At 34.0% G+C, this 72,089-nt stretch overlaps 5 protein-coding genes across 6 annotated transcripts; 3 read left to right on the forward strand and 2 right to left on the reverse strand.

Annotated features, from left to right (window-relative positions):
* Positions 1-2,934: 2,934 nt before the first annotated feature.
* On the forward strand, positions 2,935-7,012 carry LOC141678714 (aspartyl protease family protein 1-like). Of its 2 annotated transcripts, none has more exons than XM_074485080.1 (10): positions 2,935-3,425; positions 3,695-3,830; positions 4,643-4,875; positions 5,015-5,239; positions 5,345-5,480; positions 5,557-5,630; positions 5,711-5,810; positions 5,904-5,961; positions 6,378-6,441; positions 6,530-6,720. In XM_074485080.1, the coding sequence occupies exons 1-10, from the start codon at positions 3,115-3,117 to the stop codon at positions 6,585-6,587; spliced, it is 1,395 nt and encodes a 464-aa protein (XP_074341181.1). In that variant the 5' UTR covers positions 2,935-3,114; the 3' UTR covers positions 6,588-6,720. The 2 variants fall into 2 exon arrangements, with proteins under 2 accessions (XP_074341181.1, XP_074341180.1); XM_074485079.1 differs by having other exon boundaries at positions 2,939-3,425; positions 6,378-6,449; positions 6,530-7,012.
* A 1,236-nt stretch (positions 7,013-8,248) lies between these two features.
* LOC141678095 (IQ domain-containing protein IQM1) lies at positions 8,249-11,881 on the forward strand. The gene is made up of 9 exons (XM_074484328.1): positions 8,249-8,639; positions 9,099-9,553; positions 9,638-9,755; positions 9,839-9,904; positions 10,131-10,219; positions 10,412-10,499; positions 10,596-10,826; positions 10,949-11,050; positions 11,193-11,881. The coding sequence occupies exons 2-9, from the start codon at positions 9,156-9,158 to the stop codon at positions 11,604-11,606; spliced, it is 1,506 nt and encodes a 501-aa protein (XP_074340429.1). The 5' UTR covers positions 8,249-8,639; positions 9,099-9,155; the 3' UTR covers positions 11,607-11,881.
* A 3,619-nt stretch (positions 11,882-15,500) lies between these two features.
* LOC141677232 (casein kinase 1-like protein 2) lies at positions 15,501-20,679 on the forward strand. The gene is made up of 14 exons (XM_074483059.1): positions 15,501-15,703; positions 15,802-15,842; positions 16,738-16,807; positions 16,904-17,052; positions 17,147-17,242; positions 17,339-17,409; positions 17,930-17,991; positions 18,095-18,158; positions 18,240-18,324; positions 18,414-18,540; positions 18,667-18,749; positions 18,830-18,893; positions 19,246-19,412; positions 20,163-20,679. The coding sequence occupies exons 1-14, from the start codon at positions 15,628-15,630 to the stop codon at positions 20,448-20,450; spliced, it is 1,443 nt and encodes a 480-aa protein (XP_074339160.1). The 5' UTR covers positions 15,501-15,627; the 3' UTR covers positions 20,451-20,679.
* A 3,274-nt stretch (positions 20,680-23,953) lies between these two features.
* LOC141679191 (uncharacterized) lies at positions 23,954-24,322 on the reverse strand. Its single transcript, XM_074485699.1, has one exon. The coding sequence runs from the start codon at positions 24,320-24,322 to the stop codon at positions 23,954-23,956; it is 369 nt and encodes a 122-aa protein (XP_074341800.1).
* Positions 24,323-25,150: 828 nt separating this feature from the next.
* LOC141677402 (diacylglycerol O-acyltransferase 1-like) lies at positions 25,151-35,322 on the reverse strand. The gene is made up of 16 exons (XM_074483323.1): positions 34,717-35,322; positions 33,485-33,565; positions 33,219-33,292; positions 33,038-33,113; positions 32,256-32,323; positions 31,304-31,424; positions 30,491-30,589; positions 28,588-28,689; positions 28,340-28,476; positions 27,516-27,597; positions 27,377-27,397; positions 26,928-26,990; positions 26,741-26,788; positions 26,532-26,594; positions 26,279-26,332; positions 25,151-25,657 (listed from the first exon to the last, which is right to left on the reverse strand). The coding sequence occupies exons 1-16, from the start codon at positions 34,993-34,995 to the stop codon at positions 25,547-25,549; spliced, it is 1,479 nt and encodes a 492-aa protein (XP_074339424.1). The 5' UTR covers positions 34,996-35,322; the 3' UTR covers positions 25,151-25,546.
* Positions 35,323-72,089: the final 36,767 nt, after the last annotated feature.

A 72,089-nucleotide genomic window follows, 5' to 3' on the forward strand; every position in this document is an offset into this window, starting at 1 on the left:
TTTTTTCCCTATCACGTAGGATGCCCGACTTTTCTCTCTCTCTTTCTCTCTCAAGCTCCTAGGGTTTGTGTTATATCTTATAAAAACGTAAATCCCTAGTTGAGGCTTAATAAGATATTATATAGGCAAGATAAAAAAGACTTATAACCCTAAACTAATTTAGAGCTTTAATAAATCTAAAAATTCTAGTTATTATTAATTAAGTCTTACTTAATCATCCAATAACTCAATTTCGGATTTAATAGTGCATTAAGATATGATAAATTATAAAGGGAATAATCGATAGAACATAAACGTTAATAATTCAAATGTCATGAAAAAAATATAATAGTATTGTCTCTATGATTCAAAAACTAACAACATCAAATAAAATCGAGAATAACTCGAATATGATTTCCTTTACTAAAGTTTAACTTGATTAAAAATCAAATCAAACGTACCTAGTATAACCCGCTTACAACGGGGTAGAATGTACGCAGTCATTTCCCTACCCTATAGTAGGGAAACTGTTTCCGTGATGAACCCCGACGTATTGCATAATACATAAAATAATGTGTGTGATAGTTTCGAGACAATACATTAGCCCATTGTTTGATTCACACGAGACTTATGATTAAATGAATGCAATTGATCATATATAATGATATATAAAAATACGTAAAACTTAACCAACATAGATTTAATCATATAATAAACAAGACATTACCTTAACCCATAATTTTATTTACATGAGACTTATCATTGCCCTAAAATTTCTCTTATTTGAAATATTATTATGCACAACAATTGACCGCAAGTTATGCGTAACAATCACGTGACTTCTCCAACGATTATGGTTCTACAAATTTTGAGTTATGGCTGTCTCTCCTTCTTATATGTTGATCTTCTTTATCCTAGCATATGTACATAACCAATTTTCTCAAGCGGGATATTAACTGTTCCCATTCATGCAACTCAAAGGAGATTAGGAATCATCAAAACAATGAAGGCGTCACAAAGTAAAAAAATGTGTATTACAAAGAGAAAGAAGAACTATTATTTATATATCTATATTATGTGTATAGATAAAATTAACAAAACCCCACCCCCTGCCTTTGTTAATCGTGGCCCGGGGGGAGGGATTTCACTATCCTTGTGCCAATTATTGAATATAAATATTGATTATTGATACGACATATAATATATTAAAAGATCATACTCTAATTTGACTTTCCCACCTCACAGATCGAGTAATAAACTCCGCTTCGTTTCGATAAATATTTGAGTAGCTCGAGTTTGATCTCAACTCGACACTCAATTATTGTCAAGGCAAATATAAAAATTTTATACTTTGAAATTCAAATAATATACTAAGAGTTTAAGAAAATGAAGTTACTATGATTTTATATGAAAATTTATATGAGTTACGACTGTGTACGTCTTTAATTAAATAATTATTTATTATTTTAGTACATATATATCTAATGATTCTATTCATTAATACGGATACATCTAAATGTATGCATGACACGTGTTACCTTTTTATTAATTTTTTAATATTAAGGATAAATTTTCTTAAAATAACTTAGTCAACTCTATTGTCGCATTATAAAAAGATAACTTGTAAAAGAAAAAAGTACGTAACATTACATTCAATCAAAAAATAATGCTTAACTATAATTTGAGGGGCTTTCATCGATTTCACATGTGAAAAGCCCTAATTGTTTCTTCTTTTATTATTCTTAATTCATTTCTTATATTTTTTCAATAATTTCTTAATTTACTTGGATTTTGTTTAGTCTATTCTTATTAGACTTTGATTTTTGTTTTGATTTTTTTGTTGTTCATCATGTTCGAGAGATCTGTGAAATTTTGATGATGTTGATTCCAGGAGTGAACAGAAAATCGACCAACCTGCGAAACCGACCCAACCCATCCCTTATTTCGGCTGAATAAATTGATCCATCTGAAACCCGGAATATAAGGTTCATTTTATATTCACCCGCATATGTTGGGTTGGGACAAGTTTTTGAAATATTAACCCTTATGCAACCCAACCCATTTACATAATACTAGTCTAATTTTAAATTAAAATTATTGTTGTATTCATAAGCTGAGTCAATTTTTGCACTTGCGTGATTGTTATAGTGTTATAATGGATGATGTTCACGGTAACGTTGGTTACTAATTATTTTACTCTAATGACAATATTCAAACTTTAAATGTTGAAACAGATAAAAAATTCAACTGCAAATATTTTTTATGAGACGATTTGCAAATGTAATAAGTGTGGTAAATATTATTATCTAAACAATATTATATGTTTTTCAAAATTCTAAGTCTTGTGCGTTTCTCGTCAAATAATCATTATATAACACAAATCATGTACATCTGCGTACATGTTTTGTAGAGATAAGTATAATTGATTGCGGTGTTTTAAATTATACAATTGTTATTTCTCAAATTACTTTGTGACTTTGACAAGGTATAAATTATATGATTAGGTTAGATATATATTTGAAGATTAACGGGTTCAAATTATTGTAAACCGAATATAGTAGACTGTTTTGATTTTATGCTCTAACCCGACCAATGTTCACCTGTAGTTGAATAAAAAGAGTTTTTATGGTTATGTACTTATTGTCATTATTCAAAATAATGGTCGGAGAATTACAATATGTACATAACTTTTAAAAAAATCGTTTAATTATATATTTAAAAATGAAGTATTCAACTATAATATGATTATATATTTATTCAATTTCGATTATATATATATATCATATAAATTTTTATTATTGAATTATTTTCTTTTAAAAAAAAATAATAGTAAAACAAAAGAATCGGGTAGCATTTCACTTTCCAAAAATCTTCTCTCATTCGAGATTGACCTCAAATCTTTTTCCTCATGTCACTTACCTTTCTATAAACATCAATGCATCATGAGATGGACCCAAGACCTTTCCCCTCATATTTTCATAATTGTAACTATAAACATTTACAACAAAACACATCATTACTCTCCTCCTCCATTCCTTCCAGTAACTTTTACTCCACTGTAACTTTCTTCCATTTTCACCGCACCCAAGATCTACAATCTCCCCCACATCAAAACCCACTTTTTTAATTTCAAGAATGTGTAGTTTTTTCTGCATTTTCTTGCTTGTTTTTCTATCTTTTTGGGCAATTAAGAGCTGCAATGCAAGAATTTTTACTTCCTATATTCACCACCGGTTTTCTGGGTCAGTCAAGAATTGGTCGGAGACTTCCCGGAGTAAATTTTTCGCCGGAAATTGGCCGGAAAAAGGGAGTGTTGAGTTTTATTCTCAGTTGGCTAGTCATGATCATTTTCTCCGGTACCGGCGCCGGCGACTCTCTGAGTCTCAAGATTTGCCCCTCACTTTTTCTGATGGGAATGCTACTTTTCGGATCAGCTCATTAGGATTGTAAGTATTGTGTGTATACATAGGTTGAATTGTGTGTGTTAGTGTGTGTTTCTTGAAAAAGGGTTGTGGGTTTTTCATAAAATTTTGATCTTTTGTGGAATCTCTCTCTCTCTCTCTCTCACTCTCTCTCTCCCCCCTCCCTCCCCCTCCCCCCTCTCTCCCTCTCCCTCTCTCTCTCTCTCTCCTGTGTGTGTTTCTTGAAAAGGGGTTTGGGTTTTATTGATAAAGTTTTGATCTTTTTGTGTTTTCTTGGGGATGTGTATGTATAGTTTGCATTATACAATGGTTTCTTTGGGAACACCTGCTATGAAATTTATGGTGGCACTTGATACCGGGAGTGATCTATTTTGGGTGCCTTGCGACTGTTCCAAATGTGCACCTCTCGAAGCTACACCTCAGGACTCTGTATGTTTCTCTTGACTTGCCACTTCTTATAATGTTTGATATGATATTTATATATGGTAGTAAATGAATACTTATGCATAATAGCGTGGCAGAAATTCTGTGTGGATAGATTGTATGAATATTCTTGATTGCGTATTTAAAGTAATTAGAGTGCATAGTTTGAGCATTCTTTCTTTGTTTTGCATTGAATGATGTAAATGTCCTCTTACTTGTCATGACATTTTTCATAGACTAGGTCCGTGTCGACCATAAATTGACAGTGGTAATGAAACTGAGGCGCAATTTAGTTTGACTTGCATATTTAATATGTTAAGAGGCGGAAAGTGGAAGCTTATAGTGCTGTCACCTCTGTGAGGCTTCAGTTGAACAAATTTGCCATTGATTAAAGTCAGTAATTGTAGTCATCATTTGATGTCTAAATCATGCAATGGTTTCATTACAATAATTCATTGAGCAGAGATCAGGCTTGGTTTTAAGAGTTTGACTAGGATGAAGTATCAGAGAGATAATTACACCTTCAATTGTAAATCTGTAGTATTTTCAAACATTATTAAGCTTAAATTGTACATTTGTGTATTTAGGTGGATTTGGCATTTTGGCTCAACTAAAATGCTGCAATACAGTCTTCCATAGTAGATAATGACAATTTTAGTTATTACTTTTTGTAGCTCAAGTCCTATATTTTTGCTTTAGATAATTGGCAATATATTGGGTGATATTCATGCAGCATGAAACATATGTCCTGCCATATAATTGTATCTAAGGTTGGCTTTTTTAATGGATACTCAACTAATGTGGGTTTTTTGTGCCAGAATTTTGAGCTTAGCATATATACTCCCATAAGGTCATCAACCAGCAAAAAAGTTACTTGTGGTAACAGCTTTTGTGCACAGCGCAACAGCTGTGGAATGCTTGACGATTGCCCCTACTCAGTTTCCTATGTCTCATCTGAAACTTCTACCTCTGGGATTCTTATGGAGGATGTTCTGCATTTCAAAACTGAAGATGGAAATCGAGAAGCTGTTGAGACATATGTCACATTTGGGTGAGTAGCCAACTGAGTGTAACCCTTTCTTTACCTTTATTTACAAGTAACATAATATAAGTCTGCATGAATTGTTTCTTTCACTTGCATTTTGATTAGTTTTGACTTTTAATAAAAGTGTACGAATTTATTTGTGTAGCTGCGGACAGGTACAAACCGGTTCATTTCTTGACGTTGCAGCTCCTGATGGTTTATTTGGTCTTGGTTTAGAAAAAATATCAGTTCCAAGCATTTTGTCTAATGAAGGTTATACCGCAAATTCTTTCTCCATGTGTTTTCGACAAGATGGAAACGGGAGAATTGATTTCGGGGATAAAGGTAGCCTTGACCAGGAAGAGACCCCGTTTAATATGGAACAATTGCAGTAAGTGGTAAATGTTCACAGTTCGCTTTGATGTATGAATTGTAAACAAGGTTCTCATTCATTTAGCAATCTAATTTTTTTCACATTATATACACTGGCTGTCAGTCCAAGCTACAATATCACATTAACTCAGATTCGCGTGGGTACTACTCTTATCAACTTGAACTTCCCAGCTCTTTTTGATTCTGGCACCTCCTTCACATATTTGATTAACCCTGCCTACACGAGGCTTACAGAGAGTGTAAATGCTTAAACTTTTAATTTTCAATCTACATTTTCCCCAAGTTTCCTAAGGCTAACAACTTTAGTAACTGCAGTTTCATTCACAAATACAAGATAAGCGACGTGCATCTGATCCAAGGATCCCCTTCGAATATTGTTATGATATGAGGTGACCTTTATATAATGGCGCACTTGGTTCTGTCAACGAATGGCTGGAGACTAATAGTTCTCCTTTTTCATGATGAGCAGCCCTGGCAGAAGTACTAGTTTAATCCCAAGCATGAGGCTAACTATGAAAGGTGGGGGGCAACTTGCAGTTATTGATCCAATAGTGATCATATCCACACCGGTAGGATATTTACATATCGTGTTAGTTGTGAATATGTAATTATTATATTCTTTTTCCTGTATACTGAAAATATTCTCATCACATATTCTGCAGAGCGAACAAGTATATTGTCTGGCTGTTATCAGGAGCGCAGAATTGAGTATAATCGGGCGTAAGTCATTTCACTAGATGCAAAATTTATAATGTTTGGCTGAAGCATGTGTTTCCAGTAGACAATTTAGATTTTAATCCCTATAGTTAAACTGTGGATTCTTGTTCGTGCATGCCGACTTTAGTCTTTTATACAATTGCGGTGAACTTCAATCTTATAGTTCAGCTGACTGTTAGATCTTAGCTAATCATGGCTTTGCAGAATATATAATCTAAGAAGCACCTTTTAATTTGGTGGACTGTTAATAGATAGTATAGCTTGTCAATTAACCTAAAATTGTGCCTGCCTGATTAAGGTAACAATAACATTGTTTTAATATGCGACAACCCCATCTTTAATTTGCAAAGATAATGTTGTATGCTCGTTTTTCTATTCATGTTGATTATTTGATTAGACTGTATCAACTGATAATACAGAGAACTTCATGACTGGATACCGCATCGTCTTTGATCGGGAAGATCGCGTCCTTGGATGGAAGAGGTCCGATTGTAAGTATTGCTTTCAAGTTAGAATAGGTTACAGCTTGGCAATCTGGAACATCCGAAATGATTATCTAATCCACATGCAGGCCAATACGTGGTAAAAGATTCGAGCAGCTCTCATCTAATGTCTCCGAACTCCACTAAAGTGCCTCCTGCTGTTGCTGCAGGAGTAGGTTCTAGCAAAACTCCAAATTCAGCAAGTAAAACTATAAATAGAGATAAAAGTTCAGTCGCATCGCGATATAACAGATATACATCTTACCTGATTGAAATTAGCTTCAGATTCATTGTCTTGTTATTTCTACTCTTTTAGTCATTCCTTGGGCAACTCCCTTACAAGAATCAATACAGCTTCAGTAGAATTACAGATTTTGTCTGTCATGTATAGCTAAAATATGTCGGACATTGTCTCTAACATCAGCTTGCCTCGGATAGGTCCCCGTGTACGTAACTTTAACCTTATATAGTCTAAATACATAGAGGATGAGAGTATACATCATTTTATCAATACATGTATTGCACATTAATTTTTACAATTGATCTATCAATTTATCAATCAATATTGTACAGATTTTTGTGTTGGTGCCCTGCTAGTTGAACTCAAACTTTGAGCCTCTTGTGTAAGATATAGAATGTCCTTTTTATGAACTTGTGTTGAAAGCTTGGAACATACACAGAGTTTTGATGCTTGGTTTTTGATCTTGTGGACAAAATCGACTGTTTTAATTTGATGATGCCATACAATATCTACGAACTATTGTCAGAATTTAGCGAAAATATAGTTTTTTTTAAAAAAATGTGCTAAAAATTGGAAAGCAATGTTTAAGTTGTTAAATCAAAATCAATAAACTTAAGATTGTTTACTTGTATCAACTGAAACATGCAGTGACAATGATATTTGTTGTTGAGATGCCGATGTTTTGACAGTTCTTTATAGGGAGAATTTGGTACCACTATGTTTACTATTCTTATTACAAGACCTGTGCAGTATCACATTCCCCTCGTATCAATTAAATACTCCTGAGATGGAATTTATACTCCCAAACTTTAAAACTATAATAGTGTATCATACAACCCCCTCGGTTCTGTTGGTGGCTAACTGGGGGGCTCTTCAAAGACTTTGAGTTTTGACTCTTCTATTCGATGTTTTGCGGTGCAAACAAGATAGAAATTTTTTTTTGGACCCAAGCCATGTAGCTTAGCTGGTTGAGATCGAAATTTTATGAAATTATCATACAAGGTTTTAGGTTCAATTTCAAGTGAACGCTCGGATTCAAGGAGGGGTCAATGATGATGGGAAGCTCTACTAACACTCTCCAAAATTAGTCGAGTTGCGCGTAAACCAGTATTAACACCCTGGTTATAAAAAAAATTGGTTGGTGGCTTGGTGCTACAAAATTCCATGTAGCTCAACTTTTATTAGAGAATTATGTTTGCCTAATTCTTAGAAAGGTGCAAATGAATCAAGAATCAATATCATGGCGTACGAGTAATTGTGGAAAAAAGCTAGTCCTCCAACAAGTATATCTTGTATGTAATGTGGTAGTAGTTGACCTTTCAACCCATATGATAAAAATAGAAGTTCTGCAGCAATTTCTGGATTTTGGTACCATATGCATTTTTCATGGAACCCTCCTCACTCCTCTCAAGCTTCCTTTTCTTGACCAATACAGTGACACACATACTTTGCAGCGAAGAGATATGTTATTCTATACTTAAATTACGACACCTCAATACCTCATCATTCTGAAACAGTTTTTAGGAACGGAGCACTTCTCTTTGTAAATTATTTTATCTCAGTTATACGTGATCTTAAAAAATCAGATTTTTTTTCAAAAGTTGGTTCCTTCACCACTTGCATGTATATAAATTGCATATAAAGAATTCAGAATTTCACTTCACAATTTGGCGGATTGGAATCAAAATCCAATTTTTCAATTAAGAATGCATTACATTACAATCACTACAAAGACTGCTACAAAAATTTCCAGTCCAAGTCTATTACGTGTCTAAAGGTCCTTCAATTCCACAAGTTTACTTTTGTAATGTATCATTTTTTCTCGCCACCTTAGTGTATATATACTTGAAGTTTGTAGTCATATTCATTACCATTTAACTACACTCGAAGCTAAAGTTGAAAGCTTTGCAAAGGAAGAACAAGAAGAGAGTTGAAAGCTTTTGTTTCTATTGCTGGTGGTGTGTGAGCTTTTTTATTGTAATTATTTCATTATATACATATTTATACATGTTGAATGTATTAAGTTGTTTAGGTAACTGATCAAAGGGGATATGTTGTTGTGAGTAAAAAAAATTCGTGTTGCAATTTTTTTACTGTGTTAGATTTTTGAGCATACCAGAAGGTGATCCGAATAACTTGGTCGTACGAGGGGAAGAAGTCTTGTCATTAGGTTGTCAACGTGTCGTGAGGGGAAGAAGTCTTGTCATTAGGTTGTCAACGTGTCGTAAAAGTATATATTTTCATTGATTATTGATGGAAGAACTTTGAGTAGTGAAATTTTTTTATGTTTAAAAGGTTTTCTGATTATCTGTTAAGCCTGAGGTACATATGTAAATGTTGAATTAGGTAGGGGATAAGAGTCACATATGAAAAAGACATGTTAAATTAATGAACTTCCATTATTTCATTTTCTGCAGGTTAAATCAACATTAATTAGTACAATACAACTCTATTGAAGGACAATAATTGAAGAAATGACACTGAGAAGTAGTAGTTTCAAGAACATAGATTTAGATATTATGACAAACTCAATCAGGTCTCACTCTCCTAGGAACAATGGTAGGAAGAATTCGATAAATTTGGCGAATTGTGAGCCAGTAAGAGTGATGCTTGAGAAAACCTCCTCATTCAAGAATTTAGTTCAAGAGATAGGGAAATCGGAATCCAATTATCTAGGGGTGCAAGCTAATGGATGTGGCTCTGACTCTCGGAAATTAGTCCCTCGAATAACACTTCCTGAACCTGCCATATTTTTTTCGCCAAGGCCTATTAGTGAGCTTGATTCTGCTGCAGTTAAGCTTCAGAAAGTCTACAAAAGTTATCGTACACGAAGAAACCTTGCAGATTGTGCTGTTGTGGTTGAGGAGCTCTGGTTTGTCTCTTAGCTTGTTCTTTTAGCTCCACTTTTTTGTGGTCATCGCGTAAATTGAATTAATTTATCTCGTCATTTATATAGGTGGAAGGCATTAGATTCTGCAGCTCTTAAGCTGAGTTCAGAGTCTTATTTCAATGCTGAGAAGCCGGAAACAGCAGCAGTTTCACGGTGGTCTAGGGCGAGGACTAGAGCTGCCAAGGTCTTTTGCCAACTCAGAAGTAAAGTTATGTTTGTTTTTCGTACAAAGATCTTCTGTAGTTAACTTCATTACTTTGATTTCAGGTTGGAAAGGGATTGTCCAAGTGCGAAAATGCACAAAAACTAGCTTTACAGCACTGGCTTGAAGCTGTAAGTTCTTATTCTATCAAATGAACAATTGCAGGATTTTCCAGATACTTTATTAGTACTATATGCAAGCCATGGATAGAACAGAACTACAAACTTTTGTATTTTATCAATCAAAGGATAATATAACTCTTAGCCCATAAAATTTTGTATATTTGATCCCCTTGGATATAAACAAGTGGAATACAATTAGTTGTTCTCTAATGAACCTTTCTTAATCTCATTACAGATTGATCCACGACATCGCTATGGACATAATTTACATATGTACTACGATATCTGGTTTGACAGTGAAAGCTCTCAACCTTTCTTTTACTGGTTAGTACTCTAATTTGTTACAATTGCCATAGCACTTTTTAGTTGATGGTCTGATAACAGTCCTTTATAATCTTGATCTATTCATATAGCTAATTGACAAACAGAAAAGATTAAATGATTACTATAAGAAAACATATATCAATTTGACATCTATAAATAGTGCTTATGGTAATTACATATAAAATCATATAGGTTGGATGTTGGAGATGGTAAGGAAGTAAACGTCGAGAAATGCCCAAGGAGTATTCTACAACGTCAATGCATCCAGTACCTGGGACCGGTAAGTTTGAAATCATCATATGAAAAATACCTTATTTATTTACAGAGTTGTATTCTGCAGGTGAAATGTTACTGACTTTACGATATCTGTTATTAGATTGAAAGAGAAACATATGAAGTGATTGTAGAAGATGGGAAACTTTTGTACAGGCAAAGTGGCCTATTTGTCGACAGCATTGAGGGTTCTAAGTGGATATTTGTTCTTAGCACATCCAGGAAATTGTACGTGGGTCAGAAGAAAAAAGGCGTGTTCCAACATTCTAGTTTCCTGTCTGGCGGTGCAACCACAGCAGCTGGAAGATTAGTTGCCCATGGTGGTGTTCTTGAGGTACATTTATATCTGTTTTAAAGTTAAATATGAGCATATAAAATATCTAATATGGCTGTATACTAAAAATGTCCAGTACATCAGGATGTGATTTTAATCGTTGTGTTCGTATAAATTTACAGGCTATATGGCCTTACAGCGGTCACTACCACCCAACTGAAGAGAACTTCATGGAATTCATTAGCTTCCTTGAGGAACACCATGTTGATCTTGCAAATGTTAAGGTATTATTATAACACATTCGATGCTTTAATAAAGTAGCATTACTATTTTAGATACGTGCAGCTTGCAGATTAACTACTTTGAGCTTTTGATGATAAGATTTCTAACAAAATACTGATGGGTATTTATTCTTTGTTGGAACAGAGGTGTGCAACAGATGATGACTACTTGTCATCTAATATCGAGGATAAGGAATCGATGTCAAAATCATCAATTACAACCACTCAGCCAGAAGATAAAAATGAATCTGATGTTAATGTTCCAACTAACAAAACAGATGATGTTGATGAGGAACCAATATTCAGCATGGCCAGACGCCTATCGTGCAAGTGGACTTCAGGAGCTGGACCACGGATTGGTTGCGTTCGCGACTACCCTACAGAATTACAGTTCCAAGCTCTTGAACAAGTTAATCTGTCGCCTGGAGTGGCTTCTGGACCTGCTTATGGAAACTATGGTCCCATCCCCTCACCAAGGCCAAGTCCAAGAATCCGGTTATCTCCCGGGCTTTCCTACATGGGGCTCTCCAGTCCTAGAACTCCTATTGCATCCAACTGAAATTTTGACTTGGATAAGTGAGGAACTTTCATGGCACAGAGAGTCCTGCAGTTGCTGCAGCTTCATTGTTCCTTCAAAGTTGGAACTCTGGTTTGAGGCCTAACATAGTGGCATTAGCTTGAATTTCTTGAATTTTAGAAATCTGCACAATCTTTTTTGCTTTCTCTATTCTCAGTTTTTCTTTTCTGTAACATTGTTTTTCATTCAATTATTTCTTACAGATGTTTTTTAATTTAATAAAATTCAGATTCGATATCAATAAACCGTTCTTACTACTAAGGTCTTGGAGATCTGGTTCATTTAGATGATCGTCTCGAATAAAATAAAAAATGATTTATATTCGCTGAACGAATACATTAGTGAGTAACCGATCGATGTCCTTAATATCAAAAAAATTCTAGATATATTCGAGTATTTTGATAATAGGCATAAAATTTGTAAATAAATAAATAAATGCTGTTAAGAATATGTGCTTGCACTTCTCTTTTTGCTTCCTGGGGCATACTAAAATAACCTTTCATAAAATTATATAAAGTATCTAATACTCTGATAGTTTCTTAGATTTTTGAATCAGAAATTAAAAGATATTCTGTTGGTAACAATTCTGGTCACTTTGTCCCTATCTAATTTAGGTGAAATTAGCCTACTGAGAAGTTGTTTTCACCTAGTCAAAAGTCACAACAGTAACTGTTCTGCTAAATAGACCTCACAGGTCAAGCTAGAGTGAAAGAAAAGTGACAGTAAGTATCTACATTCAAAATCCTGAGGGGCTATTTACCAATGCACCATTTCAAAACACATCAATATACAACTTGTCTTGTTCTGATTTGATAAGAAAGTTCTTATCTTTACCCAGAAGTCAGCAGTCATCACATCCTATCTCAGTTTCATTCCCCACTCTATTGATCATTTTGCAGTCTATTACCTTTAGGGGTCTGTTAAATGTATTTTTCTTGAACTGCTGGTCTGTCTATGTGCTACTAAATGCCATATTTTAGTTTGTTAACCCTAATAATTCTAACATTACCAACATCTCAATTTATTGCTCTTATAATTCATCGAGGAACAAAACAAAGTTGTGTACTCGGTGTACAAGGCTCTTGCATCATAATTATTTGGAGCGTGGTGTTGTCACATACACACTTTTACTTGTACTTTTTCGGTAGAAATACTTTATCAGAATCTCGCCGAATAAAGAATTGACCATGCACCAAGTACAACCTTCTTTAAAAAGAAATATTTGATAAATTTGTTTTAGATCAATCCTCGTTCCCACATATTTAAGTTCATTTGCCCATATTGATCCACAGTTACTCTCTTTTTTTGTGTTCATCAACCAATAACCCTCTTTAAAAGCCAAAACCATGGTGTATTACTCCATCAAGCCTTTCATCATGGTTGCTGTATTTTTTCTGCCATTTCCTCAAACCCATTGTCATAAATAAGTTTCAGCTTCCAAGCACAATTTTTTTACATGGTCAAAGCTTATGCATGTTTCCCAAGTTTTTCTTTCTAGGAAATGATCATTTACTGTAAATCAGGAGAAGCTGTCTTGCCATTAACTCTCCTCCTGTACTCTCAGGAGAAGAATTAAACGACTGTTGATTGTCATAATTGATAAATCATACAGTAAACTTTTTTTACTCATGCAGAGTTGGTAATCCGAGCAATGAATGAACAGTTGTCATTCATACTAAAGAATCATACAAAAGCCAACCAAAAGTACCATATATGTATTTATCACATTGGTGTACATATATGGAAGATACTTACTTTTTGCAGTATCAGAATAAAAGCTATCATAGATAGGGAGTACTAGGTACTCAGACATTCTTCAGGCTTTCCCCAGAATAGCAGTACTAACACTGTGAATGTGTTTTTTACTATTTTCTAGTAATTTTTTGATCATCTTAAAATAGTAAAGTAGGAGAGCTGTAGAAACAGAGAGACTTCAATGGAGTTAATATTGTTTTATTGCATGTGTAGTGCTAGATAGATCTGATAGAAGGTAAAAAAAAGAGAATGGAAATTCACCCTATGTCCTTGCTCTAGTACACTTATTGATGTGTAGCTACAAGATACTACTATTATTGTAAAGTGACTTGTCAAGACATTGGAAATATTAGTACAAGTCTAGAGACTTTTGACATGAAAGCAGAATCACTTATTGTCAAACAAAATCTCACCATAGATGACTGATGTCAAAATGTCACATAACATACACATACACAAGATACATGATATTTATACATGATAAATGTTGTTGGTTCACTTGTTTGTTCTCTGTAGAAACCACCCTTTTCACTACAAACAGCCTTTGCTTTATCAGTTGAAGTTTGAGTGACTGAGAGCATTCTCTTTGTTCTTGAATAATTAAATGATGAAGAGAAAATTTTACACCTTTTTAATAGTTAGTTTGCACATTATAAGTTGGTTTATTGTAGCAGCTCAGCCCTTTTCACCCTTGGATCATAGTGCTCCTCTTCAACACAAAGGTGAGTTAACTGATATTCATTACATTAATCCAATGTTGTCTCTCCTCTCACTAGTCATAAACCAACTTACACTAACACTTGTTGAATTTATATCAACTTTTGTGATAGGCACAAGCCAGAACATGCAGCCTTCTGAAGTTACCTTTCACTCAAAACAAGTATCCCCCTATATCCTTACTCTACATTGCATGATATTGAACTTGTGAAATATTTATGTAATGGTACAATATTAAATTTAGTTACCGACGGCCTTTTGGTCTAGCGGTATCTCCCTCGCTCGTTAACATTACTCGTTCTTTAATGTCGATATCTGTTTTTGTAGTTTCAGGGGAATGTGAGGAGGAGGGTAGTGAAAAAGGAGACAGAAGAAGAGAAGGCATACAAACTAGGAATGAGTAGACTTGGTTCAAGACCACCAAACTGTGATCATAGATGTGGGAAATGCAGGCCATGCATTGCTATTCAAGTGCCAACCAATACTCAACAATTACAAGTCCAGTTTGCTAATTATGAACCTGAGGGGTGGAAGTGCAAGTGTGGCTCTAGCTTTTTCACTCCTTGATAAATCTGGCTTATGTTACATAAGTTATGTAAAATTTAAAATCTTTCTATGTATAATTATGTCTTTGTGATTGAGATTTATTATTGGTGTAAAAATTTACAAGATCATGGTGTGGTCATTTGAAGGTGGTAAGAGCTGTTTAACTTTGTCCCTTTCTTTGGATTGTTGTACTTCTCAGCTGAACAAAATTTCAACTGCAAATCAGTTTCAAGATATGTCTGGTTCAGAAGCCCACTTGTAATACATACTCAAACTTCTAGCATGGGATATCCATTAAATTATAATATTAAATAATCAATTTTGAAAGTATATTATTAGAAAATTCGAATAATTAGAGATCAAACTCTTTTTTTGATTTAATTTTGGATATTATACTAGATGATAATTTATTTTTCTGGCTTAATTTTTAACTTAAAAGTCAAAAATATCATATACAATCAATCACTTCATTATTTATAAAACCCATAAAATTAAGGAGTTATTTTCTCTAGTCAACTCGATCAATAAAAAAAATCAAACTTATTAATATTGTTGGATAGTTCAAATAATTAAGAATTTATCCTCTGCCATTTCAGATTTCGAAGGTTCTCGAGAGTCTTTTAACAAATATTAATTTAGATTATTTATAATATTATAAATTATATTTGTCAAAAAAATCAAATTTATCAATTTTAATCTAAAAAACACTATCAAAACACAAAAAAAAAATAAAGAAAAAAAGGGCAAGATCACGTGCTGCCATTCTTCTGATAAAACACACACAACGCGCCCAGACACACTCTCCTACGCGTACAACCAACGCGTGATTACTCAAACAAATATACACACACACTCTCAATAATCTAATAGATATAGAGAGAGAGAATCTACTCTCATCTCTCTCCTCTCTCTCTCTACTATCTCTCTTATTTTCAACTTTTAACCTAACCCTAGCTTTTCGCAATCACTCGATTCCTAGCGTTTCATGGAGCCTCGTGTCGGAAATAAGTTCCGTCTCGGTCGCAAGATCGGTAGCGGATCGTTCGGCGAGATCTATCTCGGTACGTTCTTCGTTGTTTCGCGATTTTTTCGCGCTTTTTTGAGTTAATAATTGTTTAATTAGGTTTAATTTGTTGTTTTTGTAATCTTGTTATTGTAGGTACTAATATTCAGACGAATGAAGAAGTTGCGATTAAGCTCGTGAGTTTTTTTTTCTGTTTTTAATTATTGTTTTGAGTATTTTTTTTGTTATTTGTGTAATTGTTCTTAAAGAAAGTTTAAATTGATCGTAGTTTAGTAATTGAATTGTAAAGAATTTTGAAATTGAAGCGTAATTGTGTAGATAAAGAGTGTATGTATGTGTGTTTGAGTGTTTATGTGATCGGTTTTTTGAACTTGCTTGAAGTTGAGTAACTGAATAAGAAGAATTTTGAAATTGAATTGAAGCGTAATTATGTAGATAAAGAGTGTATGTATGTGTGTTTGTGCGTTTATGTGATCGGTTTTTTGAACGTGCTTGTAGTTAAGTAACTGGATTAAGAAGAATTTTAAAATTGAAGCGGAATTGTGGATAAAGAGTGTATGTATGTGTGTGTGAGCGTTTATTTGATCGCTTTTTTGAACTTGCTCAAAGTTAAGTAACTGAATTAGGAAGAATTTTGAAATTGAAGAGGAATTGTGTAGATAAGGAGTGTATGTATGTATGTTTGAGCATTTATTTGATCGATTTTTTGAACTTGTTAGTTACGTAAGATGTGGTTAACAAAAATTATATTCTTCGTGGATGTATTAGTTAATTGGTGTTATGATGAGTAGAGGAGTGGTAGTTAATCGGAGTTGAGATGGTTGAGAAATGATGTGCTTAGTAGGAGTGGTGCGATGTATGTTAGATTTTCGGTTATGTAAATGTTTGTTGGACTTTGTTTACATTGAGAATAATTTTGCAGATTAAATGGAAATACAATACAGTATTAAGTTTCGTTTTGAGTTTTTGATTATGTTGAACTGTTAAATTTGTGACAGTATTAAGTGACCATGCAATGTATTTGGAGGAAACTGCATGTAGGATTTTGATCTTTTGCTTTGGTTTATGTAGGAGAATATAAAGACAAAGCATCCTCAGTTGTTGTACGAGTCAAAATTATACAGGATTCTTCAGGGCGGAAGTAATGAGCTGCTACTTTTGTTCTTTCTAGTTACTAATGCATGGGTTGTTTGTCGTTTATTTAAATTATCTAACTGAAATGACTTAAAATTTTCAGCTGGAATTCCAAATGTGAGGTGGTTTGGTGTGGAGGGAGACTATAATGTTTTAGTGATGGATTTGCTAGGGCCTAGTCTTGAAGATCTATTCAATTTTTGCAATAGAAAACTTTCTCTGAAGACAGTCTTAATGCTTGCTGATCAAATGGCAAGCTCTAAACTGATATTAACATACATATGAACACTATTTTAAAGCTAAATGCGTTCTAACTTTGTTATATATGCCATGAATGACTTTCCAGATCAATCGTGTTGAATTTGTTCATACTAAATCATTTCTACATCGAGATATTAAGCCGGATAATTTCCTCATGGGTTTAGGACGGCGTGCAAATCAGGTCTCTGATTTATTGACATGTAATATGCTATTACATGTAACGTCTTTTTCCTACCAAGCATTGGTAAAAGCTTACGTTTATTTCCTCTTAGTGCAGGTTTACGTAATAGACTTTGGCCTGGCAAAGAAATTTAGAGACTCTTCAACACACCAGCATATACCATATAGGTGCGTAACTTTTAATATTCTCTTGTCTGACAAATACTTTACCCATAGATGTTTAACCTAGTGTATCAGGTGATTAGTTTATTTTAATTAGTGATGGCGTGTAGCTGTTGTCAAACACATCCCGCTGAAACTATTATCTCAGGAAGCTAAAACATTAATATATAGATGTCATAATATCTGGAAGAATGTAATTGGTCCTTGGAACACGTAGAGTATTACGTAGTCCCTTAGTTTAATCATGTTATAAGTAATTTTTTGGATACAACAGAATGGAAGGATTGTTACTTGGTCCATGTTGTATAAAAAGTTCTAAAGTATTTAAACAACTCTTGATACAAATATGCAGAGGCAATGCAGTATTATGAGAAATCTCCTAAATTTAAGAAAATATTGTATTGGTACATTGTTGCGCAATGACTGCATGGTTTTATTACAGATGCTCCCTAATATACTTTGCATAAATATATTGTTATCAATTCCTTGGAAATGCATTTTATCACCTCACGTGACAAATTTGCAGGGAGAACAAGAACTTGACTGGAACTGCGAGATATGCTAGCATGAACACACATCTTGGAATTGGTATGTTTTTCGGGTTGTCTATAATTTACTACTATACTGCATTTAATTGAAGGGAGTTATTGATTATCTGACTGCTGTACCTTTTTTTTGTTATATTGTATAGAACAGAGCAGGAGGGATGATCTTGAATCTCTTGGATACGTTCTTATGTACTTTATTAGAGGAAGGTATGTTTGTGTATTTCTCTTTATCCGCTTGTATGTTGCCTACATAGCATGCCTTATTAAACCCATCAATTGCATGTGTAGTCTTCCTTGGCAGGGATTGAAAGCTGGAAATAAGAAGCAGAAGTATGAAAAAATTAGTGAAAAGAAAGTCTCCACATCTATTGAGGTATTATTACTAGAAAACAGTTTTTATTCTTGTGCTCTTTTACCTTGATCAAGCATAGCATGACTGGTCTGCATCTCTGGTTTTTTAAGTCACTGTGCCGAGGTTATCCGACAGAATTTGCATCATATTTCCATTACTGCCGTTCATTGCGTTTTGAAGATAAACCAGACTATGCTTATTTGAAGAGAATATTCCGCGAGCTCTTTATCCGGGAAGGTCTGAAACTCTGACCATATGTTGTTCATAGTCTTATATATAAATGCGAAGTATATCTTCTGCTTGCTCAGTAAATTTTGGAGGATGAATTAAAATAAAAATATCTTATATCCTACTTGGTTGCAGGCTTTCAGTTTGATTATGTTTTTGATTGGACCATTTTGAAGTATCAGCAGTCGCAGATGGCGGCTCCTCCTTCAAGGGTACTGGTAAGTGATGTAATTATGATATTAGTGTGATTCTATTAATCTAATATAGCGACCTACTAAATAAACATGTCCTGTTTTAGGGGCCAAGTGCTGGACCAAGTTCTGGGATCCCGCCTGCTATACCCAATGGTGACCTACGACCTGGTAATGTTCTGCACTCCGCATTTTACTTTGAAATTTAATCTTATTTAACCCTGGTATTAGTTGACCTATGACCTGGGGTTAGCTATGTTTATGTGAATTATGAAACCCAACAAGCTTTAAGGCCTACATAAATTTAATTTGATTTAAAGTAGGCAAAGTCTCTGATTTTAATGTGTTGCAAACTAAGCAACCCCCCCCCCCCCCCCAAAAAAAACCTTGCCACCAGAGCTACCTTATGATTGGGGAAAATATCTGATTTCTGTTTATGGTATCATTGGAGAAATTCATTATTAATAAAATTTATTGCTCTCCGTCTTGCATTTGAAGACTTTCTTGGTTTTTTGTGGTTTAGATGTGGTACGAAATGCATTGAATGCAGTTGAAGACATGAGACCGCCGGGATTGTCTGCAGTTGATTGTTCTCATACAAGAGCTTCTGCACAAGGTTTGAATAGGGAAAGCTTATCTAAGCAGAAGAGTCATGCTGCGAATGATTCAACTGTGAGCAGGGATGCTACAGTAAGTCGCACTAGCCTTGGTTATCTATGGGCAGCTATCGCTCTTTGTGTATCTTTATTTTGAAGTTATGCACATGGATTATTTTCTTCCCTTTATGTGTATCTAGAATAATGCGTAATAACAGCTCTTTTTTAGTTTTTATAATCAATTTGTTATTGTCATTATGATTACAATCATCATTTTATTTTGTTCAATGATGAGTTATGGCGCTGGCCTACCATGTGCGTTGTTTTTAGAAGAGAATGTTGATAGGTCCTGGAAATAATTTTTTAAACTAGGATTTATCACTTGAAACTCTTCCTTACTGGCGGTAGCTAATGAACCCTGTTGGGAGATTTTTTTTTTAAAAAATAAAGTAATATATTTCCTTACTGTATAATAGTAGTATATATATCAAGTTATTGCAGCGAAGTCAGTTTGGCACAGGGTATTCCTTTGGTAAAAGTTACCCATCGGGCATGAACATTGGAAAATTAAAATCTCTATGAATTCTTTAATGAACACAGCATTTTTGAATCAAGATATTGCTCTTTCTAGACATTACTAAAAAGAATAGCAGTCTGAAACTTCATTATTACTGATTAGGACAAGTTCTTGCTGGGTTGCAATTTGTGGAATTGGCTATCTGTATTGCAGAGACATGATCATTGTATTTTCAATTTACCATTATTTTATTATTGTTGTTGGTAAATGGCTTGTACTACAGGATATACTGTCATTCTGTAATGAATATTTCTTGTGTGATTGCAGGCAGCCAGTTCCAATATTTTGGGCCGGTCAAGTGGCTCATTTAGGCGATCTGCTGTATCGAGTGGCCGTGAAACATATAACCTTGGGAAGGAGTCCGACCCTACTCATTCTGGCACTACTGATGCAAGCCCAGGAACAATGCAGAAAACCTCAAGTGGACAAAGAAGTTCACCGCTTGGTAGGTCCTCGGATCTAAAGTATACATCGTCAGGAAAAAATAATTCAAGTACAAAGAACTACGAAACCTCTCTCAAGGGAATCGAAAGTTTGCGCTTCGACGAAGAATAGAAGCTTCCCTCCTGAATAAACAAGGTTTCTTCATTCTTGCAGCAAGCTGGCAACAACTAAATTGCTCTATGGAGAAGTTGATTCCCAGTGAATTGTGATGTCAAAAAGTAAGTGATTCTTTGTTGATATTCTTCAGTATAAAGAAGATAAGATAGTCTGATCAAACAAAGTAATTCTTCTTTGTAAAGCTGAGTGATTAGTTCTCCTACAATTTAAGCTATTATGAACATATCTTCATACTTTGTTGGTAGGTTGTCAGCAGCTGACAAAAAAAAAGGTTTAAAAGCTTCTTTGAAATTTTACAGTTTTGAAAGGTTGCTTTTTTCTTATATAACACACTGATGGTCTTTCCTGGGACCTCCTCAAAGAAGCCTTTAATTAATTAATCGAGGGGAACTGTCGAAATCCCGTTATTAGTTATTACTGTGCAAACAGGTGGTGGTTAAAAATTGGTATGTAAAACACAAAATAATCAATTGAATTTGGTCAGGGTTATATTCTGCCAAAAATATAAAACAAAACATGTGTGGTTGGTTATACCAAATATATAGAGGGGTCATGGTCCTTTGTAAATGTTAGCTATAAATGACTAGTAATACGAATCAGGATGTAAATAAAGAGGTTGAATAATAGTGATGGTATTTCATCTGTAAGGATTTTTGTTATCGAAGCTAAACTGGAATCATATCATAAACAATGGTCAAATAAGATTTTATTGAACTTTTTGTTCTTGGCCCAGAGAACTGGATACGCAAATATATGAATCTTCTTTATTTGGTTTGGGCAGGGTCCTAAAAATCTCCGATTTTAAAAAAATTTCCGATTAATCTTTAAAAAATATTTGGCCGATCTATTTTTTGAAAGTTGATTAATATTTATTAATTATTTTTGAATTATATATTTCATAATAAACAAGGTAAATTTATTAAATATTATTAAAATATTTAAATATATCTGATTTTTGTTTCGATTAATTCCTCTGATTTACCGATTAATATATAATCGGTACATTACCGATTTTTATAATGACGTGTCTTGGTAAAAAAAAATAGAATAGATGGTAGACTATAATCCCGATAAATGAATAGAATTTTGTGGAAGCTCAGTTGTCGATGTCTAACCGTAATATACAACCAAACCTAGTCATAGTAGAGTTGATGAAGATTACTTATTAGCTTAAGCGGCACTCTCCATTAAGCATGAGTGTGTACCAATAAAAGCTGGATCGTGCTTTTGCTGGCTCGGACACAAGTTGTGGCAATGATCTCGAGACACAATTTATAGTCATCCATACGGTTGAACCGTTAGAGTTGACGAGAGGGGTTCCAAACAGAAAAGATGTATGCAAGATCAGTAGTTTGCAGTTGTAATTAGGGCCGGCCAAATGTGCGGGTTTGAACCGCACATTCGGGGCCGGTTCGTACGGAAACCGGAAAAATTCGGACCGAACCGGGCCGGTTCAAACCCGCCCAACTCGCTAAATTAGGTAAACCGAATACGAATTCTAATTTCAGAACCCGGAACCGCACGAGCCCGCACGAGCCAAGCCCGCACGAGCCGCACGGACCAGGCAACTCGCACAACCCGCACGAGCCCGCACAGCCCGCCCGCAAAATATTTAATGTAATTTTTTTTTTAAGTTTTAATATCATTTGATTTGTAATTTTTTAATGTTTAATGCGGTTTGTTCCGTTTTTTTCGAGAGGAGTCCTCTCACATCATTTGTAATTTTTTTTAATTAATAAAATTTATAAGAGGTACCGTCCTCTTTTTAACCAAAAACCTAAAATAATAAAATTAATTGATTATAATTATTATTTTTCGAATAAATTATATGACATAATAGAAAATAATGTTATATTTTATTAATAATTTTTTAATAAACATTGTTATACTAATTTCGAATTTTATATAGTAAAAAATATTTATTATACACACGAATTTTCTATTAAAATAATATAAGTGATTAAACTCTATATTCTATATGTTTGGACATTACATTCACATCACATGTAATGTGACATGAACATAGTAGACAATAGAATGCACATGGATGGATGCACAGCCCGCACTCAACCCACTCAGCCCACACTCAACACGCACAGCCCGCACTCAACCCGGTTCAACCCGCATCGCTCACGAGTCCAGTGTCGGTTACGAGTCCTTGTCTGTCGGTTTGAACCCGGCCCGGCCCGATTCGTTCAACTTGCGTGTCGGTTCAGTGTTCATGCTTCACGAGCTCAACCCGCATTCAGCCCGGCCCGGACCGCATGGACCGCCCAATTGGCCCGCTCTAGTTGCAATGCATTCTTTAACTGCATGCTACTGCACTATGATATGTAGCTACTCGGGCAGACTTTTTTTTGTTAATTGATAACACACGTACAGACCAGTGATCGAACTCTTGACCATATGAAAGAGGATACAAGATAAGAGTTCAACTACTGTACCAACACTTTGTTAGCTTACTCATGCAGACTTATTGTAGTAATAATCGAAAGAACACAAAATTGAATTTTAATCCAGTGAGTAAAATTATGCAGTAGCTTCATCTACTGAATTTTTTTTTTACCAAATTCAGATACATTAAACTTACACACTCATACTAGTAGCTAGCGGAGTGGAGTTACATAATGGCTATAATGGCCAGTGAGGTCTAAAACCCCCATTAAATATAAAAAACTACATATAACTATTCATTATTTAGAAAAATTACACAAAAGTACTTGATTAAAACTGTTTTTAGCCCTCCCGTAAAAAAAAACTGTTCCAGCCCCCACCAGAACAATAAAATTCAGATATATTACCAATAATTTTATTTCTATTTTAGCCGCCACATCTTTAATTATCAGCTCCGCCACTCTAGTCAGACACTTACTAGAGCAAGCGAACCTGATTCTAATTTACTTCAATCCAAATCAAGAACATCAAGATGCTGTGATACATATAATGCGCTTAAGCAAGTCTTGTGGATAAATCCGGAATGATTAGTTAACATATTGCAGCAATATTCAATGAAAAGTTCAGTTAACATGGAAAGTCGGTGAATATATTTTCCCTTGATTTCATTGTTACTCCGATCAGTTTTCAGATTTTTAGGCTGTGCAGGTTTTTAATTGAGTTGGACTTCATATAATTTCTATATTTGATTTGTATATGATTTTAAGGGTAAGATGGTTTTTTCCGAATTATGCCTCTCTCCCTGATTCTCTCTATATATTATTTGATTGCTACAATCAGCGGCATAGCCTGGAATTCGAGTCACCGGGGTCAAAATTTATCAATATCAAAATTTGCAAAAAAAACTATGACATCAAAAGTACGCAACAAATTCACATGCAAAAACTATATGTTTGAAACAAACATAGTTTCGATATACATATTAATAAATGATAATCTGAACAGACTATCAAATTTTACAAACCTTGTTATAAGTACAAAATGTTCATGACACTGCTTGATTCTGATAACAACAATAGAACACGATAGAAAATGTTGAAAATTCAAGAAAGATGCTGAACCACCTGAGAGTACCTATTTTTAAGCCACTTGAAGCTACTTCTAAAAGACCCTTTAACCTTTCTTTCAACAGAGTAAACTTTATAGCTAGCAATTCTCTTCTTTCTCTGTATCTCCGGATCATCAAAGGCCCATCCGTTCATCGACTTTGCTCTCTTGAACTTGTTATCTTCAGTCTTCGGGACCTCGTCAGGTGGTACATTATACGAAGAAAACGCTGCATATGAAGCACTGTAACACCTCATGTTCTGGAGATTAAATGGTTCTGGTAACTTGCTGCTGATGCTGCTGTTGCGCTCATTTTTTATTTGCATTTTCGCATCACCGTTGGACTTGCATCTCAAATCTTCCATTTATATTGCATAAATCACACAATGTGGGAATGTATGGGAGAGTAAGTAGTATATTATATACAAGTATGATATGATTTTTTTGAAGTGGTTGATTTTAGTATATATGGTCTTGGTGGATTAGTACTAGTGGACTTGGTTGTTTCCTACACATACACATCTAATATATTAATCTAGAATGATAAATTATTATTCTTTTATATAAAGATTAGGAGCCTAAAGATTTTTGTTCTCGGTATGTTTATAATTTTAAAATTGAATATTGAATGTGATTCGTAGAGTAAAAAAATTTAATGATTAGTAATACTTAAATTAAGCTAAAACTATAGGAATTGGACTCCACTAGAACTCTCTAAGCATGTTTAAAATTGTTGCATCGCTATAAACATTTTATTTTAAAATGGCACGAAAATCATATGAAGAACGAGGTATTATTGACACTGATGACCTTTTCGCTAGTTGCTCTATGTTGACTTTGGTCTAATGATTTAACAAGGGGAATTTCTTTCAAAGAAATTGGGGAAATTCAGGAAGTTACATAATTTATTGATTTTTCAAATCTTATAAAACTTTGTATTGCATGACCAATGTATAAAATTGTACCCATTTTCTTTTGCTTTCATCGCGTAAATCTCCACATGGCATTAGATTGGTGATAACTCTGTGAATTTTTTTTTTTGACAAATATGGCTTATAGCCCAGTACGGGGATAAACTCTCAAACGTTATACCGTGGTCAGCCTGTAATTACTAAGAACTCCTATGGTGGTCGACTCGATTTCTGCCACCATTTTTTATTTCTAACATTTTGCTAATATGCACCAAAAGAATATCGGATGTTTACGAAATTTTTTCCCAAATAGTTTTCGAAACTAATATATACTCTTAATATCTATACATTTGCATTGTAAATATACAATCATAAGACATCATGTAGCAGGGAATTAGACCTCCAGGAGCTATTGGACTGAATCACAGCCATGGAGGTGGTATATAATTAACCCTTGGTGACAAAATTGCATGTGTACAATTTGAGTGAACAGGTTTATGTCTTTAGGCAACGATGTGATGAGTGTTCTGGTTCATGTATTTGCAGCAGCGGTCCACTCTATTGTTGATTCGCTAAAATCTGAGTAGGTGCAACGCCAGACTGGAGATGTTTTCAGTAGATCCCAGAGCCGAGAATTTTATGGACGAATAGAATTCCTAGTGTAGTACAAGTTAATAATTAAGTTGAACTAGCAATCAGTTTTCTGTTCATTACATCATGGTAGTATAACAGAACACACATAGGCTGGCCGTAAATGCTAAAGAAGCACCAGAAAATTATGTTGCCAACCTGAAAATCAAATTAAAACTGAAATGAGACTAGTTTAATGGAAAATTAATATAAATAGAACTAACTTGGTAAAAAAACAAACTATGAACAATTCGAACTAGTAGATTGCGAAAGACGCCAGAACAGCATGAATACACAGAGGCACTCTAACTAGGTCTAGGCCACAATCCAGCCATGTGTCTTAAACACCGAAATATTACCAATTCATTGCATGAGGTCGGAAACTTTCAGTACAATCATAAAATATCCACCTTAATGTCTTCTCTTTCAGCCTAAAATTACTCCGAAAAGATTATCTTCACTCTCTTTGTCAACTTCCCTTTCAGCCAATCCTTTTCCTAGGGTGAATGTTAGATCTGCTTCGGTGTAAAACCTTTTTCACTCAGCTTCCATGATTATTTTTAAATATATAAAAAAGTTATACAGATCTCTTGGTTGGGGTTTTGCATTTGTATTTTATCAGCAAACTAAGAGTCACAGGGTCAGGATAACTAATCTTGGAGGAATATGCTCAAATATATCAACTTATTATTTCATTCACCACTGACTAGTGAAGATTACTTGCTCTTAAGGTATCTATTACAACATTCCACATTTATGTAGAAGAAAAAGAAGGCATACCATGGAGTTCCTGAACTTATCATGCACGTACTTCGTGATTACCACCAATGGAACCTGCTCAAAGAACAAAAAGAAAAATCGTAACTCTTTAGCAATAAAAAAGATAGAACTCATAAAACCTTTAGTCTCAGAACCCTGTATACACCTATGACCAATTTTAATCAAAAAAACAAATTAATTTTTTCCATAAATACAAGTGTGGACCATACGAAACAATAAGAACCTTTTTAATAACGTATTTAGATGAAGGTACCTGGAACATAATTCCTATAAAAGCCCAAAATTTGAATATGTGGCAGGGAACAGCAATACATAGCTGCAGAGAAACAACGAAGAATAAATCATGTTCATGTTTTTTTTAATAAGATAAAATTATATGGTACAGAACGTGATCTGGCTTCAAAACTTGCCAGTAATGATATCATGCAAAGAGATTGAAGTAATTTGAGCCAGTTATCATACCTCATGAAAAAAAGCTGAAACGAGGAAAGCAATTACAATAGCAACGCTCTGTATGAAAAGATAATACCAAATATATAAGAACTTAATAAACCCCGTATTTAACCAAATTGAGCTATTGATAGACCAAGTAAATGTGAGAGGAATGACTAATACAACCAATTACAAGTTCAGAGGAAAGGTAAATTACCTTTGGTATTCCATTCCTTAAGCAGGGAAAATAAATATGACGGACCATCCATTTATGAACAGGCTGCATTGGGGAACAATAATGGTCAGTATAAAAAAAAAAGGGATTCAGTATAATTTAAATTTTCTAGAATTTCTATAAATGAATTGTGAATTTATATTCCTATATCAAATTTTTCTGTATATTTTAAATACAAAACAATGGAGCTAAATATGCAAGATGATGAGTCCTCTCTACAGTTACACTTCAAGATTTGTATGCTACAAAAACTAGGGCTGCATGGCTCTTGCACGTCTTGAATTCATAGTGCTATATTTTATTTTTTTCATAAGCATGATGCATGCCCAAACACACCTAAAGTACAAATTAATGATGTATAAATAGGTTACTCTAGCTGTAGACAAGGAGAACAAATTCCAGTAAAGTAAAGAGAGATGAGTACGACATACCATATTCCACATTCTCCAATACTGATGACAGCACCCAAATCAGAGTATATGTAAATCATGAAGGAACGAGCATAGTTTAGCAAAATATGGCTGAACAAGGTTGCAAAAAAAACAAAAAATTAACAGTAAATGGAACTACCTCTTCCACAGTTTTTGCATTCCACCAATCTTTATAAAACTCACGATCACCAAAACGAAGAATCTCAGCAAGTATGTTCAACCTTCATAAAATTATAGAATGCTAAAATCACCGAATGTCACAAATTAATGGCTATGATTCGTATCCGAAGGAATATCTAAAGAAACTAGAATCAACTAGAAATATGAAGGTTAACAATGTACTTTAAGAGAACAATATATAAAAAATCAACTTATTGCACAATCAGTTTCAGCTGTAACATGGACCAACAATGACAATGCAAGTGAAAAAGATATGACAAAAACTAAACAGGATAAGCAGAAAAATATCTGACAAGTGACAACCTATAAGCTCAAGTTGCAGATGGAATAAGAAAGTATGCTGGCAATATCAGTATTATGGTACTTGCTTAGCCATAAATTAATACTTTGAGTCCAGTTTACTAACCATAAAGATTAGGGTGTGAAAGGCCCAACCAAATAGTACAAGATTCTGTAAGTCATATATGAAGAGAAAAAAGATCAACTTATGTAAATAACTTTTTTTTATTACGTAAACGATTGGATCTTAAAGGAAGTTAATATATACTTTTTTTATAAAATAAATTAGTTTTTCAATTAAAAATCTTTGGGTTTCCCAAAATCTTCTCAGAATATTTACAAATGACCACTCCACAATGAACAATTCTGACAGAGCATGTATTTGGTCCATGAAGGTAAACTTGGTGGAACAGAAAAACTTGCAATTACGTACCACTTCAGGCCAGTTACCAAAAGAATATTCGAGGGAAAATTATATGTGTAAGAATGAAGCAAGATATATACCACAGGTGGAAAAAACAGTAAAACAAGCAGAGCCAAGCATATAAATTAGGGACGGAAAGCTTCAGTACTCGCTCCACAGCATACAAAATGTCCCCTTTGAGAGGATGCTCAGAATTCTTGACAATTGGATTAATGTACTGCAACATTAAAAAATGGAACCAACTTTAGTAACCCACAGCAAATTTCTGCGTTTGATATGAGATGACCAATATGTATGAATGAACCTGCTAATATTTCAGCATACTTACTTGTTCTATAATGAACCCCATTATCCCTGTCACTACTACTAGCTTGAGGAACTGGCGTACCACCCAGCCCTTTCGAACACTTGCAGTGCGGGGATAGCTTAGCTGCAGACAAATCAGTGCCTCAATAAGACTCAACCTCTTCACATAAGCACAGTTTAGAAGATTTTTTTAAGAAATCTTGTATGGTTACTTTAAATCTGAAATATTGACATGTATCTACAATCCATCAATATTTTCCAAATCCCAGAGTCACCATTTGTTCAAATTTTAGGCTAGTTTTATCGTTACACTTCTACCTAATTCGATTTTTTAATTAGATTATAAAAATTTTAGACCCTCACAGATGTATTATATCAATATAGATAAATGGGAATTACAGAGGAAACAACTTTCTGGAGATTTTGTATTCGTACTGGGAATCTTACGAAAGCTATCTTTTGTTGTCTTTTTTTGTGTTTTAGCTACAAAGTTTATGACAAAATACTGAATTCAGAGTGCACTTATCAGTTATCACTACCTGTTTCTTTTTTGAGAAAATGAGGGTAGATTTTCAACCACATACTTAAAACATAATTTTGAAGTTTTGTAGTTGAAAATACCGATAACTTGCTTTAAATTTTTTCAATATTTTTAAATGGTCAAATAGGACCTAGGAAGCACCGACACTCCAAAAAGGATGCAGTTTGCGTGTCGGACACGGCCGACACGGTGACACGGCACCGACACGGCTGAGTACGTGTCCGACACGCCACATGGCGTGTCGACAGAAAAAGGCAACCGATACGCGACCGACACGGGTTCGACACGCGACCGACACGGCCCACCGACTCAGCCCATATAGAAAAGCCCAAAATTATCTTAAAAAAGCCCAACATCTTTTTTTAAAAGCCCAAACCATCTTATATTAATCCTAATTTTGTGTCTCTCTGTCTTTTATAACCTCCCATCTTCATCTTTTATAACCCTATATATATACAATCAAATATATACATACATCTATATATATATAACACATATAAAAATATTTTTTATATTTTTATAGTTTTTTTTTGCCGTGTCCCGTATCCAGGACACTTTGATAATTGACGAATCCCCGTGTCCGGTGTCGCCGTATCAGTGTCGGTGCTTCCTAGAATAGGACAAATAAGCATCATTGCGATATGTGACCCGTATACTTCCTAGAATCATTTCAATATGTACAAATCATTTAAGATATATATACTTTCCGATTAACTCGCTTATATGCTAACCACGATAACTTCTTTAGTAGTAGAAACATATTATTCATTTTTCTTCTTCTTTTTCATTCTTTCCCTTTTTTTTTGGAAAAGTTTCAGAACATTATATCGATACATATAAACGTTACATATCGTTTAATAGTAAAATATGAATTGAAACTTATATGTATAAGTCAACGGGATTGAGATGCTAGAAGAATCAAATAATATGTCTTGTACAATCAAACTCAGAACAGCTTTGAACCAACGATATATTGCGTTCACAGATATGGGGGGCATATATAATGGCAAAATGAGTTTGCAGGGACAATGGAATATTAACAAATACTATCTTTAAAAAGCTATTTGTAATAATCCATTCAATATCTATTTATGATCAGATGCTCACTTGATATATATTGTATTTAAACTTCAGGCACGTTTAAACTTGATCATGGAATTAAACAATATAATGTAACATTTTATTAATACCTGTGTACGATATTCATGACCAATTTTCACCTTCACTAGTTTATCGGAAAGACAGCAGCAATATTATTTGTTCGTAGCTTTGAATGAAAATTATAGCATACTATACCATACCATGCATATTATTTTAGGGAAGCTTGAATAATTTAAAATACAAATTCATGATTGTACAATGTACAGTGATCGAGTGTGGTTACCTGGTAACATAACGTAGGAGCAACCATGAAGTATGCCAAACTCTTAAAGCTAACTTGGTCCAAGTAGTCCTCATTCAACATACTAGACAAAAATTTAACCTAAGAAGACAGATATAGAATATCAGTATCACTATAATTGACTGCAATCATAAGATGTCATATAACAAATAGTCTTCAGCATTTAACAAGAAATGGCAATATAACATGAATCAACAACTAACAAATAGTCTAATTAAGTTGGACAACCAAAATCCCTAACCAGCAATAAACGCTATCCCGACTGAACTTAAGAGCCATGGCTTGTATAAATAGTATAAATAATTTCTCAATTTGTTATTTAAATTGTTTTAAAAAGTAGCAACATTGACTACTGAGTATCAACTATCAAGCTAATGCTTCAACAGACATACATGTAAGTCTTTAGAAAATGGAATAACACTTGAGGAATAATCTTCTGATTAGTCAGAGACAACTCAGTACTCTAGGTATCCTCAAAATAAAATCTGACAAAAATTCAATCTTCTTTAAATTCACAAATCAGATAAAAACAGTTATGGTTGATTAATCAAAATGAAAAAGGACCTGGATAGAAATTTTATTATGTGCATCTAAACACAACTACTTTTGATGTTCTTGTATGCAGCTTTGTTGTACATGAATCATAATAGAACAGATAATCCGCTCCTTAAAATCACAAATTTTAATTATCAAATGAAAGAAAAATGACATAATTCAGTCTAGTTCGAGCTCAGAAGTCTAAAGGTACTTGCGATCCAGTAGAAAAGCATCAGAGAGAGAACTTCTAGTCTTTACCTTACCAGAGTTTGCTAGTGCTCTCAAGTCATAATTAGTATGTGCATAAGATACCAGCTTCAACCACACAATGCAAGCAAATAACATTAATGTAAGACCTGATTGAACAGCAGAATCACACCTACACATATTCGGAGAAAAACAATCACCAGTTAGATAATAACTCTATTTATTTATTCTCTTACTTAATTTCACTATCACTTCTGTGGATTTGTTTACATCTCTGATCTCTTAGTAAGACTGCAAAAACTTGAACAAAATTTCACTCATGTGGAGTTCTAGGCTGCTTGCGGGAATACAGCCGTTTGATGTCTGTAGGCAGTTTCTTACTGAACATTTATACCATTCATGTGCATGAAACACGGTATGATTTTCTTAAACATAATCTTTATGTTCAAAGGACAGGAAAATATAACAGAGAAAATACTAAAAGGCTACCATGAAATATATAAAAATTTGGAATAATAATTCGCATTCATACCATACTTTAACACATAGCATTCATAAACATTTTTAAAATGCACAGAATTACTCTAAAACTAGATTTAGTTAGTTAAGAGAATTTTAAAATCTAAACAAAGGGTGCCCTGTAGTAACTAGTTATTGTTACATAAATAAGAAGACTTGATTAGCAAAGGAACGTCGCAGAATACTTCAACTCTTACAACTATCAGTTCAATACGAACGAGGTTTACAATCTTGCTTGCACATTAAACACTCAAACACAAGGATATGTAGGGTCCATTCAGAGATTTAAGAACGTCAATCAGCAACCACGCAAAAAACTTTGCATTATGAACCCATATTGTATGACAATTTACTTTCTATTTAATTTATAAACACTTGGCTTCATCGAATTTACTTTTCCTTTGCCCAACTCCTCCAATGTGTTCTCAGAGAAAAAAATGGTTTACTAGAAAGTAAATGAAACCATAAGGAACAAAAAACTAACCTCAGAATCACATAGACTGGATAAAATAATGCAGTTGTAGTTATTGTTATGTGAAATGCGACTGCAATCTGCAAGAAAATGATAAAATAAGCTCCTTTACAGATCAATATTTTTTTACTGAATATGTCCACCAAATATACACAAGATAATCCAAACAGAATAGAAATATGTAAACTCTCAGACATGCTAATGTATACAGCAATGCACCATTAAATCCTTCACCATTATGTTTCTTATGTGAATGTCATTCTTACTGATGCCACTTCTATATGCTAGTTTCCTACCTAGGAATGACCCTTGCAACTTGCAAGGATTCCCAACGGCCTAGTTCCTACAACATATGGTGTTCAATGTATCACAAACAAGATGCCAATGCATAATTCATTAGGAAACAAATACGAAGAGAAAAAACTGAGTATACAGAATCCCTAATTTCAAGTTGACCAGCTTCTACAGAAAAGCAATCAAAGCCTTTACTTCGCAACCATATATCCGAGGTGGTCATTATAGATTTCTTCACTCGTTACAAATTCATCTGACACACATATTTTATCTGTATTCTTATTTTTGACATGTTGCTTTAGCTACATCAGAGTACATCTTATCGACATATTTAATTATTATAAACTCTTCTCAGGACTCCATGGGTATATGTCCTCTCTAGGTCAATGGAAACAGACGTGAAGATCCATTCGTTCATCCCATGGAGTCTCTTTCCTTAAACTAAGTTTGATATAAATTTCGTAATCAAAAAAGGTCTATGCAAGAATTAAGTCACATACCTTTTCATTGATAGACTTTCTGCGTACCATCTTTTCCACAAGATAAGCAGCCAGCGGAAAAATCCCTAAGCTAAGACTGAGATTGATTCAATCAAACAAAGGATTTATGTCAGTCTAATGATTAAGTTACTATCTAGTAAAAGATTTATCAAGGAATAATCATTATAAAATAGGGCACTACCAGCACATAAGAAGGGGCCAATCTCTCAAGGATCTTGAACTAAACCAAAAACCGGAACTAATCAATAAGCCGTACTGCAAAACAAATAAAGAAAATTGTGTATTCATATGATGGAATAGGGATGTCTGTTGAGTGCTTAGAGCCTAATTAATGTAAAGTATTGCATATTGAATCCTTAGTAGGAATTGACATAACAGAAAACTTGTAAAACCAGGAAAACTTCCTATCCTAAAAAGTAATGCAAATGATGAACATAAGGAGGTTACCTTCATCAAATTTTCAATGATAAGCCTGCTATTTACTGCAACAAGCACTACTATACAGAGGTTGAAGATACCTGTGTGGCTCTGCAGAACCAATTTAAAATTAGCATGCATACTGTTAGAAGTTCATTTGTTAATATTACTGCTTTTAAGAGAAATTACAAAGCACAAGCAGTCAAAATATAATAAATTTATAAATTAATCATCTAATCTGCCAAAAACTTTAAATCACCTCTAAAAGGTATTATATATCCAGGAAAAATATATATACATTCTGCTCAGCTAATTCAGGATATACAACATTGTGATTTTAGGAGCACAACCTTCAGGATTCAGCTTAGTTTTGCATATTGAGAAGACGTATAATAAGTGAAGCAATGTTCTGCAAATAGGAATATATTGAAATATTATCTCTATAATTTATACCAACACCAGTGCAGTTTCTCCACTGCATGTTATACAATCCTTATCGTGATAATTTATCATAAACATTTTCCACTCTGTCATGTTCAAATCTAGTCCCTACAGGTTGTAGCTTTTACTTTAATGCCGTTAACTCCTTTAGAATTTTCTATATTTAAAGTTAAAAACATTTTAAAGGATGCATAGTGAATCTACTAAATATTGGTATACTATACATAACAACATTTCATAATCGAACTTACAAATTAAATTTACAAAAATATACACAAGAGACAAATATTTCTGGTTAGATTCTGATACAAATCTTTCTGGCAAGAACTAGAATTCAGATTCTGATCACTGCAACAAAACTCCGACACTCCTTATCAGTTCACTTTTGCGTTTTCAACTCCACAGACATTAAAGAGACATGGACCTCATTCTATACTTGGACCTTATTCCATACATTCCAATAACTTCTTCCAATATCAAGCACTAGATTCACAAAATTCCGAAATTTAATTTACATACACTTTTAGCTAATTTTCAGTAAAAGTCGAAACTACTTAATAATTCCAACTACTTCATGAATCATAACTACTTCCTCATATTAACAATTACTTCCTCATATCAACAACACTTTCCTATTCCGGAAACCTAATATACAATTAAACACACATACAAACACTTATGTCAACAACATATAATTTCAGTACTCCATAATCACAGTGCAAACAAAATACAAACACAAATTCAAATACTAAAACCGAACCGAAAATCGAATCGAAAACCGTAAAAATTACTAATAATTAACAACTACAACAATTATAAACCTGCTTAAATATCGAAGCAGAGCTAAGCGGACTCTCTTTAATCCTCCTATGCGCTGGCGCCGACGGCCGCAACGCAAACTTCTCAATCTCCTCTCTCTCCTTATCCTCCATCTCCTTCCTATCACTCTCTCCGTTTCTAATCTCCGGCGTCTCTCCGATCCGACTCCGATCACTCTCCGGTACACTACTCCGTCTCTTCATGAGATCCGATTCAGTGATCGCCGTCAATCTCTCCACACTCTCCGGCGACAAATACTTACATATAGACACAAAACTCATGCATACACAACATATACATAAATATTAAAAAATCTCGACGAGATTTAGTGGCGGTTGAAGGAGGAGAGAGATAGATACAGAAGAGATATAAATTGAAAATCTCGACGAGATTGAGTGGCGGTTGAAGGAGGAGAGATATAGATATAGAAGAGATATAAATTGAAAATCTCGACGAGATATAGATACAAGGAGTTGTGTGTATAGGTGAGGGTTTGAATTTGTTGGAATGAGAGAAGGTGATGATGATGTCAAGAGGTTTGGAAGTGAGTGTGGTACAATCTGTATGTATAATATATACGTACAAAAATAAATAAAATAGTTTGTTACGGAGAAGTGAAGAATGTGAAGAAGAGAAGCTAGATACATGATAAATTTTGAATTGTTTTTTGTTTTTTAACTGAAATTTTGGGGCCCGCCGTGTATTACTTGACTACAAGAACTCCTGATATTTTTTGGCAATTGATTCTCAATTAATTTTACCAGTAACATTATTAAATATGAAATTGATTTTTAAATTTTGGGATTTGTATTATCAATTTTTCTATATTTTGCAAGTTTACAAGATACCAACCAATAAAGATAAATGAAAAAGTATGTGCTATTTAAAAATAAAATTTGAATCTAAATTTTATTCCTATCGAAAATACGAGCTAAAGTGAAGATCGCCAGAGAATAATTGGAAGAAAAATAATTATAGTTGTGATAATTGTGACGATTCTAAAAGCAGTTATATCGTAACACTTCAGTCTCACATCGATAAAAATTAAAAAATTTCTTCAATCAATAAAATAAAGTACTATTACTTTGTATACCGATAAATCATGATATTTTGGGACAGACTTATTATTTACCTAAATTGACTGTATTTACGATTGTAGACTTCGGCTTATATTGTCGGAGAATTGACCCAATTTTTAAAAAACGTGTAGGATTTAACTCAGATTGTCACATAAGATATCAGAACTGACCGTTGAAAACTTGATGCGTCAAGTTGCCGGATGAGGGGACATAATTGCTAGTGGTATTGTCACACAATAGATAGAGATTCGGAGGTGCAGACATGAAATCAGCCGATAATATCCCATAATTACTAGACAAGAATGATCTGAACCTGTGGGGTGTCTGGGTTTAAGTTTGGGAGTTTGTAACAACTTAGTCGAATATTTGAGACTTCTGTTCAGTTTATAAAGTAAAGTACTATTACTTTGTGCACTCACGAATCATGATCTTCTGGGAGATTGTGGTATACTCGTTGTTTATCCAAATTAACTTCATTTAGTACAATAGGTTTTGACTTATATCGGACTCGAAACCAGGTCTTAACCCAATTGTTGAAAAATGTTCGAAATTTGACCCAAATTGTCAAATATATCTTCTTCTTATAATCGATTATTTGTTTAAAAAACACACGAAATAGTCGGAGTCGATACTGTTTAGCTATCTAATCGTGCTTATTATACTAATACTAGCCTATAACATGTATGATGCACGAACTAATTATAACATTTGCAATTTTATTATGTTACATAAATAAATAAATAAAACAATACTTATATATTATTAAGATTAATAAAGTTAAAATATTTACGTATTATTTTGTATATATATTATATTATTGAAAAATTCAAAATTTAGATAATTAAATTCTTAAAATGTCCTCTTAGCATGGTCTATAGGTCGCTTTGCTGCACGTATGCAGAGCCTGCAACAAACCGGGAGTCTTGAATATAAGTGGTATATGTAGATGACTTGGTATTATTTTTTTAAATATTATTTTTTTACATTTTTCTTGATTTATTAATTATTTTGTTATATTATAATTTGAATTACTAAAATTTATTTTCAAAGTATTTGATTTCCTACAAAAAAAGTAATAAAAAAGTTGAGTGCAATTAGAAATTAAGTTGAATAAAAATTCATTAAGTTTGTAGTTATATTAGATATATGATTTAATTTTTGTAATAAAATTATATTTGTTTAAATTTTATTTTAAAAGATGTTAATATATTTTTTAGAAATATCCTAACCGAACAAGTATTCGAAATCATATTTCGTTTATAATAATACAGTACAGATTAATTATTTATTCAACGGACACGGGCATCCATACATATTCCCTGCTCATCCCAGTAAAAGAAATTTGTCCCTAGCATGTCTCATTAAGCTAAAAGCCAAGCAAACTGCAGACCTTATCAATTGTCATCAAGCAGATACACCGTATATATACATGTACTTGGTTGAGAAGCATAGCCCTCCTAATTTGACAATTTGGAGAGGCGAGAAGCATCCTGCCTTTCACAAATGTTATTTTTAAACACTTTTTGTTTTGATTTTCGGGTGCAATCTAAATAACCCATCGCTTCATAATTATATAAAACTAGCATGGTAACCCGTGCTTCGTGTCATTTTCTAGAGTTTTTTATGTATCATGCGATTATAATGTTTTTAGAGCAATTTCAACAATATCCTTATATAGGCTCTTGAGTCAAATTTTGAAGAAATTAAGATAAAATTTCTCTCCAACAAGCTACATGTCCCCCTCTATAACATTAAGAGTTTCGAATGCTTTCTCACTTTTAGGATTGAATATCCCTCAACTATTATTATATTATATTTTTCTTACCCGTTATTTATATTTAATGAATTAATATAAACAGGGTAGTAAGTGTACGTTTAAAACGAAACGATTAAACTCTGTAAAATGTTGTTAGTATATTTACAAATAAAAAGCTAAAAAGTAATATACATGTTGAATACAGAATTGACCAAAATCTTGAATTTTATTTAAATAAACTATATGTACTGCTCTATATTATTACTGGGTTCACTACTAACTTACAATTAACTTACCTAATTTAAAAATATAAAAAATGCATAGTTGAAGTCTGAATAACTTGCAATCATAATATACAATAATGTAAAATTTATATTATTTTTATATTAAAATTGATTTTAATGAAAAACATTAGTTTTTTGAAATTCAACGTACGTATGTATGGGAAAATGTTAGTTTTTTATTTACCATCATAATTTACTAAGAGATATAACACACATACATACATATAATTATGTACATGTTAACACACACATGCTAAATATCTGATTTATGTACATGTATAATCATTATTAACATCTAGTGAGACAATTAATTACTTAAATAACATGTATTTATAATTATTCAAAAATTTAAATTATGTAATAAATAAATTGTTATAATTTATATATGGTATTCACATTATTACTGACAAACAATTCATATCTATTTTTACGCAACCGGGTATCAATTATGGTTGTAACATAAAAATGAATTATATATTTTTAAGACTTATTATTGATATTCATGATTTTTTTTCAAGAATTCGAAAGAAAAATTGTAACTATATCGTTATTTAAACCGTTTTTATGTTTTTTTATTACGACTGTAATATTTTTCATATGACAATTTGATAACATTTTATACTTTTCTCCTAAAATTAAAAATTTTCAGTTCGATAAAGTTTTATAAATATGAGTTGAACTGGTTAATTTCTTCAAATTATTGAACAATATATGTTTTTTCCTTAAATAATATAAAATGCACTGAATCAAATGCTACAATATAGTATAGATATAAATTTTATTTGAATAATTCAAAATATTAAAATAATTCAAAATATTTGTACAATATTATCTTGACCAATGAATAGACTTGATCTAAAAGAATTCTTTTTTAAAAGCTAGTTTTTTTTAAGTGAAGAATGAAAAATAAATCGATTTAATATATCATCGTAGTATTAACAAATCTCGTGAGATCTCATTTCAAATTTCAAATATTCTTAAAATCGGGACAAATCCCAAAAATAATAATACGCTACCAGTGAAGTTAGTAATTTTAATATAAATAATCAATTGACTTGATCATATAAAGAACTCAAACACATTAATTTATATTAACATAAGATAATAAAAAAAATCATATTAGTGGTAAGATATTTTCATCGAGCTTGTAATTTAAATTTACTAAACGTACAATGTGACGATATTTTTCGGCCGGGTCATGTAGTCAAATTTCGAGTATTTTTTAAACAATAGAATTCGAAGGAAAAATTGTAAGTATATCGTTATTTAAACCGTTTTTAAGTTTTTTTCATTACGACTCTAATATTTCTTCATATAATAATTTGATAATATTGTATATCATTCTCCTAAAATTAAATATTTTCAATTCGATAAAGTTTTATAAATATTAGTTGAACTGATTAATTCCTTCAAATTATTGAACTATCTATTTTTTCTTTAAATAGTATAAAATGCAAATGCTACAATATAGTTTATATATAACTTTTATTCGAATAATTCAAAATATTAAAATAACATTATATTTATAATTGAATATTTCTTATCTAAAAGAATTCTTTTTAAAAAGCTAGTTTTTTAAAAGTGAAAACTGAAAAATAAACTGATTTAATATATCATCGCAATTTTAACAAATATCGTGAGATCTCATATTAAATTTCGAATATTTTTAAAATCGGGACAATTCCCAAAAATAATAGCGCTACCAGTGAAGTCAGTAATTTTAATACAAATAATCAATTGATTTAATCTATAAAGAACTCAAACACATTAATTTATATTAACATAAGATATTAAAATATTTCATATTATTAGTAAGATATTCTCATCGAGTTTGTAATTTAAATTTACTAAACATAGAATGTGACGATATTTTTCGGTCGGGTCATGTAGTCAAATTTCGAGTAGTTTTTTAATAATAGCCAAGTTCTGATTTCAAATTCGAAATAAACTAAAATGGATTGACTCATTATAATTCGAACTTATCTAAATATTTAATACCAATATAGATTATTTATATATAAGCGATTCTATTTTCAATATTTTTTTAAAATTTAAATATGTACATTTTAATTGATTTTTATAATAAAAAATATGTTAAAAATATAGTAGATGTATTTTCAAACTAAAAAATGATTAATAAATAAGATAATAATCCATTTATGTACCATGCCTAACTTTATATCTGAAATTCAATTTTTTAAAATTAACTGTACAAATATTCAACTAACTATCTGTTAGTGTAGGTGCCCTAGAGGCAATACATTATTCTTTTAAATCTTTATGTCACTTGATCATTCAATAAATGTATTTATAATGACCTTAATTACTGCGATATTTTGTTTGCATAATAAATGTCCTTAAAATCATGATACACATTGTATAGTTTAAGTACATGACTTGAACTTGAGATTATATAATATATCATATTCTTAAAGGTTCCTAGTCGAGTATTATTATATAGGATAATAATAATACATAGATAGACTGACAAGATAACCACATCTCATTAGTTATAAGTATGTGGATACTAAAGTCAATACATAGGTACATGTGAGAGAACATGGTACTGGACAGAACCACAGTGAGATTCTTCTTGTTTAATAAAGTCATAAGAATGACTCACAGTGATAATGGTGTAACGATCCTTTGACTTAAAATCATTATATTTCTATACGAGGATTAATATACTTTGACTACATTAAAAGTTACTCTTGATCGGGTGATGATAAAAGTGGATATCGGGTATATCATGAGTCGTATGAGAAATATGAATGATAGATAAAGGATTTAACCATCCTATAATTAGGAGAGATATTATTGGTCTCTTGATTGAGTGAGATTATAAAAAGCATGGTCATGCTCAAATAATGATTTGTCTTGATAGTCTACTCATGGATCAAGTAAACCCAGATTAAATGTTGAAGAGGATGACTAAATACATGCCTCGAGTTTAATCTATAATATGTATGGTTAAAGAGATTATATTACACGAAAAACATTAATCACGAAAGGTTTTATCTAATCATGATTTAATTATTGTTTAATTGGGTAACAATGATGTATTACTAGATACCGCTCATTATTTATAATTTTATTAGAGAATAAAATTATTGCCAATTAAATAATAGCTTATAGGGTCACACAAATAGAGCACTTAATGGAATAGTTAATTTAAATTATGGATTTAAATTAATTGATAATTATTTGAATTTTATTATAATTAAGTAAGGCTTAATTGAGATAATATAAATTCGAATTAAAGGGAATGTTTTTGCCCATAATAATTAAATATGACTTAGTTATTAATTAAATAATAGAAATTCGTTTTTATTATTTAATCATATATCTACTAGGATTGGGCTTTGCTGTTATGGGCCTTTTAATCAGTCATTATAAATAGATAATGATAGGTTAATAGGGAAGATACGTTTTGGAGAGAACCCTAGCAGCAAAGAGAGGCAGAGGCAATTCGGATCTTCAAGAAGGAGGCTAGTACATCCATTTCGTAGTCAAGTTCGTGAGACGTTCTTGGAGGTGTTCGTGTGGATACCATAGAGGTGTTTCTCCGAGAGGTAGACACAAAGTGTGGTAGCTAGGATCTCCGTCGAGTTCGTGAAAGTTAAGCTCTTGAAAGGTATGATTCGTTATCTCCATAATCTGCCCACAATTATACATGGATCATGTTCATGGGTTTCGAAATTTTGTTTTATTTACGTTTATCCGCTGCGTTTTATGTCTCGGAACCCAAAAATGGTATCAGAGCTACGTGTATAAAGGGCTGATTTGGTTACGTGTTAACTGTATTTTTACAAGTATGCATGTGTGATGAGTCTGCCATGATAAAAGTTATGTTATATGAGTCTGTCATGATAATAGTTATGTTATATGAATGATATGATGAATCTGTTAATGATCTATATAATGATACTAGTATGTTTAAGATCTGTCATAATTCATATGTATGCGATCTCTTATAATATGTATACTGATACATGTTTTTGGTAACTGGGATATGGGTCGTGTGTATACTGATGCATGCTTCTGGAATAGTATTCTGATACATGTTTTGCTAGTATTCTGATACTTGATTTTGCAAAAATTTCCGCCATCGGGGGCTCGCTGCCCCCCCCCCCCCGAACCCCCCAGCGACCACACCACGGAGGTCGATCCGCAGTTTAGGGTTTCGTTTTAATTTGTTCTTATGACATATGCTTTACTTATTTATTATTCTTGATTGGATCATCATAAGTGATAAATAGTATGTCATCTTTATATGATCTATCATGTTCTTTAATGGTTACTTGAGTATGGTGCATAGTTATGGCCTTAAGACCTTAGTTGTAATGGTTTATTCTTTTGGTTTGTAATAAATACGACTTGCATATCATTTTCTATTTCTATTTGTAGTTATTTTATCTCGAATGTAACTCGAGTTCTTTTGTAAGTTCATTAGTATAATTCTTAGTGTAACATCCAAGAAGGACAAAGGAACAAGGAGGCATCCTATGGAGGCCAATGAGACAATGGAAGCAATAGAGAAGACATATGTAATAGTTTTTTTTTACACCATAGATTGACCTTGATCTTTTCATTAGCCTGAAAAGATCATATAAGATTGGGCCATAACTATTGCACGTTTACTTTACGCACTTTTCATATGATGTATAAATAGTATGTGTAGAGTAGAAAATGCATGTTTTAATTAGATTAATGATGCATGTATGTATTAGATACATCACCCATGCCATGCCTTTAAACAAGATAAAATTTGTAACAACTCAAGATTTAAAATTAACAAACAATCATGAGATTCTCGTGTTTATGAAACACGGAATAAAATACGAATTTTCTTTATTTCTGACATGGGGCGATTTTATCAACAACGGGTTCATAGAACTTGTAAGGCTGTGGGTTTTAAGAGAGACCGATGTGACTCCTCCACTACGTGGAAATTAAACCATTGACGAGTATTGATTTGCAGTATTTTATTCAAGGAAAAATTGAGAATCTCTTTATGATGGGATCATGATCGTTCTAAATTAAAAATCCCTAAGTAAAAATATTAAGTTTTAATCAGATGCTTTCCAATGAATGAACACTCATTGAATCCTAGATCGATAAGGGGAAGGGCTGTCAGTGGCAGGGGACTCCTATCTATCGTGATGAAATGCGACGAATATAAACGGTTATTGTGATGACTGAGAATTTTATGACGTAATTAAGTCAATAAAGTATGCTTTATGTGATGTGATTATAATTATGTGATTAAGTGTTGATTAATTGTCTTTTCTGTTTATTAGAATATAGGAGCGTAAATAAAAGCGTTCCAATTTAAAGAGTCAGCTTAGGTGTTAAGCTGTGTTGTTGAGACCGTCAGGTAGAACGGAACCCGTCCTAATAAGGAGTCAAAGAATATAAAATGTGAATTATGTGTGATTGAATGAAATGAATGTGTAAATAAAGTATTTCGTCCTCAGTGACGTGTCGGTCGATAATGATAATGCGAAGCGTAATCGAAACGCTGAGCGTCGAGCCGTCAGGCTGAACGTGACCCGGTACGCGTAGAAAAGGATAAAGATTAAAGGACAAATTCTCTGATCAGACTTGAGTTGTTATGTGTTCGTATATGTGTGATTACTGGTCTGTGTGCATGACTATGTGCTCTGTGACATTTTTATGAATTTAAAGGAATTATTTGATTTAAATAAAGGTTTATTTAACCTTCATGCACTTTTATAAAATTATCCGAGTAAGATAGAAACATGGGATGAGAATTGTTTTGTTATCTTCATAGTAGTCCTAGAGACTTTTTAAAAATGGTGAATGGATTTATTTGGTGGTCATTGTATTTTAATTGATTATTATGTGTAAAAATGTTATTATTAAGGCGAGCTTGCGTAATTCATATAAAATCAACCGTTCGCTCAAAAGTTTATTATGAGTAATGGTTGGAAAGCTAATTTCGAGATCTACGTATTAAAATTGTCACTTGTAATAACTTTCGACTTTCCGAGAGAGATATATTTTATAATTGATTTTTATTACATTTGAGTAAAAAGAAAGGATCAAATAAGCATAAAAGGGATTTAGTAGATTACTAAATTGCCCTTATCTTTGATAGTTTATAAACCCATCTCCCCCCCCCTTTTCTTTTATTTTTCCCGTGCACCCCATTTCCCCTTCTCTCTTTCTTTTTCTTTCTTTTCTTCACTCTCTCTCTCTCGGCTACACTCTCTCTCTCTCGGCTACACTCTCTCTCTCTCTCTCTCTCTCTCTCTCTCTCTCTCTCTCTCTCTCTCTCTCTCTCTCTCGGCTCCCTCCATCTCTCTTCTCTCTCTCTTGCATGCAACACCTAATCTTCACTCAAACTCAAAGATATTGTTCTCTATAGTTTCTATTTTCGGTATACTTCTCAAATTCCATTTGCATGTAAGTATTTGTGTAAGTGTTTTGGTAATGATCTTTATGGTTGTGTTCAAGGAAATTGATTTCTTGATACAAAACTATAAGAGTAAATTCAAGAGGATTATGTGGTTTAAAACTCAAGAGGAGACCCGTTGCGGGCTCTCTTAAGTTCGACCACCACCGGCTATGATCTAAGGAGAGCCGGTGGAACTTTAATGATGTGTTAATATGAATTTTAAGCCTTGCATGTTTGATTTTTGAAAGATCGAAAGTGTTTTTGGTATTTCCCTTAAAACTTGAGTATGTGATTAAAAATGGATTTGTTTTGATTATTGATGTGTGTGTAAGTCGTTTGATGATTAGGAAATCAAAATTTAAGGTTTGCATATTGGGTTATAATTCGGCTTTGTGCTAATTAGAAAGGGAATTGGATTTGATGATTTGATCTTAGTGTAAGCTAAGCTTATTTAGTGTATAAAGTAATCGCATGTTAGTTTTAAAGAAGAACAAGTAATACATGTCAATGTTTAGTCCTTGAGTTGTGAATCTTGATTTTAGCCGAATAGAAAATGGGTCTAGAAGAGATTTACTAGATGATTAAGTGAATGCATGCTTGTCGATTGAATAATTTGATTAAATCCCGAGTCATTATTGATGTTTTGTTTTGTGATTCGAAAATTTTAATGAAAATAAGTCAAAAGACTAAGTTAAGGTTTAAAACAAGTTGGAAATGTGATATAAAACTTTGCATGTCAAAAATTGATCCTTGCATGTGTAATTTATTGAAAACCCGAATGGGTCTTATGCTTAAAAAGAGAATTAAGTTGATTTTTGCTAAATATCTTAGTGGCTAGTGAGAACTTGACTTCATGACAATGATCGGATGGTGTTTGTGTTCGAATTTTGATAATTAAAAGAAGGTGTTGATTTTCGATTTTAATGTGATTATGATTCGGATTTTTGATTAAAAGGGATGAAGTTTAATTGCGTAAATGACTCTTGTGATTTGCATTATTTGTGTTTGATTATATGAGATTGAAATTGAGTATACGTGGTTGTGTTTTACGTGTATGACTGAATGGTATATAAGTAGAAAAGCGACTGATTTGATTCCAATAGCTTGCTAAGTGATTGCATGTGAAATCCTAGGAGATATGTGATTCATTTGTGTGATTGGTTGTTGTTATGGTTCGAATTAAGGAATAAAAGAAAAAGGGAATTAAATGGTTTGTTATTAAAGAACTATAAGTGACAGTTATGGTCGCAAAAGGTTTAGTTGTGAATAAATCATGTACTCGTAAGAGTTATATTGGTGTGATTTGAGAAATAGTTAAGGTTAAGCAAGTACGCGTCGATCGATAAGTATATATAAAGATATAAAGGTTACGAGAAAGGAATATATTATGTGCTATGTGCTTATGTGTATAAGCTATATTCATATACTCGAGTCAAGGGTATAATCGAGCTATTGTATTGAGTGATCGTTCTGGGAACGAGAGTTGAGAACTGATTAAGATTTTGGTTTTATTGTAGATTCGGAGCGTGAGGGCATTCAGGCTAGGAAAGGAAAGGGTATACTAGGTGGCAGTAGTTCAACCTTCAGAAAAGCAAATTCAGGCAAGTAACTCTGATTACTTGTGTAAATGATTATAAAGAGAATGTTGTTCATACCATGTAGAGTATTGAACTGTTTAATTAGTGAAACCCTGATATTGATTTATGATACCTTGTCGTTGATCTTGTAAAACTGTTATTAAATATCTTATTGGTTCAACCCGCTTGTAACCTATCATTTCTGTTCTACTTATTTGTTATGCCATGAACTATCATGAACCCTATTGTTACCTTTACAAACCCCTTGTAATGATGCCATATTCTTGATCACCATAACCCCTATTGATTCTTGGAACAATTTGATTCTTTTAACTTTAGTACCTTGTTATCATTGATTCGAAACCCCTATAATTTCATCTTGTTTATCCTTGATTTGTTTCCTTCACTTTGATTTTTTTGAAATTGAATCTAAGAATGAGTTTCGACTTGAAAGAGTCCGAATGATTTCAAATTCTTGGTAATGATAAAATGAATTTAGAAAACCTATTTCTTTTTCCAACTCAAGGTTTTCCAAACGAATTCCTGATGGATTGGATTGGACGTAAGAGGCTAGTGGGACTAGTCCAGTCATTGTAAGAGGCTAGCGGGCTAGTCCAGTTTAAGGCTGAAATTATGTCGTGTGGTACCTTAAAAGACCGGATGGAGGTCGGTACGGGCTGATCACCCGTATTATAATAAAATGAAAATATAAAGTGATCCAATCAAGGGTTCCATTTTGATTTTAAAAAGGAATTGAGATTTCCTATTCAATAATTGATTCTTGAAAATGAAAATTTGTTTATAATGCTGTGAAAAGAGTTGATTTTGATATTGTGAAGCTTAAAGCTCGTGAACCCTGATTTTAATCCGTTGAGCATATAATTGATTCTATAAAGTGAAATGCTGTTGCTTTTCTTTCTGAAAGATCTATTATGATCCTTTAATGATTTGTGATGAATATCGGCTTTCGTCCTGCATTGAGCCTTGTTCCTTGAAAGCCCCACATTATCCTTCATAACCTTTCCTTAACCCAAAAGATAGAAATCTCCCACCTAGATCAAATAAAGTAGAATGCCCTGAGTTTGGTAAAGTATATTGTGGATTTAATATCGTAGAACTGCTTTATAGTTACTTGCTGAGTTTTATACTCATATATTTTGTTTTAATCTAACCATGGCAGTTAAGCAAGAAGATGGCCAGGCTTAGGAGCACTGCTCGTAAGAGCGTACCTGGTGGTCCCTATCGTGTTGAGGGCTTCCGGTTGCCAGAGCAGGTAGTGGTACTTTTGAGTGAGCAAGCGCTTAGAAGGAAATATTTAAAGATACAATGGGTTATCTGTCGGTTCCCAGCTGGAATCGATATGGTTTATTTAATAATATTTTGGGGTTTGTAAGTTATATTTTATGATTGGTAGTTGTAATCTTGTCTCATACTTTATCCTGTTGATCCTGTTAGTAGTTAATCGGGGTGTATGCTTATTTAATTATTAGATCAAAGGTGTGTGAGTCCTCATTTTCTAACCCCGAGATTGAGGGCGGCACAGTTATATTCGGACGTTGTATCATTGGGTCTAACTTAACTGAGTCATCATAATAAGGTGAATATAAACGGTTTTATTCAACTATTATGAACTTGGAAGCATAGAGTTTGGTTAAAAATCTATTAGATAGATAAGATCAATTGTTGTTCACCAAACTATCCAAGAATTATATATGATATAATTGACAACTGTTGTCTACCTAAATAATCATGTTTTAAGGATTACCAGTGGCTGACTTAGGACATGGCGAAATATGGATCTTGGCTCACTAGAAAGATTTATGGGATATACTTTTCGAATTAATAGTTAGGGCTATTAATTTGATAAAAAAATAGTGGGAGATATATTATGAATATATCAGAAGCATATGAACATAAAATTTTAACTCAGACAATCTAATGTTTATTTTGCGCTTTTATTATTGTAGATATTGAGTAATGGCAAACAATACAAACACACTATCTGTGGCGCCCTCCAAACCAAGGTCAGAAGTTTGGGGTCCACAATACATACACAATATATAAACCTGTATAAGAAATATTATTTGCAATGACCCTGTTTTACATAACCACGGATCACAACAGGTTAAAGTATGAAAACAAGCCACAACCTTAACTTTTATTACAACGTATCAAATCCCAACTAATTTAACTTTCAACTGATAATAAAATTATTCCTACAATCTTACTATCTCTCTACCGTATGAAGCTCCTTGCTAGCTCGATCCAACTCAAACTGGAACCTTAGCCGCATTTTGGACTGAGGAACTTTATTATCATCCATATCATTTTCAACTGTAAAATATATAAAAAGAATCGCAAGGGAGAGCTAACTAGCTCAGCAAGTCATAATAGTGATAATTGAGGTTAAGCAATGTTCAAATGGAATGATTCATAAGAATCAAGTTTATTGTTACACAATCATTAGAATTGGATATTCATTTTAAGTTTTAAAACCAAGGTTAGGCTGCTGATCAGTCACGCACTAACCCCGAGCAAGCACACAACACTACTATAATTACTGGATCAAAGGCACACATTGGCCTAACCTGACCATTGATATGGTCTGACCACGAATCTGGTCCATCTATATAAAAAAACTATCCAATTCTAAAGCAGTTCAATATGATAAACAGTATAATTCAATAAACAAGATCATAATCAATGACGGTTAAACACTTGAATAAAAACGTAAAGAAATTCATAGATATCACAAGGGTATATCAGGGTACGTATAAGAAACGAATTTCAGTCAGTAAAAAGTTCAAGTATTAGACAAATAATGATTTTCTTTCAAGGTATAGTTCTTTGGTGTTATGGAGGATGGTTGGAGTATAAAGGTTTCTGTGTTTGCAAACAGTTTTGTTCCAGTGCTTGGTGTTTGGTAGTTATACATTTGGGGAGTAGTACATATTTGGGAGGTTTGGTATCTGAAAATCAACAAAAGATGGTTTACAAAGAATAAGGCTTATGGATCAAGATCAAGAAAAATCAGGGTTCAAAGTTAAATAGTTGAAAGCACTTGCGATATAAAACATGAGTTATTTTAAATAATAGCGACATGTTATGAAACAGTCCGAAAATATTTGCAATATATCTTGAAGAAAAGTTCAAAAGTACTTGCGTTACAGGGCTTTACACTATTACTGATCAACTCTGAGTCGACTCTGCCACTCAGGCTTTAACGTCTAACCACTAGATCACTCTGGATTCGACCTCAACACTTAAGTCCTTTGATTGGAACCTTACTGAGCTTTTCGACTGACCACCGATTATCTTTCGTCCAATGCCAATTCTTGGGCATTCCGACTAGAACCTACAAGGTCGAAACACACTAACTTAGACATTCGATTATGCTTCACATATCCTCGCTGACAATCTACCCGAAAGTTTACAAAACCCGACTCGTAACACATACAGTATTGCAATACCGACATCAGTTAGGGTTCATATTCTTGAAAATCTATTCGGTGCTCATTTTCAGAAAGTACGTATACTTGTTATCGTATGAAATTAGGGTTATTGGTTTTGGCAAAATGTTTCACTACAATGCACAATTCAGGTTTTGTATAAAACTTACGTTTATATATATACTTATACTCGCTCGACGTCCCGATAATCCCCGGATACGCTCCCGTGTTTCCGTGGTTCGATTTCCCGGAAATCGGGCAGCGTCTCCTTTGTTTATCGGAATACCCGTCAAAATAATTCGACGTCAAATCAATCACAACAAGATCCAAACCAACTACAATCCAGTTTTCACAATTCCAAAACCATTCCCATACGAAACTAATTACACAACTCATTTTATTTATTTTATAAAAATTAGGACTCAGAATAAATTCATCACCGTCCACCGTCCGCTCGTTGAAATTCATCGCGGACGGCGGTAAAATTCGCGGGTACCCGGTTAATTAGGGTTTCCGACACGAATTCTACCGATTAATTAACTAAATTAGTTGCACTACATATCAATTGATTTCCTCAAAATGGAACAAGCATACAATCGGTTGAATTAAACACACACAAGCGCGTGTGCTTCACCAAATGGAACAAGCAGCAAGAAGAACCCAACAGAAATAAGCACGCAACAGATATGCACACAAACACAACCAAGCAACAGATTCCACGCACAGAACACGCCTCCGGTCACCTAGCCGGAAAATAAACTGGCGGCAACCGGAAACCAACACGGGCAGGCAACGAATCACTACTGGAAACACATATATACTCGTTACACAGTAAAACACAATCGAACACGGAAGCTGTGGCCGGAAAACTTCGACGGCAGCCGGAACTTACCCGCCACCGAGCCGAACACGAAGGAGGAAGAACAGAGAATAGAGATAATCCCCTTTTTGATGAGATTAGAGCCTCCGTATACACAATGAGCCCGGTCGAAACAAGCATGAGCCAGAATAAAAGAAAATGGGAAGAAGGCAGTCGAGGGGAAGAAGACAGATGGGGGGGGTTTGTGTTATGTTGTTGTTTTTTTATCTCCTTCAATCAACAGCAAACACGAAGCAACAGGTGTCCTAGAATTTCAACACGTGTCCTCAAATGACCGAAGGTTTAATTCTGTACCGCGTTTCATAATTTATCGAACTAAATTACGCATTAAAATGAATTCATAAAATTACGAAAACCATCTCAAAATGTTAGAAATATCTCGAAGTAAATAAAAATGCAATTCTTATAATTTTAAAATAATTTTTGAAACGCAATTTATACCCGTTTTTAACAAGTAAAGGAATCAACGCGCGGGTGAAATTAATCTCAAAAATCCCCAAAATAATTTTAAAATTCCCTGAATATTTCCAACTTAAATAAATATGAGTTTCATAATTTTTGAAGAATTCGGGAATTAAATACAGATTTTTTAAATAAATGCAATCAGAAAATCATACAGGGCTAAATAATTAATGAAATATTGATTTCTAAACTTTATAAAATCCCAAAAATAATTATTGTAATTATAGAACCATAAAAACAATTTTAAAGACATTCCAAATATTTATGAAATTGAATTTGCACTAAATCCACCTTTGAAATTGAAAACAATTCAATATGACTCCATAATTAATAACGCGGACAACCCGGTACACCATAAATCACACATAGATAATAATCAAACAACACATAGCGGTCAAAACCAATACACATATTTAATTTATTTAATAATTTCTATAATCACATATTTTAATAATTCAAAAATACACGAGTTGTTATACTATCCGTACGTTCAGTCCTTGAGAAGGACAAGCTGACATGAGGAAATAACTTCCTAGACTGGCAGAGGAATTTGAGGATTGTCCTCAGGAAGGAGCGCAAGCTTTATGTCATTGATATTCCTCCTCCAGGCCCCCTTCCTGAGGGTGCTACTGCTGATGAACGAGCAGCACGCACAAGGGATGAGAATGATGTAAATGATGTTGCATGTCTTATGTTGGCAACTATGAGTGCTGAGCTTCAAAGACAGCATGTGCATATGGATGCATATACTATCAATGAGCACTTGCAAAGCATGTTTGCAATCCAAACTCGTCAAGAAAGGTTCAACACGAGTAAGTCACTTTTTAATTGCAAACAAGGGGCAAGTGAACCAGTTGGCCTACATGTTCTGAAGATGATTGGTTACATTGAGTACCTTGAAACTTTGGGTTTCCCGATTGGTCCGGAAACTGGTATTGACCTAATCATGAATTCTTTGAACAACAAATTCACTTAGTTTGTTGCGAACTACAATATGAATGAATTTGACAAAACACCTACTGAATTGTTGCATATATTGAGAACATATGAGACCAACATGAAGACAGTTGAACTTGCTCCCATACTGATGGTGGGTAATAAAGGTAAGGCCAAAGGGAAGGGCAAGTGAAAGGGTAAGAAGAAGATGGGATCTGATTCTACACCCAAGCCAAAGTCAGGTCCCAAACAAACTTTAAAGCCTAAAGGTGGTGTGGCCAAGGGTGAATGTCACTACTGTAAGAAAGCTGGTCACTGGAAGAGAAACTGTCCAATTTACTTGGAGGATCTGAAGAAAATGAAAGCAGTTCAGATTTCTGGATCAGGTATTTATGTTATAGAAGTCAATTTGTCTATTTCTACATCTTGGGTATTTGATACTGGATATGCTTCTCACATTTGTATAAATGTGCACGGCTTGCAGAGAAGTAGGACTTTCGCTATGGGAGAAGTGGACCTAAGAGTAGGCAATTGAGCAAAAGTTGCTGCTTTAGCTATAGGGACTTATTATTTATCTATGCCCTCTGGCTTGGTTTAGAACTAGAAGACTGTTTTTACGTGCCTGCGATTCGCAAAAACATTATTTATGTTTCTTGTTTGGACAAGAAAGGTTTTTCGTTTACAATAAAGAACAACAGTTGCTCTTTTGCTTTGAATGATTTAACCTATGGTGTTGCGCATTTATTTAATGGTTTATATGTTCATGATTTAGATAATCTCGTCTGTAATATAGAAAACAAACGACTTAAAATGAATGACTCAAATCAAACATACCCCTGGCATTGTCGTCTAGGCCACATAAATGAGAGACGCATATCCAAATTACATAAGGATGGATACTTAGATATGTTAGATTTTGAATCATACCAAGAATGCGAATCTTGTTTGCTTGGTAAGATGACTAAAGCCCCTTTCACTGGTAAGGGTCAAAGGGCCACTAAACGTTTGGAGCTAATACATAGTGATGTATGTGGCCCAATGTGTGTGATGGCTAGAGGAGGCTACTTGTAATATCCGGGATATATCGTGTGATTATTTTTGCTATTAAATAATTATTATGTATATTCAGTATCTATTCTATGAGTTAATTGTTAAATGTTATCTGTACTTGGATATTAAAAAATAATATTAATTGAGTATTTTAATTTTTATATGTCCAAAATAAAACATAGATAATTGTCATATCTTCCTAATTAATTTTATGATGATTTATGGATTTATAAGAATTATATGAAATTTCTAAAATCTTTTTCCGAGTATTTAAAATCTATTTTATAAAACGGGAACCAACCGACGTCACCCGTTGTTACGTTTTTGGAATCCGAAACTCTTACGAGAACTCCTTCCTAACCTAATTGTAATATTCCGAGCATATTCCATGTTTCGACTTTTTCGATCCGGCGTACAGTTTGTTCTGCGCGGGTCCCGGCGCAACATTTTCGATACAATACTCGTTCCGATAAATCAATAAAACCTGTATTTTCGATAAACGGGAGTTTTTTATTAAACTATCCCAATTATCACTTCGTAATACGTGTAACCAGGCGCTGAGACCAAGACCGCAGTACAAATTGTACTGATTTGGATAATTATCCCGAAAACCGATACCGTTTGGATCAGTTTTTACAAATAAACGTACCGTTTTATATCCGGAATGATCCAACGGGATACTAATATTCCGTAAATATAAATAGCCTTTTTCCGTATTTTATTTCGTATCAAAATCATTTGCAGATAGTTAATTCTATAATTTTCAGAGAAAAACCCTAATTACATAAACTCTTCTAAGAATCAAACAGCAAAACGAAGGCGTTACCGATCTCTGTTTTCAAAGCTTGAGTAACCAAAACGAAGGATTTTAAGTGTTCTATCAGATTCTTAGCTTTGTTTCACTGCAGAATCAAAGGTTTAAGGAAATTTATTTATTTTCGAATTAAATTTATTAAAAATAAGAATTTTTGTTCGGATGATTGTTTGTATGATTTGATGATTGCATGTTGTAGAGCTTGTTTTCCTGATGATTTTGATATATTATACGTCTGATTTGGAGTTCAATAACATGTTCAAATTTGAGTTTGATTTTCGAATTTTAAAATTAGGGTTTATAACCCGTATGAATGTTCTTAATTGAAATTTAGGGGTTTCTTATTCTGAAATAGATTGATATTGTGGTATAGTGTATTGTATTCTCTGTGAAATTTTCAATCTAGTCGTACAAGTTTCATGAATCAACGAGGTATGTAGAGAAGGGAGTTGTGTTTTGAAGTTTACGTCGAACCCGCCGGAAACCGGCGAGTTTCTTGATCAAATTCCGGCCAAGTCTGGGGTTCTTGATGAATTTTGATTGCAGATATAGGTTCCTGGTGTTGTGTAGTTTAATTCTGGAGGTGATGGTGGTGGGAGGATGCCGGAGGTGAGTTCTCCGACCACCCCCGATTTTCTGGCGACTGGAACCACAAAATTGCAGTTTAGTCCCTGTATTTTTGAAGATGGTGAAGTTTAGTCCCTGTAGTTTGCAAAGTTTTCAAAATAGGATTCTTGTTTATAAAATGTTTAAAAATCATATTTCCTATTTATTTTTATTATAAAAATTTATTTTTAATTTCTGAAAATTTTGAAAATTATTATTTTAATTCCGAAAATTATTTTTAATTCAAAAATAAATCTAAATTAATTAGTTAATTAATTTCAGTTAATTTTTAATTAATTAGTTGGTCAATTAATTCGAAAATTAATTGATTAATTGATTTAATTAATTATTAATTGATTTTAATCAATTATTTAATTAGATTTAATTATTTAAATATGATTTAAAAATTCTGAAAAATAGTTTCGAGCTTTAAAATATTATTTTAAATTATTTCCAAAGCTCAATAATTAGAATAAAATTGTTTCGGAGCCAGAATTAGCCTACCGAACCCTGTTTATTAACCCAAAATTGATCCAATGACCCGTTTTAATTCCGAAAAATGTTTTAAAAATCATTTTAAATATCAGAAAGCCTATTTATGACCCGACACTTATTTATAAATAATATATCATTGATTACGTGATGTATTATGTGCTATATGTGACTTCTTGATTGACTATCGGTCTATATATTCAGTGTTTACTTGATTATTGCATAACTTTCAATCCGTTAATCGGATTTGGGTAAAACGAAGGATAGATAGAAGTATGTGTTGAATAGAACTCTATGAGTCAATTATTGATAGATGCTTATGATATGTGAACAGAAGAGGCAAGGCGTAGGAAAGGGAAACAGGTAGTTGAGGAGTAAGACGATTGTGATTGGAAGCGAGTGCAGTATAGTAAGCTAATACCAGGCAAGTGTTCTGAACTTTCTCGAGATATTGTAGTACTTGATAGTCTTATTGATATTGCAAGTGCTTTGAAGCACTATACCCCAAACCTTGATTCCAGTTATTGATCTTGAGCCGTAACCTGATTCTTTCTAGACCATTGATTGTTGTATACCCAAACACGAACCTCAAGTATATGATCCTACTCCACAAATACATACAAACTAAATATTAAACACTGAACCAGATTGCTTACACAATCAAATCTTTGTACTTTATGCTTTGAAAGACCAAATCTTTGAAACCCTGAAACATTGATTCATTTGTTATCCAATTATTTCATTACCCAGCATCCAAGCTTTGAAATTACCTTATTGATCCTTACAAGGATTGAAACTCTTTCATTGTTAAACATTCATTGTTGTTAATGATTCTGGTTATTGATTATTATTGCTTATTCTGTTATTATGTTAGAATTTGATTGTTTTTATAAAATTGTGGACCAGATTCGTGGTCAGACCATATAATGGTCAAGTTAGGCCAACGTGTGTCTTGGATCCAGTAGTTAGAACAGTGTTGTGTGCTTTACTCGGGGTTAGTGCGTGACTGATCAGCAGCCTAACCTTGGTTTTTAACATGAAAATATAATATCCAATTCTAAATCATAATCCATTGTTCACTTGATATCATAATCATGTTCACTAGATGATCATTATTCTCAGTTTTGTCATTGTGACTTGCTGAGCTAGTTAGCTCATTTGTGCGATATTGTTTCTGTTCTTTTCCAGTTAACAAGAAACCAGTTGGTACCGCGGATCCCTAGTCCAGCGCGAGAGCTAGGGGTTCAGGTTGATTGAGCTGAGCTAGTAGGCTTCTTTTGGGATAATTTAAGTATGTAAAAGTTTGTAATAATGTTTAATACTCAGTTTTGAGTTTGGAATAGTTGGGATTTGAACGGTATGTAATATAAGTAGATGTGTGGCTTGTGTGCATACTTTAACCTGTTGCGATCCGTGGTAGTTGGTAAATAGGGTCACTGCATATTATTGTTATCTTTATTATTGTTATAAGCAGGTTATAAATAAAGTGTGTGTGTGTGGACCCCAAACTTCTGACCCGGGTTTGGAGGGCACCACACTACTACTACTTCATAACATTTACTGATGATTTCAGTAGATATGGATATGTATATCTTATGAAGAACAAATCCGATTCTTTTGAAAAATTTAAAGAATACAAGGTTGAAGTAGAGAAGCAAATTGGCGGAGATGCAAGTATTAAGATCTTACGATCCGATCGTGGGGGTGAATACTTAAGCACCGAATTTAGAGAGTATTTGAAAGAGTGTGGTATTGTATCACAACTCACTCCGCCAGGAACACCTCAATGGAATGGAGTTTCAGAGAGGAGAAATCGCACCTTGTTGGACATGGTGCGATCGATGATGAGTCATGCTGATCTTCCAATAAGTTTATGGGGTTATGCTCTAGAAACAGCGACTTTCACACTTAACCGTGTTCCGACTAAGAAGGTTCAAAAGACTCCATATGAGATATGGAAGGAGAAACGGTCAGGCATGAACTTTATGAAAGTTTGGGGATGTAAGGCGTTTGTGAAACGTCAAGAATCTGACAAGCTTGGACTTAAATCCGAAGAGTGCGTTTTTGTGGGATACCCTAATGAAATAAAGGCGTATTATTTTTATAGTCCTTCTGAGCAAAAATGTTTATTGCTCGAGATGTTGTCTTCATGGAAAGAGATTTTATTTCCAAAAGAAACAGTGGGAGAACTATAGATCTCGATGAAGATCGAGAACCACAAAATAGCATTGAACCTGAAGTGGAACAAGAGCAGAATAATGATAATGCTCAACAAACACAGGTTCGTAGATCTGGTAGAATTCGCCATGAGCCAGAGAGATATGGATTTATCTTAACTCAGTGTGGTGATTTGATGCTCATAGATAAAGATGAGCCTCCCACATACCAAGATGCTATGAACAGTCCAGACTCTAAGAGATGGCTTGAAGCCATGAAATCCGAGATAGATTCCATGTATGAAAACCAAGTATGGACTTTGGTTGATCCACCTGAAGGGGTAAAACCCATATGGTGCAAATAGGTTTTTAAGAAGAAAAAAGGCATGGATGGAAATGTTCAGACCTGTAAAGCTAGGCTGGTTGCAAAAGGTTTCAAACAAATTTATGGTATTGACTATGATGAAACTTTCTCACCAGTGGCTATGGTCAAGTCTATAAGGAACCAGTTGGTACCGCGGATCCCCAGTCCAGCGCGAGAGCTAGGGGTTTAGGTTGATTGAGCTGAGCTAGTAGGCTTCTTTTGGGATAATTTAAGTATGTAAACTTTTGTAATAATGTTTAATACTCAGTTTTGAGTTTGGAATAGTTGGGATTTGAACGGTATGTAATATAAGTAGATGTGTGGCTTATGTGCATACTTTAACCTGTTGCGATCCGTGGTAGTTGGTAAATAGGGTCACTGCATATTATTATTATCTTTATTATTGTTATAAGCAGGTTATAAATAAAGTGTGTATGTGTGGACCCCAAACTTCTGACCTGGGTTTGGAGGGCGCCACAGGTTTGGTATCAGAGCTACAGGTTATAAGTCACTGACACAAGCCTAGGTTGACGGGAATGGGTAGAGGGTTAGGATTAGAAGTAAGGAATAGAAAGATAGAACGTCGAGAGGTTGAGTGCTTCGGTATATCAGGTATTAGTGTAATTCGTGTTATGGTTCGAGATTCTTATATTGCGATATGATTTCAGATAGCAGCGATGGCCGACTCTTTTATTCCCGTATCAGCTGATCACTCAGAGCCTTCAGTTGGAGTGTCGTCTTCGGATCCACGTCCTGTTGTTCTACCAGTGTTGGCTATATTACCTCCACCTGTGTTACAGCCCGTACCATTGCAGGCTATTCCACCTCCAGGCATGAGGCCACCTGTCAGAGGACCCCCACCTGCTGATTCAGGCTTTACTAGTCATTCAGTCACAGGAGTACCTTTCCAGTTCTCTTCCTATCCTGTCCCATATCATCAGTTTGAGGCTTGCCTTATGGAGCAGCGATTCCTACAGGGTCAGATCCAGGAGTTATTGCATATCATGCGTACCAGAGAGATGGGGAGTGGTGAGAGGCGACTTAGGGAGAGGCTCCAGGCATTTCATAGAGCAGCTGCTGTGAGGATTGCCGAGGCTACACATGAGGACATCACCCCTGATTTCCTAGTGGAGTGGGCTAAGTGGGTTCTAGAGGAGCTTGAGGAGATAGGAGGTCCAGATTTTCCATGAGCCAGAGATTTAGAGATGGAGATGTTGAGCAGTGTTGTTATGGTTATGTAGTATGTACAGTAGTGTGTAGTGTGTATGAGTAGACTTTTGAGTTATATTTATAGACTAGCTATGCTGACTAGTGAGTAGGTTGTTGTACCCTCTTGCTTTTACTTCCAAAGCGTCTTTACGCTTGTATTACCTAAAACTTTTGATCTATATATATCAGTACCTTTTTCCTTTCCAGCATTGTCATTTATTTTATTGCACCTGTTTTACATTACCTTATCTATTGCACCAATTATAGCCCTGTGATACCATGTACCATGTTTTCCATAACTGTTTATATATTCTGTAAAGAAGCATGCAATTTACTTAGTTACAACTGTTTTCAAAAAGAGATATTTCTGTTTTGTAAAACTGTTCTTTTATGCAAAAGATTGATTCAAAAGCTAAATAAGTTGATTGATTCTTTACAGAAAATGCCTCCCAGAAGAAATACCCGCACCAACACCCAGAATGAAGAAACCAACAACAACAAACATAATAACCAAGATGATACAAATCCCAATGTGAACCCAGGACCCATGGACCCAGACATAGCCCAGATTCTTCAAATCTTGGCCCAACATACAGTTCACCTGGCACAACAACAACAAAGACAAACCAATCCCCATATAACTTTTAAAACTTTTCAGGCAGTAAACCCACCAGAATTCAAGGGTTCTTTAGAGCCAATTGAAGCAAATGTTTGGTTAAAGGAAATAGAGAAGGCATTTGCCTTAGTGAAAGTAAAGGAAGAACAGAAGGTTGAGTTTGCAAGTTACTATCTAAAGAATGAGGCCACCTATTGGTGGGAAATGGTGAAGACATTGGAAGGTACAGATGTTATTACTTGGGAAAGGGTTAAGGAATTGTTTTTAGAAAAGTATTTTCCTCAGTTTGTTCAGGATCAAATGGAGCTGAAGTTTTTAGAATTAAAATAAGGGAACATGTCAGTAACAGATTATGAGGGTAAGTTTGAGGAATTGTCAAGGTATGTACCGTCGTATGTGGATACTGACAGAAAGAAGGCTAAGAGATTCCAGCAAGGTTTGAAACCATGGATCAGAGGGAAGGTAGCCATTTTTGAATTGGATACCTATGCAGGAGTAGTACAGAAGGCTATGATCGCAGAGATAGAGAGTGAGATGTTCCAGAAGGAAAAGGAAAGCAAGAAAAGGAAATTTGAAGGGAATGAGGGCCAGTCACAACCAGGGAAGTTTCCAAATTTTAAGAAGGGCAAGTTTCAGCCAGGGAAAAATTTTAATTTCAGGAAACAGAATGCAGGAGACGGAGGCCAGAGTAACCGTCCAGTTAATATAAATCAGCCAAATCAGTTGAGACTAACTTTTCCAGATTGTCAAGTATGTGGAAAGAAGCATGGAGGAGTTTGTAATAAGTTGAATGTGGTATGTTTCAAATACAACCAGAAAGGGCACTATTCGAGGGAGTGCCGAAATCAGCCAGCAAGAGAACCCGCAAGTAAGGATCAGCCTATCCGGAATCCAGCAGTAAAGGTTCCAGCCATTGGATTTACGTGCTTTAAATGTGGAAAGCCAGGACATATGGCCAGGGATTGCAAGACATCAGCCCCAGTCATTAATGCATTAAAGATTATGGGATCTACCCCAACAGTGAATGAGACTCCAAGGGCTAGAGTTTTTGACATGTTGGTGAAGGATGCGATCCAAGATACGGATGTCATGGCAGGTATGCTTAATGTGAATTCTTTATGTGCCAAAGTGTTAATAGATTCGGGAGCAACTCGATCGTTTGTTTCACAAGATTTTGTTAGTAAGTTAAATTGTCTAGTTGAGTGTTTAAATGAAATAATGACTGTGGAATTAGCAAATCAAGAACGTGTATCTGTTAATCAAGTTTGTGGGAATTGTGAGATTGAGATTTCTGGTAGTAAGTTTTGTGTAGATTTGATACCATTTAAGTTAGGAGAATTTGACGTTATATTAGGGATGGATTGGTTATCTAGGCACGATGCCCAGATAGATTGTCGAAATAAGAAGGTAATGGTGAAAATGCCAGACGAAAGGATAGTAACGTTTAAGGGTCAAAAACAAGTAAAGAAGTTCTTAACGATGATTCAAGCCAAGAAGTTACTACGACAAGGATGTGAGCATTTCATGGCATATGTGATTGACATAAGTCAAGAACCAACAAAACTTGAAGATATTCCAGCTGTGAATGAATTTCCAGACGTATTTCCCGACGAGTTACCGGGACTTCCTCCAAATAGAGAAATTGAATTTGCGATCGACTTAGCACCTGAAACAGAACCAGTATCCAAGGCCCCGTATAGAATGGCGCCCGTCGAGATGAAAGAGCTAGCGAAGCAATTGCAGGAGTTGTTAGAGAAAGGAGTAATCAGACCCAGTGTATCCCCGTGGGGAGCCCCGACATTATTTGTCAAGATGAAAGATGGAAGCATGAGACTGTGTATTGACTATAGGGAGCTCAACAAGCTGACAATCAAGAACAAGTACCCGTTACCCAGAATTGACGATCTGTTCGACCAGTTGAAGGGAGCCAAATATTTCTCCAAAATTGATTTAAGATCAGGATATCATCAACTAAAGATCAAGCCAGAAGATATACCAAATACAGCTTTCAGAACAAGGTATGGACATTACGAGTTTTTAGTGATGTCTTTTGGGTTGACCAATGCCCCGGCAGCGTTCATGGACCTGATGAACATAATTTTCAAGGAGTATTTGGATAAGTTTGTTATTGTGTTTATAGACGATATTTTAATTTATTCAAAGACGGAAGAGGATCATGCGGAACATGTGAGAACGGCTTCGGAGATTTTAAAGAAAAAGAAATTATATGCTAAATTCTCGAAGTGTGAGTTTTGGCTACAGGAAGTTCAGTTCTTAGGGCACATAGTCAGTAATGAAGGGATCAAAGTGGACCCGGCAAAGATCGAGGCAATTACGAATTGGGAGAGACCGAAAACACCCACCGAGGTAAGAAGTTTCTTAGGATTGGCGGGATATTATCGTCGATTTGTTCAAAATTTCTCGAGGATTGCCACACCATTAACAAAGTTTACATGAAAGAATGAGAAGTTTATATGGAACGACAAATGCGAGGAAAGTTTTCAGGAATTGAAGCGACGATTAATCACGGCACCTGTTTTGTCACTTCCAGATGATCAAGGGAATTTCGTAATTTATAGTGATGTTTCTCACAAAGGATTAAGATGTGTTCTAATACAGCATGAAAAGGTGATTGCGTATGCGTCAAGGAAATTGAAACCACACGAACAGAAGAATCCTACTCATGATTTGGAGCTAGCAGCCATGGTTTTCGCTTTGAAGATTTGGAGACATTATTTGTATGGAGAAAAGTGCGAGATTTTCACGGATCACAAAAACCTAAAGTACATATTCACACAGAAGGAACTTAATATGAGACAAAGGAGATGGTTAGAGTTGATCAAAGATTATGATTGCTCGATTAATTATCATCCCGGTAAAGCGAACGTGGTAGTAGACGCATTGAGTCGGAAGGAAAGGTTGAATGTGTTATCAGTACCTGAAGATATATATAAAGAATTTCAGAAATTGGAATTGGAGATTAAAGTTTGCAAGCTTGAGGAAGCAAAAGTATACAGTATGACTTTCCAACCGGAATTATTTGAGAAAATAAAGAAATGTCAGGAAAATGTAATGGATCAAGATATAAATCGCTTGGTAGGGGAAGAGTTATGCACGCAGAAAGATGACCAAGGTATTCTGAGGTTTTCATCTAGAATTTGGATTCCACCAGTGACGGAGCTGAAAAATGAAATTCTACATGAGGCACATAATTCAAGGTATTCCATCCATCCAGGGAGTACCAAAATGTACAGAGATTTAAAGAAGAATTATTGGTGGCCAGACATGAAGAGGGAAATTACGGAATGGATTAGCAAATGTTATACCTGTTAAAGAGTTAAAGCAGAGCATCAGAGACCAAGTGGATTGTTACAGCCATTGGAGATTCCAGAGTGGAAATGGGAACATATTGCCATGGATTTCATACTTGGATTACCAAGGACAAGGGCTAATCATGATGCCATTTGGGTTATAGTGGATAGACTTACCAAGTCAGCTCATTTTCTGCCTATAAATGAAAATTTTTCGCTCGACAAGCTGGTCCATATGTACTTGAAAAAAATTGTAGTTCGTCATGGAGTTCCTGTGTCTATTGTATCTGATTGAGACCCAGGGTTTAATTCAAGATTTTGGAAGAGTTTTCAAGAATGTTTGGGAACAAGACTGAACTATCACCCCCAGACAGATGGCCAAAGTGAAAGAACGATCCAGACAATCGAGGACATGTTGCGTGTTTGTGCTATTGACTTTAAAGGAAGTTGGGACGAACATTTACCTTTGGTAGAGTTTGCTTACAACAATAGTTATCATGCCAGCATTGGGATGCCACCTTATGAAGCCCTTTATGGACGCAAATGTAGATCTCCAATATATTGGGACGAAGTAGGAGAACGCAAAATACTTGGACCTGAATTGGTGCAGCAGACAAAGTAAATTGTTGAAATTATCCAGAAGAGATTGATAGCCGCACAAGATCGTCAGAGGAAATATGCAGATCAGTTAAGGAAATACATGGAATTTGAAGAAGGAAGTTTGGTATTACTGAAAGTATCATCATGGAAAGGACTAACGAGTTTTGGAAAGAAAGGGAAGCTAAGCCCAAGATATGTCGGACCTTTTGAGATCCTAAAGCGCGTTGAAAAAGTAGCTTACGAGTTAGCGTTACCACCGCACATGGAGCACATTCACAATGTTTTTCATATATCAATGCTCTAGAAATATAATCCAGACTCCAGGCATGTAATAGAATATGAGCCAATAGAGTTTCAGGCAGATTTATCATATGTAGAGAGTTCGATAGAGATTCTAGAGGAGAGAGAGAAAGTATTGAGAAATAAAGTGGTAAAGTTAGTAAGAGTATTGTGGAGAAACCCAAAGGTTGAAGAGTCAACCTGGGAGTTAGAAAATGATATGAGAGAAAAGTGCCCTCATTTGTTTTCTTAGGAGATTCTGAGGACATAATCCTTTCAAGGGGGGAAGGATGTAATATCCAGGATATATCGTGTGATTATTTTTGCTATTAAATAATTATTATGTGTGTTCAGTATCTATTCTGTGATTTAATTGTTAAATGTTATCTGTACTTGGATATTCAAAAATAATATTAATTGAGTATTTAATTTTTATATATCCAAAATAAAACATAGATAATTGTCATATCTTCCTAATTAATTTTATGATGATTTATGGATTTATAAGAATCATATGAAATTTCTAAAAAAAAATTCCGAGTATTTAAAATCTATTTTATAAAAACGGGAACCAACCGACGTCACCCGTTGTTACGTTTTTGGAACCCGAAACTCTTCCGAGAACTCCTTCCTAACCTAATTGTAATATTCCGAGCATATTCCATGTTTCGACTTTTTCGATCCGGCGTACGGTTAGTTCTGCGCGGGTCCCGGCGCAACATTTTCGATACAATACTCGTTCCGATAAATCAATAAAACCCGTATTTTCGATAAACGGGAGCTTTTTATTAAACTATCCCAATTATCACTTCGTAATACGTGTAACCAGGCGCTGAGACCAAGACCGCAGTACAAATTGTACTGATTTGGATAATTATCCCGAAAACCGATACCGTTTGGATCAGTTTTTACAAATAAACGTACTGTTTTATATCCGGAATGATCCAACGGGATACTAATATTCCGTAAATATAAATAGCTTTTTTCCGTATTTTATTTCGTATCAAAATCATTTGCAGATAGTTAATTCTATAATTTCCAGAGAAAAACCCTAATTACATAAACTGTTCTAAGAATCAAACAGCAAAACGAAGGCGTTACCGATCTCTGTTTTCAAAGCTTGAGTAACCAAAACGAAGGATTTGAAGTGTTCTATCAGATTCTGAGCTTTGTTTCACTGCAGAATCAAAGGTTTATTTTCTGGAAATTTATTTATTTTCGTATTAAATTTATTAAAAATATTAATTTTTGTTCGAATGATTGTTTGTATGATTTGATGATTGCATGTTGTAGAGCTTGTTTTCCTGATGATTTTGATATATTATACGTCTGATTTGGAGTTCAATAACATGTTCAAATTTGAGTTTGATTTTCGAATTTTAAAATTAGGGTTTATAACCCGTATGAATTTTCTTAATTGAAATTTAGGGGTTTCTTATTCTGAAATAGATTGATGTTGTGGTATAGTGTATTGTATTCTCTGTGAAATTTGCAATCTAGTCGTACAAGTTTCATTAATCAACGAGGTCTGTAGAGAAGGGAGTTGTGTTTTGAAGTTTACGTCGAACCCGCCGGAAACCGGCGAGTTTCTTGATCAAATTCCGGCCAAGTCTGGGGTTATTGATGAATTTTGATTGCAGATATAGGTTCCTGGTGTTGTGTAGTTTAATTCTGGAGGTGATGGTGGTGGGAGGATGCCGGAGGTGAGTTCTCCGGCCACCCCCGATTTTCCGGCGACTGGAACTACAAAATTGCAGTTTAGTCCCTGTATTTTTGAAGATGGTGAAGTTTAGTCCCTCTAGTTTGCAAAGTTTTCAAAAATAGGATTCATGTTTATAAAATATTTAAAAATCATATTTCCTATTTATTTTTATTATAAAAATTCATTTTTAATTTCTGAAAATTCTGAAAATTATTATTTTAATTTCGAAAATTATTTTTAATTCAAAAATAAATCTAAATTAATTAGTTAATTAATTTCAGTTAATTTTTAATTAATTAGTTGGTCAATTAATTCAAAAATTAATTGATTTAATTAATTATTAATTGATTTTAATCAATTATTTAATTAGATTTAATTATTTAAAAATGATTTAAAAATTCTGAAAAATAGTTTCGAGCTTTAAAATATTATTTTAAATTATTTCCAAAGCTCGATAATTAGTATAAAATTGTTTCGGAGCCAGAATTTTTCTACCGAACCCTGTTTATTATCCCGAAATTGATCCAATGACCCGTTTTAATTCCGGAAAATGTTTTAAAAATCATTTTAAATATCAGAAAGCCTATTTATGACCCGAGACTTCTTTATAAATAATATATCATTGATTACGTGATGTATTATGTGCTATATGTGACTTTTGATTGACTATCGGTCTATATATTCAGTGTTTACTTGATTATTGCATAACTTTCAATCTGTTAATCGGATTTGGGTAAAACGAAGGGTAGATAGAAGTATGTGTTGGATAGAACTCTATGAGTCGATTATTGATAGATGCTTATGATATGTGAACAGAAGAGGCAAGGCGTAGGAAAGGGAAACAGGTAGTTGAGGAGTAAGACGATTGTGATTGGAAGCGAGTGAAGTGTAGTAAGCTAATACCAGGCAAGTGTTCTGAACTTTCTCGAGATATTGTAGTACTTGATAGTCTTATTGATATTGCAAGTGCTTTGAAGCACTGTACCCTAAACCTTGATTCCAGTTATTGATCTTGAGCCGTAACCTGATTCTTTCTAGACCATTGATTGTTGTATACCCAAACACGAACCTCAAGTATACGATCCTACTCCACAAATACATACAAACTAAATATTAAACACTGAACCAGATTGCTTACACAATCAAATCTTTGTACTTTATGCTTTGAAAGACCAAATCTTTGAAACCCTGAAACATTGATTCCTTTCTTATCCAATTCTTTCATTACCCTGCATCCAAGCTTTGAAATTACCTTATTGATCCTTACAAGAATTGAAACTCTTTTATTGTTAAACACTCATTGTTGTTAATGATTCTGGTTATTGATTATTATTGCTTATTATGTTATTATGTTAGAATTGGATTGTTTTTATAAAATTGTGGACCAGATTCATGGTCAGACCATATAATGGTCAAGTTAGGCCAATGTGTGCCTTGGATCCAGTAGTTAGAGCAGTGCTGTGTGCTTTGCTCGGGGTTAGTGCGTGACTGATCAGCAGCCTAACCTTGGTTTTTAACATGAATTTATAATATCCAATTCTAAATCATAATCCATTGTTCACTTGATATCATAATCATGTTCACTTGATGATTATTATTCTCAGTTTTGTCATTGTGACTTGCTGAGCTAGTTAGCTCATTTGTGCGATATTGTTTCTGTTCTTTTCCAGTTAAGAAGGAACCAGTTGGTACCGCGGATCCCCAGTCCAGCACGAGAGCTAGGGGTTCAGGTTGATTGAGCTGAGCTAGTAGGCTTCTTTTGGGATAATTTAAGTATGTAAAAGTTTGTAATAATGTTTAATACTCAGTTTTGAGTTTGGAATAGTTGGCATTTGAACGGTATGTAATATAAGTAGATGTGTGGCTTGTGTGCATACTTTAACCTGTTGCGATCCGTGGTAGTTGGTAAATAGGGTCACTGCATATTATTGTTATCTTTATTATTGTTATAAGCAGGTTATAAATAAAGTGTGTGTTTGTGGACCCCAATCTTCTGACCCGGGTTTGTAGGGTGTCACACTACTACTACTTCATAACATTTACTGATGATTTCAGTAGATATGGATATGTATATCTTATGAAGAACAAATCCGATTCTTTTGAAAAATTTAAAGAATACAATGTTGAAGTAGAGAAGCAAACTGGCGGAGATGCAAGTATTAAGATCTTACGATCCGATCGTGGGGGTGAATACTTAAGCACCGAATTTAGAGAGTATTTGAAAGAGTGTGGTATTGTATCACAACTCACTCCGTCAAGAACACCTCAATGGAATGGAGTTTCAGAGAGGAGAAATCGCACCTTGTTGGACATGGTGCGATCGATGATGAGTCATGCTGATCTTCCAATAAGTTTATGGGGTTATGCTCTAGAAACAGCGGCTTTCACACTTAACCGTGTTCCGGCTAAGAAGGTTAAAAAGACTCCATATGAGATATGGAAGGAGAAACGGTCAGGCATGAACTTTATGAAAGTTTGGGGATGTAAGGCGTTTGTGAAACGTCAAGAATCTGACAAGCTTGGACCTAAATCCGAAGAGTGCGTTTTTGTAGGATACCCTAATGAAACAAAGGCGTATTATTTTTATGGTCCTTCTGAGTAAAAATGTTTATTGCTCGAGATGTTGTCTTCATGGAAAGAGATTTTGTTTCCAAAAGAAACAGTGGGAGAACTATAGATCTCGATGAAGATCGAGAACCACAAAATATCATTGAACCTGAAGTGGAACAAGAGCAGAATAATGATAATGCTCAACAAACACAGGTTCGTAGATCTGGTAGAATTCGCCATGAGCCAGAGAGATATGGATTTCTCTTGACTCAGTGTGGTGATTTGATGCTCATAGATAAAGATGAGCCTCCCACATACCAAGATGCTATGAATAGTCCAGACTCTAAGAGATGGCTTGAAGCCATGAAATCCGAGATAGATTCCATGTACGAAAACCAAGTATGGACTTTGGTTGATCCACCTGAAGGGGTAAAACCCATATGGTGCAAATGGGTTTTTAAGAAGAAAAAAGGCATGGATGGAAATGTTCAGACCTAGAAAGCTAGGCTGGTTGCAAAAGGTTTCAAACAAATTCATGGTATTGACTATGATGAAACTTTCTCACCAGTGGCTATGGTCAAGTCTATAAGGATTTTTCTTGTCATTGCAGCATTCCATGATTATGAAATATGGCAAATGGATGTCAAAATAACCTTCCTTAATGGAAGCCTTGAAGAGGATGTGTACATGACATAACCTGAGGGTTTTGTCGATCCAAGGAATGCTGTCAAGGTATGTAAATTGTGTCGATCCATTTATGGATTGAAGCAATCCTCTAGGAGATGAAATATCCATTTTGATGAAATAGTCACAGAGTATGGCTTTGTTCAAAACGAAGATGAACCATGTGTTTACAAGAAGGTTAGTGGGAGCTATGTGGCATTCATAGTACTATATGTTGATGATATACTACTAATGGGGAATGACTTACCTTCTCTAAAGGCTGTTAAGACTTGGATAGGGAGCAATTTCTCCATTAAAGACTTAGAAGAGGCATCCTATATTCTAGGAATGAGGATCTATAGAGAAAGATCTAGAAGGATGATCGGTCTAAGTCAGAGCACATACATTGATAAGGTTTTGCATCGTTTTGGAATGCAAAATGCAAAAAGGGGATATGTCCCCGTGTCTCAAGGGATAACGATCTTTAAGGACCAGTGTCCGAAATCATTGGATGAGAAGGACCACATGAATAAAGTTCAATATGCTTCAACAATTGGATCTATCATGTATGCAATGGTATGTACTCGCCTAAATGTCTCGTATGCTTTGAGCATGACGAGCAGATACCAGACTAATCCGGGTGAAGGTCACTGGACGACAGTCAAGAATATTCTTAAGTACCTGAAAAGAACTAAAGATTCATTATTGGTGTATGGAGGAGAGAGAAACTCATTGTAAAAGGTTACACCGATGCAAGTTTCCAAACAGACAGAGATGATACTGTATCACAGTCTGGTTTTGTGTTTTGTCTAAACGGAGGTGCTGTAAGCTGGAAGAGTTCAAAGCAAGAAACATTAGCTGATTCTATAATGGAGGCTGAGTACATTGCAGCTTGTGAAGCAGCTAAGGAGGCTGTTTGGATTCGAAAGTTCATTTCTGATTTGGGAGTGGTTCCATCGATCGCAGATCCCATTGATCTATACTGCGATAATAATGGAGCCATTGCACAGGCTAAAGAACCTAGATCACACTCCCGGGCCAAACATATACTCAAGAGATTTCACCTTATTCGAGAGATTAATGAAAGGGGTGATATACACATATGTAAAGTGCACACAAATGATAACATTGCAGACCCACTGACCAAAGGCTTGTCGCAGCAGAAGCATGATGGTCACACTAGTTCCATGGGTATTAGATATATGGGTGATTGGCTCTAGTGCAAGTGTGAGATTGTTAGTGTAGGTGCCCTAGAGGTAATACATTATTCTTTTAAATCTTTATGTCAATTGATCATTCAATAAATGTATTTATTATGACCTTAATTACTGCGATATTTAATTTGCATAATAAATGTCCTTAGAATCATGATACACATTGTATAGTTTAAGTACATGACTTGAACTTGAGATTATATAATATATCATAATTTTAAAGGTCCCTAGTCGAGTATTATTATATAGGACAATAATAATTCATAGATACACTAGTATGTTGTTTGACAAGATAACCACATCTCATTGGTTATAAGTATGTGGATACTAAAGTCAATATATAGGTACATGTGAGAGAATATGGTACTGGACAGACCCATAGTGAGATTCTTCATGTTTAATAAAGTCATAAGAATGACTCACAGTGATAATGGTGTAACGATCCTTTGACTTAAAATCATTATATTTCTATACGAGGATTAATATACTTTGACTACATTAAAAGTTACTCTTGATCGGGTGATGATAAAAGTGAATATCGGGTATATCATGAGTCGTATGAGAAATATGAATGATAGATAAAGGATTTAACCATCCTATAATTAGGAGAGATATTATTGGCCTCTTGATTGAGTGAAATTATAAAAAGCATGGTCATGCTCAAATAATGATTTGTCTTGATAGTCTACTCATGGATCAAGTAAACCCGGATTAAATGTTGAAGATGATGACTAAATACATGCCTCGAGTTTAATCTATAATATGTATGGTTAAAAGGATTATATTACACGAAAAATATTAATCACGAAAGGTTTTATCTAATCACGATTTAATTATTGTTTAATTGGGTAACAATGATGTATTACTAGATACCGCTCATTATTTATAATTTTATTAGAGAATAAAATTATTGCCAATCAAATAATAGCATATAGGGTCACACAAATAGAGCACTTAATGGAATAGTTAATTTAAATTGTGGATTTAAATTAATTGATGATTATTTGAATTTTATTATAATTAAGTAAGACTTGATTGAGATAAAATAAATTCGAATTAAAGGGAATGTTTTTGCCCATAATAATTAAATATGACTTAGTTATTAATTAAATAATAGAAATTCGTTTTTATTATTTAATTTTATACCTACTAGGGTTGGGTTTTGCTGTTATGGGCCTTTTAATCAGTCATTATAAATAGATAATGATAGGTTAAGAGGGAAGATACGTTTTGGAGAAAACCCTAGCAGCAAAGAGAGGCAGAGGCAATTCGGATCGTCAAGAAGGAGGCTAGTACATCCATTCCGTAGTCAAGTTCGTGAGACGTTCTTGGAGGTGCTCGTGTGGATACCATAGAGGTGTTTCTCCGAGAGGAAGACACAAAGCGTGATAGTTAGGATCTCCGTTGAGTTCGTGAAAGTTAAGCTCTTGAGAGGTATGATTCGTTATCTCCATAATCTGCCCACAATTATACATGAATCTTGTTCTTGGGTTTCGAAATTTTGTTTTATTTACGGTTGTCCGTTGCGTTTTATGCCTCGGAACCCAACACTATCCTTTTTTTTGTGAATTCAAAGTAAGGATCTCTAAAGTTAAATAAAATATTTATTTGGCACACTTACATATTATGTGTATGATATAAATCACATGTGACAATATGGTGTAGTGGTAAGAGGTTATATAGTTGAATGAAATAAGTTGAGTTCAATTACCACTTTCAATGAGACTTTTTAATATGATAAAATTATACCAATGTTCAATAGAAGAGATATATTAAATCATTGGCTACCAGTTACATCGTACCTACCGTATAAGGAAAAAAGCAACCAAAATTAATAATTTATTGAAATGGTGATTACATTACTAGGACCAAACCCACAACTCAAGATATCATATAATAAAACTGGGTGAAGAACGTGTATTAAATCAATTATAATAAATTATTCACATTTTCGGGGATATACATCTCCAACATTTATTTTACACTGGGGATATACTATCACTTGATTTAATCATATACAAATTATTCTGGTCAAATAATCTTGTGTACTCATCCTCTTAAATTTTGCATTTGATAAGTATTATCCATAAATTATACTATCTTATATGTTTACTGATTTCGAAAAATAAAATTAATTGGTCGAGTCTGTTAAAATATCAATATTTGATTTGTCAATATTTTTTGAAAGATCAATAACTTATCACCAATTTATTGAATTAATAAAATATGTTTTACAATATGCGTATATAAAATCAGCTCAAACATAGAAACAAGTTGCGTTCAATGAATTAGTATTTAGAACTCGAGGATGTGCCGCTATCACTCAGCCGACTTGATGAATAATGATGCATGTAAAGTTAAATTAAATAATTTTAGAGGGTGTTTGAAAATTTGCATTTCATTTTTAAATAAGAGATTTCAAATGAAATCCAGGACATTCACATATTAGTAGAAATATGAGAATTTGAAATGACAACTAAAAATGAAATCCAAATCTAAATTCTTAAACAGCTTATTTGATCAAATCCAGAATTTCAAATGAAATCCAGTTTACCAAACAGGCTATTAAAGCAATCGAATAAACTAAAGCGTCACTTGCAGAATAAAGTCTAATTTGGACATTACTTCACGTATTATACATTAGTGCTTTTGAATTTTGATTCTTTTAAGTTAGGAGCCGTTCAAGGTAAAAAGGCACTTGAAGATATTTCTGTAACCTATTTTCAAAAAGCATCTCCTCTCCACTAATTTTCGATTCTTTAATTTTCCACAAATTTCTGGACTCAACAAACTACAAAAAAAGCAGAGACATGCCCCTACTAAATGAACAAAAAAAAAACTAAAATTTGGAACAGACAAAGAAATAGGTATAAATGTCTTTCTTTAAAGAACATGATATCTAAGG

This window comes from Apium graveolens, chromosome 8 (assembly GCF_009905375.1).
Source record: "Apium graveolens cultivar Ventura chromosome 8, ASM990537v1, whole genome shotgun sequence".
Classification (NCBI taxonomy): Eukaryota; Viridiplantae; Streptophyta; class Magnoliopsida; order Apiales; family Apiaceae; genus Apium; species Apium graveolens.

Coding starts and splice junctions, on each gene's coding strand:
- LOC141678714 (XM_074485079.1), top strand. CDS start 3,115: ATGTGTAGTTTTTTCTGCATTTTCTTGCTTGTTTTTCTATCTTTTTGG. Junction 4,876..5,014: donor GAGACATATGTCACATTTGG/GTGAGTAGCCAA, acceptor TTATTTGTGTAG/CTGCGGACAGGTACAAACCG. Junction 5,631..5,710: donor GAATATTGTTATGATATGAG/GTGACCTTTATA, acceptor CATGATGAGCAG/CCCTGGCAGAAGTACTAGTT.
- LOC141678095 (XM_074484328.1), top strand. CDS start 9,156: ATGACACTGAGAAGTAGTAGTTTCAAGAACATAGATTTAGATATTATG. Junction 9,905..10,130: donor TACAGCACTGGCTTGAAGCT/GTAAGTTCTTAT, acceptor ATCTCATTACAG/ATTGATCCACGACATCGCTA. Junction 11,051..11,192: donor TTGATCTTGCAAATGTTAAG/GTATTATTATAA, acceptor TTGTTGGAACAG/AGGTGTGCAACAGATGATGA.
- LOC141677232 (XM_074483059.1), top strand. CDS start 15,628: ATGGAGCCTCGTGTCGGAAATAAGTTCCGTCTCGGTCGCAAGATCGGT. Junction 16,808..16,903: donor CAGGATTCTTCAGGGCGGAA/GTAATGAGCTGC, acceptor TAAAATTTTCAG/CTGGAATTCCAAATGTGAGG. Junction 18,325..18,413: donor AAGTCTCCACATCTATTGAG/GTATTATTACTA, acceptor TGGTTTTTTAAG/TCACTGTGCCGAGGTTATCC.
- LOC141679191 (XM_074485699.1), bottom strand. CDS start 24,322: ATGGAAGATTTGAGATGCAAGTCCAACGGTGATGCGAAAATGCAAATA.
- LOC141677402 (XM_074483323.1), bottom strand. CDS start 34,995: ATGAGTTTTGTGTCTATATGTAAGTATTTGTCGCCGGAGAGTGTGGAG. Junction 30,590..31,303: donor CACTAGCAAACTCTGGTAAG/GTAAAGACTAGA, acceptor CTGTCTTCTTAG/GTTAAATTTTTGTCTAGTAT. Junction 27,598..28,339: donor TACTGTTTTTTCCACCTGTG/GTATATATCTTG, acceptor AATTTTATGAAG/GTTGAACATACTTGCTGAGA.